The sequence below is a fragment of the Vespa mandarinia genome, chromosome 18, assembly GCF_050613455.1.
Source record: "Vespa mandarinia isolate Hongniang chromosome 18, ASM5061345v1, whole genome shotgun sequence".
Taxonomy (NCBI): Eukaryota; Metazoa; Arthropoda; class Insecta; order Hymenoptera; family Vespidae; genus Vespa; species Vespa mandarinia.
The window spans coordinates 4,352,648-4,415,000 of NC_140827.1; the positions used below are offsets into that span (position 1 = coordinate 4,352,648).

The window sequence follows — 62,353 nt, forward strand, 5'->3', positions numbered from 1 at the left end:
AAACTACCCCTGTCCAACTCTGCGATGATAAATAGCGCCAGTACCATTAGCAAAATGAATAATATTCTACAAACTGTCGTTGCAAAACCTAATGCCTTTAAACAAGAAGTGTCGGTAGATTCTATGAGGCTACAAGGTGGGCTAATTAAGCCAAGTTCAAGTAAAAATAATGACGTGGATGATATACCGTTGAACAGTAGAATTCCATCTCCGTCTAAACATAAATCTACTATTTTAAATCAACCTTTGAATACACCACAACAAAACATAACAAAGAATCAAATGGAAGTTGATGTACAAAATCATACACATGAACAGAAAATAGGGGGAGGTAAGATAGTAACACAATATCAAAATATTATTACATATAATTAAAACTTTAGTTAGTTAGTTGCATTCATTTTTAAATGTATTGAGAGATTTATTTATATTTTTATATAATAATTATTATTCAATGAAAAATTTTCTAGGTAAAACCAAAAGAAGAGATTCCAAGAAGAAATCAGAATCTGGAGATGGTATGCACAGAGAACAGAATTTATTGTCAGGTGGTAGAATTCTAGATAATCAAGCCAAATGGAGAAAATTGGGTTATAAAGGTGATTCCAATCAAGCGATACGAAAGTCAGACACACTTATAACAGGAAACGATTTTACAACTGTTAAAAAAGTTGGCGAAATCAGGAGAACCAGCGACAGTGACATAAATAGATCAGCCATAGAAAAGAACAATGCATTAAATGTGGTCACCTCAAGATTAACAGAAATAAACGGTGTAAAAAGTGATTTAATCAATCAAGAGAAAAGAAGACGTTTGAGTTTAATGGATGAAAAGGATTTGCATTTAGGAGGTAAATTTAAAGTTTATTCTTTTTATCTTCATCTAAGAGTGGGTCATTATATTATATTTTATTTTTCTCAACTTGTTTTATTTGTATAAAGTATAAGTTTAAGTTTACGAGAAAAAATTGGACATCTCTCTAATTTATTACAGAATGTCATAAAACAGAGGCTAGCAGTCAAAGCAGTCAAAAAGTTGTTTCTGAGTCTTCTTCATCAAATGCTGTTTCAAATGCAAAAAATGTTACCAATGTACCTTATGAGAGTGAAACGCAAAATTTAAAAACAAAAAACGCAATAATGCAAAATGATTCTAATGGATCAAACAATTCTGAAGCTAAAGTGTCTGTGCATACGGATATGGCAACTAAATGTTCTCAGCAGTCTGTTAACAGAATTACAACTGTCAAAAGTAAACCGGACATTGACAATTGCAAAGTGAATGCAAATACTTTAACTAAAAATCAAAGTCTTGGACAGAAAATGAAAAATCACATGAATATTAAGAATGACACAAATGCTACTATTAATAGGCACAAGGTAGAGCATTTTAACAATAAAAAAATAACTCAGAATCACATAATAAAACAAGCTGACAGAACTGTGATTGAAAATAAGTTGGATAATTCACAAAGGATAAGTTTATTAAAAACATCACAAAGCTCAATAATCAGCAATACAGTGGACCAAGTTCCCAGATCCCAAAGTAATGATTTAGCAACTGGCAAGCCAACTTTGCCAATTGGGGAAATCAATGTAACAGAAGCTAAAGTAAAGCAGAAGTTACTTGAGAATACAACAGTTCCTATTGGAATTGGTGTTGATGCAAATGTAGAAAGAGTTGGTAGCGGAGGGGGTGGGGAGGATTCGGGGATAGAATCTATGGATGCTCTTTCAGAGAAGTCACCAAACCAGGGGGAATCACCTTTACATAGGCCAGTGACTGAAACAGTGACACAAAGTAGCACTAAAAGTGTTATTCAAGGGGAACCATCCCTGCCAACCACCAATAAGAACGTGCCTTCCTCAACTAATAGTAGTGATATGTGTTCAAATACCCATACGGAACTTCTTAAGTCCAATGCCCCACAAAGATTAAGCCCTGTGTCTGTTGCAAGTTATCTTGAAAATCATCTTAATTGCAATGTATCACATTCTAGTGAACAAGATACGAAGAATATATCTAGTGAAAAGACAGTAACAATAACAACAACTTCAAGAACTAGTGGTAATAATAGTGACTTGGTTGCTAGTTTAGAAATAACTGAAAATGAAAAAAGTGTTTCCAATCCACTAGTGACAGGATCAGTGACTGTCGTGACTGCCTCTATAAGTAGTGGCATGGATAGTGATAATTTATTACAATGTGCGCATCAACAAATAAGCAATTACTCTGAAACAGACAGTTGTAGCATTAAATTAGAAGGTACTATTAACCAAAATGAGCAGGGTACGACAAACTCTAAGCACGAAGTGTTAAGGGATGCAGAGGACAAACTTGTTGAAGACAGTGTAAAAACGGTAACAGAGAGTGACAGTGCAATTAGATTAAGTGAAGAACCTCAAGGACAGAATAATAATGGTGTGCCTCTAATTCAAAATCATGTTACATATAATAAAGTTAAAACAGAAAAGCTTGATAATACACTTACAAACAAAGCTATCGCAGTGATGGATAATACATGTCCAAATAATCAGAGTCACCAGAGTCCAGAAATCAAAGCAGAGCCTGTAATCAATGTTAAAGTGGATGACACAAGGCAGGTTGATCAGTCAGATAATTCTAAAAATAATTTATCGTTGAACACAGGCTCAGTTCAAATAGAATCATGTACTGATCAAAACCAAAAATGTAATGTACAAACTTCTCAACAAATTTCAGTCAGGGAATCTTCAATGAATCTTCAAAAAGTTACAGACGATTTGGTTAAGAAAATTGTTAATGATGCCAGCGAAATAAATATAGGTATCCAGTCACCTCTTGGTGAGGATCCACAGCCAATTAGGATCACACCGCCATTATATACATATTCTAATCCAGTTGTTTTGCAAAGAGATGAGACTCCAAGCCCAGCAGCACAAAATCTTGAAGTAGATTCTAGCGATGTAGAACATGTAAAACGAAAACGCAGAAGGAAACAGGAATTAGAAGGCCGACAGGATGTCATATGTATAGAGGACAATGACGATGCACATTTTGTGGAAAGATTAAATTCTAATAATTCGGATGATTATATTAAAAGACCACCTAAATCTTTGCTAGAACAACTTTTAATAGAAATTCCAAGCGAAAGTAATGAAAAGAGATCATTGAGAACTAGATCACAAAAACTTAACAGTCCAGACATTGCCAAAACTCCAAAAAGTAGCCCACATGGTCCTAATAAGTTGGAGGAAAGACGTAGTATATCGCCATATGCAAAGGCTAGTCCAAAGTTGGGATCATCTAAATTATCACCAAATACAACAACTATGAAAGTAGGGAAAAGAAAACGACAGGAAAGTGAAAGTTCTGTAGCATCGAATACGGCCGATGATCCACAACCACGACCAGGAAAACGAAAATGTTCCGAAAATGCTGCAGAACTCATCAAAGCTTGTATGGGTGTAGAAGAAACTGGACCTGTCAAGAAACAAATACCTGGCAAAGAAGAACAGCCCAAAAAGGGATTCAACATATTGGCTAAAGCTAAAAAAGGTGTGCTTACCACATATATACATATGTATGTATGTATGTATGTATGTATGTATGTATGTATGTATGTATGTATATATGGATGGATGGATGGATGGATGGATGGATGTATGTATGTATGGATGTATGTATGGATGTATGGATGTATGTATGTATGGATGTATGGATGTATGTATGTATGTATGTATGTATGTATCTATGTATGTATGTATGTATGTATGTATGTATGTATGTATGTATATATGTATATATGTATATATGTATGGATGTATGTATGTATGTATGTATGTATGTATGTATGTATGTATGTATGTATATCTATTCTTTTTCTTTCTAATGTCATAAATTATTATGAATTATTATCACATTATAAAGGCTGCCAAAAACAGAAATATTTTTAGTTGTTAGTTGTCCTTGTCTATTGTTATTGACCTTAAATATAAAACTTATAAAAGCTTGTCGATTAGATTTATTTGCATATTGAGTCTAATCGATTTGTTAATTTTATATTTTTAGGTCCCATTGTGGTAGAAGTAGATTCTTCTGACGATGAACCGTTGATTGAATCTGTAGGAAAAGCAAGAATGAGATTGTCAGATGAAACATCCGCTGCTTCTCCAAAGCCTAAAGATCAAAAGTAAGCAATACTGATACGTGATTACGTGCAGCCTAATGTAAACTTGAATTAGCCGCACTTAACGAGAAGTATTCCATGTAAATGAATTGTTATCATTCTAGAACAAATTCAACTACAACTGTTTCTGGCAGTCCAATTAATTCTAGTAATATATCAAATTTCAATGCCAGTAATAGAGTGCAAAGAGAAGGCCGTTTATTAACAACCAAACAAGCAAGTACACCAACAGCTGTAAATGCTGGAAAAGAAAGGCTACGTGGTACTTCAGTATCAAGTAATGAATCAGTGGGAGAAGTAACAACAAGACGATCTGTTCGACAGAATACAGCTTCACCATTAGCAACACCGGCAAGCAATACAAGAGGTGCATCTAGATCTACGGAAGATGTAAATAGAAGAAAAACTCGAAGTGGAGCTGGTATGTATAAAATATTCATTTAAAAGTTCATTATAATTCATTTTTAAATATGATTCATGGATAAGAAATATATATTTTTATTCTGGTTTATTTGTCTACGTTGATAGCATTTAAAAATATCTTTATATTACATTTAAAGAGCATGAAATATTTTTTTCTTTTTATATATATATATATATATATATATATATACATATATACATATATATATACATATATATATACATATATACATATATATATATATATATATATATATATATGTATATATATATAAATTAAGTTACATATTCCCTATACCGTTTTAATTGAAAACACCTCGTACAGCGGGAACATTGTTTTAGTAACGACTGAGGCAGCAGAACAGGCGAAACGGAGGCGAATATCCCGAGAAAACAAATGACCCTCGGGAAGTGACCTTGACAGTGATTAGCTACCGTCGCTTGTCAAGGCCTATACGTCTGATTATCTATTTGTTATAAACAATTACTTGATCGCCGTGTGGCTGGACCCCACCTGGTGAATGTGTATGTGTCGATAGCGCACAAACATTGCTGTATATGTCTGGGAGTTTTATGGCAATCGGAACGCTGGATGGTGTAAAAAAAAAAAAAAAAAAAAAGAAAAAAAAACAAATAAATTTATGTTGTATTATAAGAAACTGAATGATCTATTTTAAAATATACAAAAAATATAAACGATAAATATAAACTCTTTCGAAGCTTCGTTTAAATATTTTTTGTATATTCTGTATAAAATTTTCAAATTTTCTTTGATAATATACTATAAGAAAAGATTTGTATTCCACCTGAACGATCGTCTTTAGATGTTACTTTTTAAAATATCTAAGAATTTTAATTATAAGGGAAGATCAGTACGAAAAAACACGAGAATGATGTATTTTTCACCGTCCAGCATTCTTTCTTGCAATTTACTCCTCTAAACAGCAAAGTTTAGTTACTCAGAATCTGTTCAGCGTTTTATGTTTTGATCTAAGTAACTAAACTGGATTTATAACTGCCGAGTCATTATGTAACTTTCTTTTACCAATTACAAGTTATTATTATTCATTTATAGAACGAGGTCGCATTATTATATATGTGCAATTCGGTCAAGTTCAATTTATGTGTTTGAGATCAATATTTACAGCATTATATATATATATATAATATATATATATATATATATATATATATATGTGTGTGTGTGTGTGTATATGTATATATATATACATAAAATATATATATAATATTATATATATTGACATATGCATATATATATGTATATATGTGTGTATATATGTGTATATATATATATATATATATGTGTATGATGATGTATGTATGTATGTATGTATGTATGTATATATATAAACGTTTTTTCATGAATATACCCAACAGAAAGTTATGCAAAAATTCTTTTTAGATGAAGGCATAACTTTCTGCTCTTTGTTCTTTCTTTCTTTCTTTTTTCTTTCGTATCATTTTTATTTCTTCTTCATGGGAATTAAATAATGGTAAAAGAAAGATAAAATTTTATAGGTCAAACATGAAAATCTCTGATTCTACTGCCGTAATATAACACATTATTTCTGCAGATATAAATTTTATTAAACGATGGGCTGGGGTCGCTACTCTGACAACTACTTCACTGATAGACTTTGTTTAAAAAATGTTAAATATTTGTAGTTGTTTATTTATTCTATTTTAACTATTCTCGTTTTTGTAGAATTTCTCATTTTGTAGATATTCTGGGTTAAAATGCATGCATAAAAAATAGTGTTGGCTATACTCATTTTTGATATTAAATACAATTGTCATGAGTATAATAAATTATATTTGAAGACGCAGTGTACCGAACACATCATCTTCATTTATTCTTATTTGTATAAAAAGCTTACAATTGATTTTGAAGTACTCCTGAGATAAAATAGCACACTTTGTAACTCTTGAAAATTAACACTTTATCGAAATGCTTAAGCATAGATGTATGGTATTTGATTTTAATAAATTTTGTTTAGGACTTAAGTTTAATATCTATATTATATTTCTAAATATACGTTAGTTACTACACAATTTCCATTTTTTAAATCAGTAAGCACAGTCTTTCAGTGGAATGTTCGTCGGTAGATATAATATTGCAGAAAACACACAGGGGTATTATTAAAGGCTATTATTAAAAATGACTTATTTTATTTATGAAAATATGCGGATCGTTGGAATATACATAAATCATGCATAAAAATATGAAAATGATAAGATTAAAATATAAAACAAAAAAACAAAAAAAACTATTAATACAATGTTAATTTGATAGGTAATATATGAATGAATATATTTTGTAAATAATTTCTTGTAAAGATACACAAAGCACCTCTCACTCTGTATATATAGGAACTGTTTAAATTTTTATTAAAAATTAGTAATAATTAAAAAAATCGTGCAACATCTCATTGTCATTTTTATTAATTATTCTTCGCGCGCTATCATTTTATTAAAACTTTGTTAGCATCATCCTTTTGCCAATACTTATGGTACATAGACATAAGCGTATATATACATAATGAAATATATGTATATGTCATTTATGTTACATACATTATTTTCGTGATCAGATAATCTAGTTTTATATTGTATAAATATAAATTAATGGTTGAGAGTTCGAATTTTAAGTAACTGGCAGTAGTCATCACTCCACATCTCCTAAATTTATTTTGATGACTTTTTTTCTCCAAGAAATTAATATCTTCTCGACTTGATATTATTTTTCATTAATATATTTCATTTACAATTTGTTGATTTTTAATAAGTAACATTATTTTATTTTGCTCTGGTGCTGAATTTTTTTAGATTTTTCTAATGGAAAATTAAAAGGTTACTGCTTTAACAATTTTAATTATAATTAAATTTAAAGCCAAAACAGTAAAACATCAATAAACTTTTATCGTTTTTCATTATATTTTTATTAATGTATGACCTAATAAACTTATAATCTCTGGACAAATAATTTCAGGAAATAATAATATTGTGTCAATACGATTATACTATCTACAAGTAATTGTAAGTGCAATCTTTGATAAAATAATTTGGTCTTTTACTTGAGCTGGTTTAAAAGAGTTTGATGACTACTTGGCAATCTATTTCATAAAATAATTATTTCATTACTGAGATATTAAATATTGAATTTGATCTTATCGGAATAAGAAAAGTTAGCAAACTGATCAATCAATCAGCAACACACTGAGTAATGAAATAAAAAACATTTTGCTAATTTCTTCCTATTCTCAACATTAATTTAATTTATTTAGTTAAAATGCTGCATGTTTATTGGAATTTATATTCCAACAGATATATTGAAACTTATATTGTACATAGTAGCATATGCTTATTTTGGATGGGAAATGAAAAAAAAAAAAAAAAAAAGAAAATAATAAACGTGTACATAAAGATATAAAGAAGAAAATTAAGAGAATTACACATTCAATTTTGATCCAGATCCCTAGTATTATGGGATAATATGTAATATATAGTAATTTAATTACGATGAGAGAGAAGTATAAGAATTATTGGGAAAAGAAATACACCTGTAATTTCGATGTATAATATTCTCTTTATAGATAGTTAGGCTAGATATTATTATGTTACAATTTTATTAAATATTACATTTGTATGATTGTATAGATTATAAACGAGCTAAGCTTTCTATGTAAATATATCTTAAAGCTAAAACAGGAATTTTTAGCCTGCTAACATTGTTAAGGAGCTTTTTCAGTACATTTGCCATGTAGCTGCATATGTATGCATATAATATAAGAAAGATAAAATATTAATGCGCCAAAGATCATATTCTGATTGACATGTGTGATAACTGTTCATATTCAATACATCTTAGAGAATGGTATACATGTGAAGCTCGATAAACAATTGGTGCTTTATAATACGATGAACACGTTGCAGTGTTATATCTCAGCATTATTACAATAATTAAATCAATAAAAAGTGATCACTTTTGTGCCCATTTATATCTTTAAATATGGCAATTACTTTATAAGCTCCTTAACTATGCGAGTAATGCTGCAAATATAACAGTATGTATAATGGATATGAGTTTTAAAATCATCAAACTATATTAAAAAGTTGGATGATTTCAAAACCTCTTGTATGCAAAACACATTTGTATTTTTAGTATTTGGTTAAATGATATAAATAATAGTAAAGGATAAATGATAATAATCCAAGTGGATATATAATATAAAGAATTAGATCCCATATATTATATTTGTAGAAATGATTGATCACACATGGAAAGAAAAATCGCGCTATGATTATCAAGAAAATATTACAATTATATTATTACTTATTATTACTACAAAATGACTATACAACATGGTAATTTGCTAATTGTACCTTTTAATAATTACCGTAGACACATTGATGCAAATGGTTTTTTTTCTTGTTAAATATTAATTATCATAGACTTAAAAGATAATGAAAAATGTGTTATAAAAAAAAATTAAATCGCTCACTTTACATTTTTATCAAAAACCCATTTCGTTAACCAATAATAGAAGCTTCTATAAACTTGGCAGCGTATGATGTGTAAGTAAAATTGACAGTTATGTTTTTTCTCTTTCTCTCTCTCTCTCTCTCTCTCTCTATATATATATATATATATATATATATATATATATATTTCTATATATATTTTCAATGCTATAGCATTTGTGTGTGTGTGTGTGTGTGTGTGTGTATGGAAGTATGTATGTATGCACACACACACACACACACACACATAGGTGTGAATTATAATTACTTTATATATTTCCCTTTTTTTCCATATTCCAGAAATTTCGAATTTGTTTTTGTTATTAAAAATCATTAAATAATAGTCTTGGTTAAATAATTTATGAGTTTGTGATTCCACCTATGTAATACACATCTAAAATGAATTGAAAATTTTCTATAAAGCATACATAATGACAAAAGACAATATTCATACTTTGAATAATTATGTAACACATATATAGATTATAAAAGAATCTTTATTTTTGCAACTTTAAATATTCAACTCTTCATTGTCTATCTCATTATTAATTATAAAAGAAACAATATAATAAGATAAACATAAAATCCAAAAAATTTATTCCCAATATTAAATTTAACATTACCTAGATAAAAAATATAATATAGTCAATATTCAATTATATAATACTAATTATTATTAGCTCATTAAAAAAAAATATATATGAAATCTAAGATACATGTACTTTCAAAATATGCTATAGATATTAAACTCCAACCGATTGGAAGAAGTGTGGCAGGCGTGTCAAGTAATGTTTCGTCAAGTGGTCGCTAGGTGGTGCCTAAATACCAATCTTCCCCTTCCATTATTACATATATACAACATGGGATTCTCATTCCCCTTGTCCTCTCGGACAACCCTACTGAGGTTTCATTGCAATGAGCCGGCGCCCCATCCCCCATGGATATTCGCCCCTTTGAAGCTAAACTTTGCGTCTCGTATTACGAGAGCACGCGAGTCAGTATGTACGAGCATTGACAGAACCGCTAAAATTTGTAAGGTAAAAGGATATTTATACTGTTGATCGAAATTATATTGTTACTTGCGTAGTCATTATTATTATAAGTAGAGAATGAAAGAAAGAGAGAGAGAAAGAGAAAGAGTGGGAATGATCGTTTATCTTGACAGCATTTTTTATACTTACTATACCATACAAACACTATACATATATACATTATATTCTTTATTTTATACGCATTAAAAATATTTTTCCTTTCTTATTTGAATTACGGTAGATTTTAATTCTGGATATAATGAAAAATAATTTTTGTACTTTGTAGTATATAGAAATTCTACTGTTTGTCGTCGTTTTGTCTGACAGGAATACAAAATCATACGTCGGTATGCTTAGATAGTACCTATCTCACACACAATGTGCTTTTACAACGTGTCATGTACATGACAAGAATATAAATGACGTTTAAATAACTTAGGATATATATATATTTTTTATATATATACACACATATATATATATATATATATATATATATGTATATGATATGTATATGTATATATATATACATACACAAGGTTATGGTAGATACGTACATCTAAGGTAGATTTTTAATAGTATTCGATTTACGTTAAGATTTTTATCTTTAAAACGTCTAACAATAAATTTATTTATCCTTTTGATTGAGTCGATCTGATTTGATTTTGTTATATATAGGATGTATGCGTTACAAATGCAAACTGCTTGTCAAGGAGAAGGCAATGGAGAACCTGATATCCCGGCTAGCCTTCATCAAGAACCTACACGACCATCTATACAAGACTGTAGCTCCTTTGATATTGTTAGAGCTACTCAGGTAATCTTTTTATACACACATACATATAAACATATAATTAATGGTATGAGAAATAATATTTAAGGAAATAGAAATTTTTTGATATTTTTCTTACAAATAAATAAATATCTGTTTCAGTATGGAGCATTGGATCGTGTTACCGAATTGGTAGAAGCCGGAGCAGATGTAAATCAACCAGATGCAGAAACAGTAACATTACTGCATTGGGCAGCAATAAATAATTATAAAGATATAGTAAAGTATCTAATGGTTAAAGGAGCTGTTGTTGATGCTATTGGTGGTGAATTAATTTCGACTCCATTGCATTGGGCAACTAGGTTAGTATTATTAAATTGTTAATATATGACGTTTTTAATAAAAAACATGTGTTGTACATGATCTATGTTTATAGGCAAGGACATTTAGGTATAGTGGTTATATTGATGAGAGCAGGAGCTGATCCAACTTTAAGAGATTCCGAAGGCTTTTCATGCATTCACTTAGCAACTCTATTTGGTCATACAGCTATTGTAGCTTATTTAGTTGCGAAAGGAGTCAATCCAAATATGTTAGATAGAAGTGCTATGACACCTCTTATGTGGAGCGCTTACAAAGTTAATAGGTATATAAAAGGAAAATTAGGAGCAACATTGGATATTATATTTTATTGGAACCATACTATTTGGGTTACTTTAAAGTTTTTCATTTTACAGTTTAGATCCCACAAGGTTGTTATTAACATTAGGTGCATCGCATACACTAACAGATAATTTACACGGTAATACAGCTTTACATTGGGCTATTATAGCCAAAAATAATACAGCGATATCTACGTTAGTTCATCATGGAGCATCCTTAGATATTCCAAACTTTAAAAATGAGACCCCAATGACATTATTAGGACCTCACATTGGAGCTGCTTGGTTGGGTCATAAAATAAGTCAAGAGATTAAAGAAAAACAAGGACGTACAAGGACATGGTGCAGGGATAAGGTAATTTATCTATGCATAAAATATATTTTCATTTTCTATCAGTAATTTAATTTTTGTCCTTTACAAACATTACTTTATATCTTTTCAGAGAATACGCTGGTATTGTATGGTCAGTACACCATTTATAGTGTTTTATGTAATAGGAATGATATTACAAAGTGGATTGGATTATATAATAAAACTAGGTGCCTTCATAATGCTCTATGTAGGAATATATTCAGCTAATCATTTTATCTTTGATGAAAGACTATTTCATATCTTGCCATTGTCCATTTATTTGGCTACTAAGGTGAGTTTAACTAAGATTGCAAGATTTTACAAGTATTATGTGATATAACACTATCCATCATCAATAAGACTGATAAGTAATCAAGCGTTAAGATATCTTTCTGTAACGTGTATTTTATTATAGCTATGATAATATTCTGAAGTTGGAAAAAAAAAGAATAAAAATATCTTCTTATGTATCGACTTTAAAAAAGATTAATATTATATCATTTTTACAAGTTCTTTAAATATTATATATGCATATACAATGCGTGGGGTTTCTTTTTCCTCTATTTTCTTTTTTGATAATCTAAACAAGATTACTAAGGTTAATCTAATTAATTTTATTATTTTGTTTAATGTACATCTGTACATCTTATTAAAAATAATATCTACGAGTATGATAATGTATATATAAAATATAAATATTATAAAATATGTAATTTTATTGTATACTTTATATTGTATTTCAGATGTGGATATATGTTACATGGGTATTCTGGTTAGGCATTCATGCAGCTTGGTATTTATGGTTATTATTAATTGGGGGTTCCGTTCCTCTTTGGATATGCTTCTTACAATCTTGGCGTGGAGACCCAGGAGTCATTACAGCAAGTCATGAAGATAAATTAAACGTAAGCCATTAATATATTAAATAAATAAATATATAAGATAAATAATATTCAAAATTCAGTTCATGATGCTAGAACTATTTACTTATATTTTCTAGACAATAATAGAATTAGCTGAGTCAGGTGGTTTTGAACCGCAATGGTTTTGCAGCAGTTGTTTAGTTAGGAGACCTGTACGATCAAAGCATTGTTCTACATGTGATAGATGTATCGCAAGATTTGATCATCACTGTCCTTGGGTTAATAACTGTATTGGTGACTATTTATTAATCTTTTAAAATATATCTATATTCTTATATTACAATTATTATTTATATTTCTTATATTTACAGGAGCACACAATCATAAATATTTTCTAGGTTTTTTGGCATCGTTATTAGGTCTGTGCATTGTTATTTTATCTGCTAGTGTGCAATACTGGCAGTTTGAATGTTGGACTAATTTGACAAATGGTCATAGCGCAGATAATTATTTAGTAGCTACTGCTACCTGCGATGCTTGGATTATGTGGATCGCAGCAAATACCTCTCTTCATTCATTTTGGGTTGGCATGTTGTTAGCTTGTCAATGTTATCAGGTTTGTTAGAAGTTCCCTTTATAATTCAAGATATTAATTGATTGAATTTTTCTCATTATTCAATATTATGTAAATATTATCCGGTATTTTGAATAAACTATAATAATTTTCTTAGATCATGGTACTTGGAATGACCACAAATGAAAGAATGAATGCTGGACGTTATACGCATTTCAAACAAGGAAATCCATTCCATCGTGGTGCACTACAGAATGCTGCTGATTTTTGCAATTTTAATTTTTGTGGAGTAAAAGCAAAACCAAGTTCTGATTGGTTACACAGTTTTGACCTTAAACAAAGTATTGAAAAATTACCTTTACTTGCTGCGAAAGAAAATTTTCAATATGTTTAAGTTTGATAGGTCAACGAAAACTTTTTTCATTGACATAATAAAAAAAATCTAGCCATTAGAAGCTAACCTATGCCATATCAAATACCTGAACTTCTGGCCCACCAAAGAATTGTTGTGAAAATGTAAGTGATCTTTCATAAAGCAGTAATTACTCGCATGATTGTTTACGTTATATATATATATATATATATATATATATATATATATATATATATATATATATATAATAGACAGACACATACACACACACACACACATATATATTTTAAATAATCCAATCCAGTGATAGAGCATAAGAATTTAAAAATTTGTCTACTTTAAAAGACTGTTTGGTCACAAACATGCATATCCCATGATATACATTTTGCAACGGAGTACTATGCACAATTAATATCTTCTTTCTTCTCTGAAAGTTATCTACCAACTAATTTTAATTCATCATTGAGATTATACTTTCTATGATTTGATGTGTGTATTTTTGTTGTGGACATTATCATATATATACATATATATATACACACACACTCTCTATTTTATACCTCTCTATAATTATTTTATTATTCTGTAATATTTGTAAATACGAATGTCTTGCCATTCTACATATAAATTAATTTCAAATATGTAGCCATCAATATCATCAGGATATTATACAATTCTATAAAAACAGAATAATAAGATCTGTATTTGAAAATCTATATTACAAATGATAAGGAAACGTATAAAATAAACAGATTATTAAACAATGTAATGGGTCTAGATTAAATTAGGATATTTAGTTAACTATAAGTCAGAGATATGCATGAATATTATGTGCAAATAAAAAATACATTGATTATATATATGACTGCATGGTCACAGTAAGATCTCATGTTTTATTACTTTACTGTGCCTTTGTCCGTCTTAATCTGACAATGGTAAACAAAATCTTTATCTAATCTAGACCCAAGCAATGACATTGTTGAATACTGTTAAAATGTATGTATATATGAATATACAGATACACATAGACATACACACAACACAATTATAGCTTTATTTGTTAATATAATATCCATTTCATATGAATGAAGAGTAAATTCTTATCTAAATATAATTAATTGAAAGTATTCATATTAATCAGTTAATACGATAGAGATAGTTTTGAAAATGTGTTACGTCAACTAACAAGAGATTAATTTTCTACAAATCTTGGAATTATTATTGGAATTTTCTTAATTAAAATTATAATCGCATGAGAAAAATAATTTAAATGAATTTGAACGAAAGTGACAATTTATTTAATATAATAATTAAATGTAAAGGGATGAATATGAAATATGAAAACTCTTTTAATTTTACTGTTAATGCTAATTCATCGATTATATCCCATTTTTAAATAAGATAATGTACTACGAAGTTTAATTATAATTATATTATACTATATATTATTTATTTGTACTTATAGAAGAATTCTAATATACGAATGATATTGTAGTTACAAAATATATTACACGTCTTCAGGAATCATTGTAAGAGAAAAACCTTGGCATAAAGCTTGCCATTAAATTTTTATCTATTGAAAATAATACTTTAAAGAATTATCAATGTTAATGTAAATTAGAAAAATATCTACTATTATTACAAATCTGTAGAGGTTGTACTTAAAAACACTATACTATATTTATACTTATACACATGTAATGAAGATAAAAATGAGGTATTCACTAAAATTATTTGTTATACTGTGAATGAGAAACAAACAAAAAATTATTCTATTATTTATGTGATATCTAAGATTAGTAATTGTAAAGACAAGAAAAACATAAGAAACAATATGTAGTATTTTTAGCTTGTTTATAATTTTATGTTCACTTTTTTCTTAAAAACATTTTATTATTAATATTAATTAAGCATTAATTACACACTTGACTGAAATCAAAATTATTTCTTATACATTCCAAAAGTTAAATGTGTATTATAATCAATTTATAGATGTAACAATATTTTTCAATGCATTATACTGAACATTAATTTTAAAATATTACTTTTACCGATCATTGATTACCACAAATATTTGATGTGGCGCTTGAGCGATCAAAGGTGTAAATTATATAGTAAGAATTTTTTCAATAACTTTTAAAATAAATTATAATTGTGAATGAAATAATGCTACTTTGTAACACTGAATTTCATCTACACTTATAATAATTTTGTACGATAAGTAACTATGTACACGTAGTTAAAGAATCTAGTAATTGGATAATCATATAAATTTTATCCAAGAATAATATAAATGTCAACAAAAGAGTATTCTTATTAATTTCTTAATCTAGAAATACCATTGTTCTATCAAAAGTTTCAATGGAGACAACTTGACGATGATGTTTCTTTGATGCAATATACTAAAATATTGAAAATATAGTATTTTAAACATAGTCATTAATTAAACAAAAAGCAATATAACGCTGTACAAATGTTTCTTAAATATCTTTTTACTTATCAGACAGTGCCTGAGAATAATAACAAAATTAAAAATATAAGAAATAATTGTGCGTCATAATTATCAGAAAGAAACATAAGAGATAATCTTGGCACTGACTAGAGATAATTATTTCAAACTTTTGTGACTAATCAGTAATTCGTTCGTTCTTATGTAAATTCTATATAGTTTAATCGTATGCTCTGCAAAGAGTTACATAATAATAGTAATAAATGTGATTTCGTTGTTTTCATAATAGTCAAACACATTAGCGAAAAGCATCCAGCATGATATTCGATATAGCATAATAAATTTATATGACCTTTTACAGTTTAACGCGCTTGTACAGAATCGCTAAGAAACATATGTACAAAAATTGAAAATATATAAGTATATTTATCTTAAATTACCAAAAATTTAAATATATAATACATACACACATGCAGTTTCAAGTAAATATTCTCTATGTCAAAGTAACTTGATTATATTGTCGTGTATGCATATATGTACATGCATTAATATTATGCATTTTACCTCAAATCAGACATATGTATATATATATATATATATATATATATATATATATATATATATATATATATTTAAAAACCAATTATCAAATTAAATCATATAAATATTAAACTTTTATCTTTACATAATATAAAACTATATTCAGTTTCGTATATTTTCTCCTAGTCTAATTATTATTATTGTCATTATTATTTAAAAATAATAACTTCGATTTTGATCGTATATATCAATAACCTATATATGTATTTAGGTTATATGCATAATTAATTTTATATCCAAATATATATATAAAGTATAAGAAATATATAGTTAAATATTTCACCAAATTTATGGAGCGTAAGTAATTAATTCTGTATAAATAAAAAAAAAAAAACAGAACAAGAAACAAAAGAATATAATGCTACATGCTCTTTCACAAAAAAAAAATTGTAGAAAAAAATATTATTTATATAATACATATAACTATTTTATTATTACACATATACACACACATATATATGATTTTAACGATTTGTTAAAATTACAGTGCGTTAAAAGAAAAAGAATTAAGTTTATAAGGCAATTATTATATAAAAGTATAATAAGAAACAATAATAATTTTTGATGGGATAATTTTTTTTTTATTTCAATAGTACATAAACATTATATTATTTATATATATATATATATATATATATATATAAATTATATATAAATTATATATATATATATATATATATATATTTATATATATATATGTATATATATATATATATATATTAAAGACTTTGATTTTTATATACAAACAAGTATGGATATATGAATTTATTCTAAATTTGAAAAGTTAATTAAAATAAATTATTGTTTTAAGTATTTTACTATAACAAACATAGTAGAAACAATATATTTATAAAATTTGTGGATTATATTTTTTAATTGAAAAATTATGTTTTCTATTGAAATTTTTCTATGAGTTGAGAACCCCTACCGTAAACGTTATTATTGTTACTCTACTGTAAAGAATTTCATTGTCACTTACAAAATTTACATAAGTTTCTCAGTGTACTCTAATTGCAATTACAGTTTGTAATTAAACTAAACGATATGTGTATTATACATATTAATAAATAATTTATCTATCGATTTTTTATAAATCGCTTACATGAATATTGCAAAACATTTTTCAAATGTCGCGGCCATATGATTACTACGTTGTTCAGTTTCGTTAACTATCACTTTTGACAGTTCAATTTTCATGTTAATTACTGTTTAGTTTAGTTGCAAGATTCTTTATATTGACAAAAAATATGTTTCTCGTTGATAATTGAAAAAAGAAGGGAGAGGAAAGGAGAAGAAAACACAAAATGACTTCGGAAGAAGATTGTCCTTGTACGGACATGTCCGAACCTTCGAACGTGACGTCTTTACGTACTGATATAAGTTCGATAGTAAATTCTTATGAATCTTACGTAAAAATTACTGAAGAAGGGAAAAAGACAGACGAAGAACCTTACAAAAGTATGAATAATATGATAAAACTTCAATTAAAATCACTAATATGAATAAATGATACAAATCCATCATTATATGACAAATACGAAATTACTCATTTAATGAATTATTTTATTTATTTATTTTTTACAAAGGGTATGTTAGCTAAAGATATATAAAAAATATATATATTCAAATTAACGTAGCATAAAGTAGATAGTAAAAATCCACTATATATAGCGGATTCGAAGTGTCTCAATTAATGAATTTTTCTTTTTTATTTTATTTATTTATTTTCTTTTTTTTTTTTTTTTTTTACAGGGACTATTAATCAAGAATCACCAAAAGCAACAAATTATCGAGAAATGACGCAATTTGAGCCTGTTATACCTTGCTATTGTCATGTCCCAATAATGTAGTATACATACGTACCTGTGATAGTATTGGAAAATAAATTGTGAAAGTTCCGATTATTATTATTATCCATAAATTTCTGTTTATCTTTTTCAGAAATGCTTGCACATTACCAGTAAAGTATACAAAAGGTAAGTGTGTTATATTAATTCTCATACGTGTTTACTTCCGAAATAATTCTCTAAAAAATGATTTTTCAGATGATCACCGTAGACGTCGTTCATTTTGGTCTAATTTTCGTTACAAATGGTCTGATAAAAAATATCTCGATGATAAAAATCGAAAGTACGACATTAAATTACGACGGAATTCGTGTTATAAGGTTAGACCTAATTATAATTCATTAGATATTATTAACGAGAGAATTAAACGTTGTAAAAAATCATAACTTTCATATTTTTAGTCTTTAAATAAAATCACGAATGGTAGCGTAAAAACAAAGCCTGAAGAGAAAATAAAGTTTCAAGCTGACAAATTAGGTCAAGGTGACAAAAAAAGAAAAAATCTTGCCGAGAGAATCGATATTTATTACTTCGATCATGGAAATTCTGCGTAAGCTTTGAATTACTTTTAAATTAACGATTGTGGCGCCATTTTTCTATGACGTAATCAGTATTACGTATAGTTTCGCTTCTTTTTTGGTTTTTTTTCTTATTTTCAAACGTTTTGTCGATATATATGAATTGCTTTTTGAATTAGAAAAATTAAAGCAATTAATAAATAAATAATTTTTTGTGATAATAGATATTATCGAACAACGGATTCACCACCCATATTAACGACAGAAAAATGTGCTGAAAAGACGGACCAAGCGGCAACACGTTTTTGGGCTGAAATATTTGGCACAATTCACATAGGAACAGCATTTTTAACAGCTTTTATTCTACAATTGATAAGATTCATACTATTCAGTCTTATTCGACCATTGACTGTTGGTATATTGCAATTATTTGCAGACTATTTCGTGAAACCATTACTTTCGATAATATTTAACGCATTGATACAACCAATTTTAATACTTTTATACAATATCGCAACATCTATCAAAGATCTTTGCGAGCCATTGGCAGAAACTATTGGTTTATTTTTAAGAGAGATAGCAAATCTATGTAGATCGATTAGGATAATAGAAATAAAATATGAAAATAAGGGTTCTCCTACTTGAATGTGAGAAACAAATTAATTATTGAGACGTATACGTAATCGGCATACGAATGAGGATAATTTGGAAGTATTTTATTACGGTCAAGGATTTATAACAAGTCGATCAACCGGTACGATGATCGTTTCAACATGAAAATAACAGGATATTGCCTTAACACCAGGTATATATTTGGTATTACTCTCTTCAACTTTACAATATTCTTATTGGTTCATTTATTTTTTTATGAAACAAATGATCTCTCTTATATCTCATCAACTAATTTTCATCAATATAATAATTAATGAATTTATCATCTTCTTCGTCTCTTCTTCCTTCTCATATATATCTTATCGTTATTAATAAATTATGTACAATCTCACAAACAACAAACGGAGGAACCTAATTACATCATTGCAGCTGTAATTCTCACACTTCGCTATTTACAGGTACTACTTGGTTTTTACAGAATCGTTCCATCTTTTCTGTGTATATCTGTGTATGTATATATGCGTTTGTGTAATAAGTGTATTTTTTTTTCTTGTTAACTTTCTTTCACGTATATTCTATCTTTAAGAAACCAAACAAACGCCTATCGTCACCTACTCTCAGGAACTGCAACCTCTGGCATGCTGTGCATTGTGATCTAGCTGGTTGTGGTCGGAGTCTCCTGGATGGCTAAAGTTTGCGAAGGCGTAGATGATGAGTCACCTAAATAATAATAATAATAATAATAATAATAATAATAATAATGATAATAATAATAATAATAATAATAATAATAAATAGACAATAAAAAAATTATTGGACTATGTCATGATTGTCTCCTGTAAGTGTTATTACGTAATCAACATCTAATTAAGCAAATTATGCTGTTTTCTTCTTGTCTTTTACTCTTTCTAGATAATCTTGGTGATATATATATATATATATATATATATATATATATATAAATATATATATATATATAAAAGAGATGTGTGTCGAAGATGAGATAATTTTACCCAAGAGAGCAGCCTCTAAGTCTCCTAGGATTTCCGTTTCCTTGGGATCAATAAGATTGAAGCGTTGATTAAGGAGAGTGAGGTGAGCAAATACACAATTGAGGTGAGCGTGCAACCCCAAGAGTGCCACCTCTCGGAAGTGGCAGTGGTAAATGTGTGCCACCACATGGTACAGTAGCCGCAGGATCTTACGCACTATTGATTCAAATGAACTTGGAAATTCATTTGCTGAAAAAAAAATCATAATTAATACCACTACAGTATTGGATATGTGATTATCCTGAAATATTAAAAAAAAGAAAGCCAGAGTAATTTATGTATATATTTACATTCATTAAATATATTTATTTACATAAATTAATTATGTACAAGCTTACCATATTTAGTAGGAAATATAGTTTCATCGCTAACGGTGCGTTGTGTGAATGTCATAACATAATCTATATACTGTGGCGCTGCCACCCTCGTTTTCTTACCCTTCTCGTCAAACCATAAATATGTCCTGCAAAAAAATACATTTTAGGATTTAAACAACATATTTCGTTATGATATCATGATATATCTTATTAATTTAATATATATTTTAATACATTAATGTTACATTTTTTGAAATAAATTTTTAAACAGGAATAAATTAACAAACAATTCATTTATTATTCTCTATAAATGAACAATTAACGATGAAAATTGTTGTTTTAATTAGGTAAAATATACCTCAAACCAGGACCAGTCATATCCGGGCAACCGGTCATAGTGCAAAACTCAGATATAGTACCATAAACGAGATTAATATGATCGAACAATGCGAGGGTATGTGATGCTAGCCACTCGTTATAATCCAAACCAGGTGGCAGATCAACTAGCATCCTTAAGTCTAACTCGGGCAGCTGTCTTTCTAAAGTTGCCTCCTCCAAATAGAGTTTAGGATCCTCTGTAGTTCCCGCATCTTTCTCCTTTCGTCGGGCTTTTCTGAAATCATTACCATCATAGCCATTTGGATTATTCTTCAAAATCAAATCTTTTTTTTTTTTACATTTATCTTTCTTTTTTGCTAATAAGACGATTCAAATCTACAGGCAAACGAGCGCCATATACAAATTCTGTGTATGTGTATGCGTTACAATTAAAAAATGATAAGAATAAAATGGTAACTGTGTCAATATAAAAAATAATGAAGTTCTCTCTCTCTCTCTCTCTCTCTCTCTCTCTCTCTCTCTCTCTCTCTCTCTCTCTCTCTCTCTCTCTCTCTCACTCTCTCTCTTTCTTTCTCTCTCTCTCTCTGTGTGTGTGTGTGTTAATTTGACTTTAGGTGTGACAAACACAAAACCACAATATAATCTTAATACATTTTATTATTATTTATATTTAAATACAATGAACACATTATAACGATCAATGTGTGTAAAATTCATTTTGTTATTGTTATTATATAATAATAATAATAATAATAATAATAATAATAATAACAATAATAATAATGATAATAATAATAACATATATTAATGATATAATAGTTTAGAAATTCAAAATTAAACATTTTTTAATAGGCTTATATTTTAAATCGAATTTGTGAACTGCATCGTTGCGAATTACGGACGCCATCTTGTTTTCTTTTAACCAATCGAACGATGTAGGTGTAAGTGTTTCAACGATTCTTATTGGTCATCGTAAGAAATGTTGTTTTTACATGCAATTTCATACAGTAGCGAAATTAATATTTGTTTACGTCACTACGGCAGGCTATAAGTATATACATACATACATACATACATACATACCTATTATGTGTACTACGTACCTCATAGTGATTACTAAATTTGATTTACTTTTTGTTCTTTTTCTAAAAAAAGCGCATGCCGTAGTTAAAATAAGCTACATTCCTTAAATTGATATAATGACATCACAAAAGATTGAACAAAATAAAGATGGCGTCTTTCGAACCCTCTCTCTTTCATTTTTGTTTGTAATTTGCTAAAAAGCAAGAGCCATGTCACAAAAGTGATGAAAATCATTTTTCCTGTGTATGCTTTTTTATTCAATTGGCAAAAGGCAAAAAGAAAAGCGTAACAAAATGGCGACGATGAAGACGCAACGTGACGATGACGAAGAAGAAGAAGACGACGACGACGACGACGACGACGACGACGACGACGACGACGACGACGACGACGACGACGACGACGACGACGAAAAGGATTTTTTTCGATCGCTTGGCCGCCATGCAAGTGAAATAACATAATCAACATAGAGAAATTAAATCTTTGCGCACATATTCGCAGGACATAAAAAGAGAGCAAATACATAGACATTTATAGATATGTAGATATTTATATGTATATGGGTAAAAATTTTTAAAGGAAACGCTTCGATTCCTTTCATTTTTTCAGTGAAGTGAGATTATAATAAAATCGTAATTTTCAGTCAGTATGTTAAAATTTTTAAACTTGCTATTTTTATCATCATCGGGTTGACAATCACTGACTTGGAAGTTTTTTATCAATTTCCTTATTTTTAATAGATCATCTTTTATGAGATCACCCTATGGAAACTCTTAATTTTATTATTTTTACTATCAAGTAGATCACTGACTCGAAAAAAATATTCATATAGAATTTTATTTATTTTTTGTTTCAAATCTCGTACATTCGAAGCGTCTCCCACCCTCCTTTTTTTTATTCAGGCCATCTAAAAGAAGAGACACGATCGTTTGGACTGGACTCACGCGACGAGCTCGCCGAAGAGCCTGATTTTCCTGTGACAGGTGTCGAGAAGGGAGAGTCGTGACGATGAGCTTGCTGGAGTAGTAGTAGTAGTAGTAGTAGTAGTACTACTACCTCCACCTCCGCCACCATGATGAACAGGAGTTGCAGGTGCTGACATCGTCGATGAGGACGACGATACACCTGAAGTTACGTTGTTTCCCTCCTGATGGAGTACAACTCGAGCAGGTGAACGTAACATTATCCCTGAGGCCGACGTCACCGTGGTAGCCGTTATTGTAGCTGCCGAGGATGACCTCTTCGGCGGGCCACCGACGATACCACGGAGGACGTCGTGGCCAAGGATTTTTTCACGTACACTCGGTATGCACCAAATCTTGATTGGTTCTCATCGAACCTCTCTGTAGCTATGAGCGACTGACTTTCGTCGGTTGCTCGAGCTCAGTTCGAGGTTCTCTTTTTTATAAAAACGTTCAACACCCTTCTTTTATTTATTTATTTATTTTTGTTTTTATCTTTTTTTTTAGGATCGATAAAAACATGAGAGTTTAAATAGTTTTGTATATCTTCCGTAGTATCTTCTTCTTGATCTTTTGCTACCTCCTTCAGTCATATTTGTTTATTTTCTTTTTAAATTTTAATCTGTGATGATTAACAAAGCTTTAGATTTCTGGATTTTTCTAAAAACGAAGAAAAGTAATCATTTTTCTAAACCATTACTCCATATATCCTTATTCTCCATATATCTATTCCTTTTTATTTTCTTTTTTAGGTTATGATGTATCTCCAATTGCCTGGACTCGTGCCAAAACAGTCTGCAATATTACCACGGCACATTGACGTAGCTATCCTCTTCTTTCTTTATATTTGTGTTTTTATTTCTTATAATTTTACTTAGATACTATCTGGCTTCGATCAATCGAACCTTTATGTTAAACAATTCTTCATTATTCTCATCATAATTATTGTCGTCATCATTTTGCAGATTCGAAAGTACATAATAGAGACGGCTGAGAGAAAAATTTGATCAAGTTTTTGATGTTAACGAATTGAAAAAAATAAGAACGAGAGAGAGAATAGAAGAAGGTTAATGAAAATGTTCGATGATAATTGACAAGTGAACAAAATGATTTACCAAACAACTAATTTATATATACATATATATATATATATATATATATATATATATATAAAAGAAGTAGAATATTTTATTCACTCGTCAAAGTCACAGAAAGTAAATAAACAAACAAACACGTAAAAAAGAAGATCGGTAGCGAGCACCGACAAATATAATGTTCTCGCCGTCTCTGAGACGAGAGACTGACGTCCTCGTGGAGGCTTCGTATGCGACTGCCGAGAAAATGAGAGAGAGAGAGAGAGAGAGAGAGAGAGAGAGAGAGAGAAAGAGATTCGACGCGTACCAGTTCTGGTCCTACACCGCATCGTGACGCCGCGACTCTGCAGCGAATGCTGGAGTATTCCCGGAAGATCCAGAAAAATATCATTTTATTAGTTAATGCATGTGTATGCGTGAGCGCATATATAAATATAAAATAATTTTCATATGAATTTTTATTAAACGATTTGTTATGATGTATTATGTATATAATATGATATTGAAGGATATATAAGAAATAAAGAAAAGGGCGGATGAAAGGGAAGAGGGGATAGAGATGAGGCAAGAGAGCGGCAATGCGACGGTGGTTGCGCCGCCAATGGATCAGCTGTGAACCGGCAACTAAGTCAGCTGACTGTTCGACCCCTCCCCAACTTCCTACCTGTTTCACAGCCTCATACACACTGAGAGATAGTCTCTCTGCGACAATCAATATTCCGCTCTTATTTTGCGGCGCTCCTTTAAACACTCATTTTTTTATATTTATTACAATAATACGTGTTTGTGGATATATACACATGCACGCGCACATATATGAATGATCATTAGGAATGATAGAATGTTTGATTGTATGGCAATGCAAATAATCTTAAATTTCATCTATAATTTAATTAATAATCATATAAGATTGTTAACTAGAAATGCTTAACAATTTTGAAAGAATAATGAGAAGATTTAAATACGGCGCCTTTTTTTAAAGAGGGCGTGGTATGTCACGTGGTTATCCACACTACTTTCTCATCGATTATTCGCTCGATATCCAACAATTTCTTTTTTCTTTCTTCACAAAATACCGAACACAAAATTCTTTTAATTCTATTATTGAGAATAATTTGTTTAGTTGGCGTGGAAGAGATACATAACTTAAACTATTATTAGTCCTTCTATTAAACAATATGTTTTCCTAGTAAAAGGATGAAAGAAGAGGATAAAATGACAGAGAAGAGAAGCAAAACGAAAGACAAAAAACAAATATCAAGTTGAATGGAAAGTGAAGATCCTTTGGCGCCAGGATTCAATCGAACTTGTTTTCCTTTCAAGCAGTTAAGGGATTACGAGAGGGAGAAGAGCAAAGAAAATAAAAGACGATCGATGTTAAGAATGGCGCCTTCCTGGCGCCTCTCTTCATCACGCTCGAGACATTATTTCGTCCTACACGTTTGTTTACCAACGTCATTCTACTACCATAGTTTTATCTTATCGTCGATGCATTCTAACGTTAAAAGACTATTCTTATTGCCGTCATCATATTTCCTCTCAACGATTGTTATTTTCCCATCGATCTCGCCAGAAACATAATCTTTTGTTTAGTCTATATATATATATATATATATATATTATGTAGAATATAGTTACTTTCTTTTCCTCATCCCAACTCTCTATTTTCTCTTTCACAACTCTCTTCCTTTTCCTTTTTTCTTCTTACGATATATTTATTAACAATCGTGTTCGTGTTCCTCAAGGGTTTCATCTTTTTTTCATAGAGGTTGCTTAGAAAGGTATCCTAGCTTGAAGAGACTAATATATAAAGTTACTTGTAGAATAGCGCGTTTGGAAAATAAACAATAAATAAAAAATGGGATATTGTTTCTCATTATAACCTTAATTACGAAATAAAAGTATATGTAATGTATTTGTTATGATGAAAGGAATTTAGATAGATTAGAAAAGTGATTTAAATGTTGATGTTACAAAAATTAAAAAAAAGGAATATATATAGAAAGTAACATTACCGATTTGGCTAAAATTAAAGCAAAACCATTTAATTAAGCCGAGTGTAACAGCTTACGAGAGTAACAACGACTATTCTTTTTTTACGATAACCCTTTCTATTTCCTTTTTTTTTTATTAATTGACTCGAGAATTTTCCATACCGTGAAAGTTCTCGTTACACTCTCACGGTCGTCGAGATATCACGAGAAAGTAATCGAGGAAAACCATGACTCGAACAATAACGAAAGTGGGTCTCTCTCTCTCTCTCTCTCTCTCTCTCTCTCTCTCTCTCTCTCTCTCTCTCTCTCTCTCTCTCTCTCTCTCTCTCTCTCAATATACATGAACGATACCAGTAAGAGGGGATTACTCTCTATATATTTAATTGCCGTCAAGGTAATTATGTAAAATCAGTTAGCCTAACTTCGCGATATCGTATTCTTGACAATGACAAATCGTTTAGAATGTTTTCCCTTGCAAATTATCACGAATTTCTATTCGATTGTGACATTATGAATTTGCCGCTTTTCTATTCGTAACTAGAAACATCACGTAACCTGTCTTACAATTTTAAATGCAATATTTCTATTAAATATTTTTATGACAATAAAGATAAATATTAATGACGAATGTCAATTTTGATTCGAAGATTTTAAAGATCACATAGTTTTACAAGAGTGAAGTTCGCTTAAGCCAATGGTACCTCTTCTTACTCGGGGCCAAATATTGACTTAACCTTAATCGTAGAACATATCATTGGCGCCGCGGAAGATTTCTAGACGACGTAATAATACTGCGTCATCTACATAAATATATATCCGAACCAATGATTCTACGAAATTCATCGATGTCGGTAGGTTATATTATTTTTTTCTTTTCTTTAAATGGAGGAGAAATAATACCAATTACACGATAATACGATTCGAATTGGAACAAAATTCTTAGTGACTCTAAACTGTTGCATAAATTTTATGCTTTTTCAATATTTATAAATAAAAGCAAGCTTTTAAAACCACATATCTCATTTTATCGAAACAAGAAGTTCTTTCGAGCATTCATTAAAAACATGTCATATGTATACCTGTTACGTCACAGAGTTGGAAAAAGTTAAGATGTAGATAATCTAACGGACACACAATAAAGAAGCTGTATGGTTGAGTACAATATTTACAATGTTCAAACTAATATTTACTCTTAAGTTATTAATTTCTTCATAAACAAATTTTCTTCTTCGAACAACCTTGCGATATCACGCACGCGCGCGCGGAACCAATACCATTAAATATATACATACAAATCAGATAAATAAATATCAATCGATCAGACATTCACACATTTTTGTTACATCATCATCTTTTTATCTCTCCAATTTCTGCTATCGAGATTAAAAAAAGATAAAACAATTAATTACATATAGAGATAACTATAACCAAGTACGTTAGTAAGCTAAGTTGGTTGTTGTACTTTGTCACGCGATTGGCCAAGCAAGTTCACACACTTAAAATATTAATAATAATAATAATAAAAAGAAGAAGAAGAAGAAAAAGAAGAGGCGAAAAATGATCGGTAAAGAGGAGATCCTCCGTGATCGACTGAACCGAAACTGTAAAGGTGGGGGTAGGGGGAAGGAGTAAGACAGAGAAAAAGAGAGGGGGACTGACCTGCAGAAGCACGTGACCGTGTCCTCGACATCGATGGAAAGCGAAGGGTCGATGGCGGAGTATTTCAGGACCTTCCTGCTCCCAAGACCGAACATAAGGACGACGAACGAAGAAAAGCAACGACGAGTTGTTGCTTTTATTATTCGAGATTAATTCGAAAATTGAACGTTCGTTAGAAAGAAGAGGGGGAAATGGAGAGGGAGAGAGAGATAGATAGAGAGAGAGAGAGAGAGAGAGAGAGAGAGAGAGAGAGAGAGAGAGAGAGAGAGAGAGAGAGAGAGAGAGAGAGAAAGAGAGTGAGAAAGAAAGAAAGAAAGATGAAAGAATAAAAAAAGGGGGATTTAGGAATGATTCCGGTTGGTCCTCCGACCAACGTTCACCGCGAACGCCACAGCAACGAAACGTAGACTGACGTAGCCGTTCTCCAAGCGTTCGCCAGGTACCACTACCACACCACTACTACTACTACACTACCATCACGATTTTCTCTCATTCGAGGAGAGGAACGCCTATCTAACGCCTTCTGTGTACTCTACCAACACGATCAGTTTTATAAAGAAAGAGAGAGAGAGAGAGAAAGAAGAGTCAGGTGTATATATATATATATATGATTTGTGAGGTTTCGTTTTATAGAGAGAACACAACACTCAAGAATTTTTTTCTTACTCCAGCGTTTAGAAAATGTGTGTATGTGTACACGTCTTTACCTAACTTCAACTATAATGTAATTAAACATAAATGGTCTCTCTCTCTCTCTCTCTCTCTCTCTCTCTCTCTCTCTCTCTCTCTCTCTCTCTCTCTCTCTCTCTTCGTGAAGCCAAACAAGTTCTGGAGCAGGAAAACAAGATCTTATACTCTTTCAATACTACTTTTTTCCTTAGAAATCATTTACGTTACAATACAATGTTGTTTTGTAGGTAGCGTGAAAAACAAGAAAAGGATCATTGTGAATGGAAAAGTTAACTGACATTTGATTACAAAGTATGATGAAAAGTATTGTGAACGTAAGATATGTCAGCGTAGAAAGAAAATGGAAGAAAAAGAAATAAAGAAAAGATTTTTATCGCGGTCGGTAACGACGTATTCTATCTTACCAACAGATCGTCTCAATAAATACTAAATTTAGAATTAACGTTATTATAAATATTTGTGCTTATGTTTGTATGTATATACATACGTATACGTTAATAAACATATATTTTTCTTAGAATCACAAAGAATTCAAGAGTTATTGTAATTTCGTTTAATTAATGAGACTAATCGAAGTATTACTTTGGAAAATATTGGAATTTATGAAGGAAACAATTGATATCGTACAGTTTTAATATGGCGCAATGCGTTTGCAGATCGTTGACCTAAAGTCTTCTACCACTGTCCGAGTCGCCATTCACAATCGGATAAAATGTGAATTCATGTAAATTAACGCCTCTCATAAGCGCGAGTTGATCTTTGTCGAGGTCGATTATTTTTGTCCGAGTCGTATTATCGTGCACGTTTAGCTCGTTCGCAAAATGACGTTTATCCATTCACGAATATCCTTGCCAAGAAAATAGTCGACATTATACATGGTTTGTGAAAAATGAGCGCATAAGAAGATAATGAGGACGGCTATGAATGTCACGGAAATGTGACGACAACTTAAGTCGTTTTGTATTCCCTAGACTGAAAGGCAGATCACATTTAATAAGACATTTTTTTCAATTTACTCTTACAAATCAATATATATATATATATATATATATATATATATATATATATATATATAGATAGATAGATAGATAAGGTTAGACAGCAAAACCGAAACTTCCGATATTACAGCGATCACAATATCGATAATAATACATGTCAAGCCAAGAACGATAACACACACACAAAAATATATTAGTAAAGTCTACGTCATCGAGTAGAAAACCGCGATAAAATTTATCGCAAAAAGGTGCGCGGTTGAGTATACTTTATGCTATTTTGTACTTTAGATATTTACTTGGTATTTTGAATTTTAAAGCAATACATTGACGAATTAAAAATTATAGCAATCACGAATAAAATAAGAATTCTTTCGTTAATAAAATATTTTTATAATTTTATTCTTGGATAAATTCTGTCTATCTGTATGTGTTAAAGAGAGAGAGAGAGAGAGAGAGAGAGAGAGAGAGAGAGAGAGAGAGAGAGAGAGAGAGAGAGAGAGAGAGAGAGAGAGAGAGAGAGAGAGAGAGAGAGAGAGAGAGAGAGAGAGAGAGAGAGAGAGAGAGAGAGAGAGAGAGAGAGAGAGAGAGAGAGAGAGAGAGAGAGAGAGAGAGAGAGAGAGAGAGAGAGAGAGAGAGAGAGAGAGAGAGAGAGAGAGAGAGAGAGAGAGAGAGAGAGAGAGGAGCCACGTGTGATTCATCGAGGAAGCCTCGATCACACACCGCGAAAGACCACTCGAATGTGAGTCATCGTTCTCTTCGGTTTCGTACCAGGGAACCCATCGATTGTTCTCACTTTCTGTCTTTCAATAGCGTAAAAAGAGATAAATTTTTCTAACAAAATAAACTCTTTCTTTCTCCTCAATTTTTTTTATTATATTCGTTAAAAGAACATAAAGAGAAAAAGAAAAGAAAAACAATAAGAGTGTGTGTGCGTGCGTGGGCATGCGTATAGGTTTCTTGCGCACGCGTATATTGCAGAAGAAAATGTCTCGCAATAATGATATGATACATCGTTTTCGTTGTCCTCTTTAAATATAGCCAATACTTTACATATATATTTATTAATGTTATCACTCGATTTTAAATTAACTTGTATAAAACGTAATACGAGCAATTAATAAAATCGATATATAGATCGATTTTGAAGTTAATAGTTCGATTAGTATTCGAGTTTCATTCGAAGTTATCGATTATTCAGTTACATCGAAGAACACTCGAAATAGTCGACCCTGAAACTGGTCCATGCAACTCTCTATCGTATAATGTATATTATTTTTCTTTTAGAATATAGATTATATTGTTAGAAATAAATTTATATATAGAAAGTTTATAATAGTTGTATATAATATTGGAATGATACTTTAATTATAACAAAAGCATGATTGAGAATCTTTGAATCTATTACATATGCATACATATGTATTATACGTATACCTATGTACAAGAAGCTTTCTTTTTTCGTCCAACGAGGCGATGTCTCGAAGGCGTTAAATCAATAAAAGATTCGCCTTGACCAGGACAACGGTGTAACGAAATGAAATAATCGCTTTTCGAAGGTCTATCTCTTTATAAAAAAGAAAACAAAAAATACGAAATTTCAACAACGTTAAATTTTTCGCGCGCTTCTTTTCTTTTGAATTTCGCGCCAAAACAAAACACAACTACAATCACTCTACCCTACTCTATTCGAAATTATTTTAACTGAAATTCGTTTAATGATAAAAAAGTTATTGTATTTATAGGTCGAATAAGTTGGTGTGAATTTGAGTATTGATCGGATAAGTAATATACATACATACATACATACATACATACATACATACATACATACATCCATACATACATACATACAGACAGACAGACAGACAGACAGACAGACAGACAGACAGACAGACAGACAGATAGGCAGACATACATACATACATACATACATACATACATACATACATACAACGTCGTTTTCGAAAGAAAAAAATCAAATGGAAAAATCGAAGGAAAATTTTCAAGGAAGCCAACCTTAAGGATGCGCATGCTGCTAATCCAATGACACAGAGACTTTCGCACAAGCTTTGTTGGTAATTCAATAATAACACTCGACGGAAATGAGATTAAGGTGACTTTCTGTGCTCCGGGAGTGTTACACGCATTAACTTATTCTATTAGAAAATCTTCGAAATTGTTCGTCGTCCTTCCGTAATTTCCATCATTTCAAAAATCAATGTAACAATTACGAATTAAAAAATTTCTTGAATTTATTTTTTCTTCTTATCTTCCATCCTGATAAAATGTGAGATTTATTGACGAAAAAGCGATCGAAAGGTTTACGTAAGTTCGTTAACAGGTAACATACTCACACACACACACACATACACACAGAGCAAAATAGCTTTTCCGTCCGTACATACATCGATAACTCGGCAAGAACGAGAAGAGGAAGGGAGAGACAAGGAAAAGGAAGGCTCGCGCACATATTCAACATTTTGTCCTTTGCACGTTAACTTTGCGTCGTCATCGTTGCTAGTCTGCTATATAAAATATATCCTCTTTATCACAACGCAAAGTTTTCTTTTCTATTTACATACAGTTCTTTTTATATCGAAGAAACTCAAAATCCAAGAACACCGATAAAGAAGAAAAAAAACGTATAAATATTTGATAATAAATACTTTGTGATATATATACGTTGATCACCGAAGTAGTTTCCATTCAAATTTAATCGAAAAAAGAGATGAACGAAAAAAAAAACAATTCATTATATGCCTTGATAATAATAATAAAAGAAAGATAGCTGATTTTTCCGGTTGAAAATATGATTTACATTTCTTTTTGCTTCTCTTTTAACCTCAGAAAAAAATCCAAGATATATCGAGTTCATCCACCGAGCGCTATCACAATACTGAACTCTCTCATAGATTATTCCAGAGATCATATTATTTATGAAAACGTTAAATTCGATTTTGGATATTCAAATTATTTCGACAAAAACTCGTTGCTTGATCTCCTCAATTAATTCCCTTGAGGAATTCTCCAAAAAGAAAATACAAAAATACAACAATGAAAAAAATGGAAGAGAAACACAGAGGTTAGGAAAGCCATTCGTCAAGGATAACCTTCAAATGCATTTATCGATCATCATCACCATCATCACCATCGTCATCATCATCATCATCATCATTATTATCATCATCATCATCATCATCATTATCCTTTAGCAAACTTTCTCCTACATAAACGAAGATAATAATTCCTGTCGAAGGATATATGTATATATACGTTGATAGAGGCAGTTTCATTGTCATTTTTGTTTGAAAACTAACTTACCCCATAAACCAATCCACGGTATCGCGGAGATACTCGGGTAACCTATCCAGCTTGGATGATTTTCAGGCGGATCACAGTGTCGAGAGGGTGAAAGTAGCGCGAAGGAGAGCGGAGAAAAACAAAATAAATTCACTATCTCCCTCTCTCTCTCTCTTTCTCTCTCTCTCTCTCTCTTTTTCTCTCTCTGCTGCTTTAATATTGTGTGTGTATATATATATATATGTCGTGGTTTTTTTTCTCCCTCTATCTCTCTCTTTCCGTATGATGCCACTTCTCCTTCTCCTCCACTAGTGGCAGCAGCAGCAGCAGGCGGCGCACGTTTCGCGATCTCGCGAAATCTAACATGGCGAAGTTCCTCTATTGTCACCTGTTCCCGTCATGCCTCGCTAGCCCTCACGAAAAATATTTGAGCTAAGCGGCGTACGACGAAAAACTAAATACACCGATCACTTTCTTTTTTTTCACATTTGTCTCTTTCTCTCCTTCTATTTTCTATTTTTTTCTTAATTCTCAAATTAGTTTTATAAAAACAAAATCACACAAAGGAGAACGAGAGAGAGAGAGCGAGAGAGAGAGCGAGAGAGAGAGCGAGAGAGAGAGAGAGAGAGAGAGGGAAGGAGAAAAAGGAATAATACACCATACACAAAAATTCACGGTTCGTCGAACCGACCTTAACAGTTTTTTCCCTCAATCCATTCGTTTCTTATATTAATTAATATTTCTAAAGATTGTTTTCTTTATCAATTGGAAAATAACCGAGGCGAACTTTACTCGCCACTCACAGCTGATCATACAAATCTTCTCTATCGCTTTGCTCGTACAAGACTGAACTGTTCGTCCGAGACGTCACCAGAGCGCAGTGTGTACGCAGCGCCTTAATACCGAAGATTGTACTGCCGTCTATGTAATACCGCCTATTTTGAATCTTCTATCGATGATCGATCTTTTTTTGCTCCTTTTTATAATTCATTTGTATTTGCGCACATTCATTTCTTTTTATTTCTTTTTTCTTCCATTTAAATTATTTGTAAATTTAATTAGATCATTGATTTATATTGATATAAATTTTTTTACTAGATGGCGGTAGGAACTACAAATGTTATTATATACTTTACATAGAAATGATCATTGAAATTTATCACAGATGGCGTCTCATTGTAATTGATTACTTCGAATGTTTCTCTACGTTTCATTGATTTTATTACTTTCTTTGTGTTTGAAAAATGTTATAGTTTAGAATAAACAGTCTGTGGGTGTTTGTCTTTAAATGCGTGATATTCGTTAATAAAAACTAGTAATGGTTTTTAAGTTGCATAGTTCTACAAAATTATTTATTTTCAAATAAATTATGAAGAAGAATAATTAGCTGGTTTCCCAAAAATGAAGAATTTCCAATTGAATTAGATTTAATTGATCAACGATAGAGCTAGCTCATAGAAGTGACAAAGATCTAGTCTTATCAACACTTATATAATCAATAAATGCAATAACAGAGCATTGTGCATTTTATTCCAATATTTTATTTTTCCATATTAGAGAGATTGATGAATTTCTTATAAAATTCCTTTCTATTTGCTTCCTATTAACTTCTATTTTTATTTAAAATTACTATATTATTTGTTATAAAAATTTTCTTTTCTTACTTATCATATAAAATTATATATATTATATAATTTTATATATATCATATAAAATTATTTTTCAATAAGTGAATATATGAAAAAGAAATTCATATGATTGTAATAATAATTGTGACATAATAATACAAATAATAATAATAAAAAGGATATTATAGTGACTTTACATAATAAATAAATATTGTAACGTTGTAAAGTCTGTAACGTTATATAAAGTATTCTGTATATACTATATAATAATAATAATAATAATAATAATAATAATAATAATAAAAATAATAATAATAATAATAACAATAATAGTAATAATAATAAGGAATTCAATCTCTTTCTTCATCGATAAGATTGTTCTTTTCATTATTTTATTCTTACTTTAACGTAATAGTTTTGAAGTTTGTGAGTATTGTATATCTTCTACTTCACTTTCCGAATGGTCTGAATATTGAACTTGGATCATTTTCTGTCTCTCCTTTTCCGGATCGTCAAACTGAAATGATAATTAGTTAATAAATCAATTTTCTTTTTTTAAATAAAAATAATATCGAATTTTTACCTTGGCTGATATATTAATTATTGGATTGTATTCGTGTTCACTAGGCGGTAAAGCTGATACCATACAATTGAATGAATTCTGAATTTCATTTTTTTCATCATAGGAAGGATTTTGAAAATGAATACTGCAATATCAATTGTTATTATTAAATAGTGGGGATAAAACGATTATTTCAAGAATTATTTCAATGATATTAAATATTACATGTCTTATTGAAGTATCTTCAATATTTTATTTATGATCGCATGAATGAATCTATTATATCTTTTACTATACGTTACGTTTTTTCATGAAAGTGTGCACAAACCTCATATCGTTTTTCTTCCTACGATTTATTTTCAATTGTTGATAGTAATAATAAGCAGATAAAATGGTGATCGCTGCGATCAATGAAATAGCTATGCCGGCTATCGTTCCTTTGTCTTGATTATTGGTTTTATTTTGTTCATCCAACGACATTGATGAAATCAATCGTTGTCTTGAATCTTTCTTACATGCGAGATCATTATCTATTGGTTTACCATATTGACAAAAACATGTAAAATTTTGTTCGTTCAGTAGACACATATAAGGACATTCTTGATCTTGACATTTGTTCCGTACTATAAATAATAAAATAAGTCAATTATTTCACATTTCAATTATTAACGAATCAAAATGTTTATTAATACAATTTTTACCTAATGGTTGTATTGTGTCATGAAAAATGGCAAAATGTTTAGTAACAATTTGAGAACCAATAGTTATACAAGTAGTCTTGCTATTCAATTTACATTTCCTTATGTTACCTGTATTAGAAAGTAACCAGAAAAGAGAATCTTCATACACGACAACATCCAAAGGTTGAAACTATAATAATCATTATGTTATGGTCAATTGTAATCAGTTATGTAAACATATTATTAAAAAATTGTAAATACCTCTGTTTCTACAAATATTTTACGATCAGAACCATCTAAGTTTGATGATTCAATAACATTTAATTGCGTGTCACCCCAATATAATCGAGACTTTCTATGATCTATCGTTAGTTTTTGAACAACGCCGAGATTTCGAATAACTATTGCCGTAACGTCTGTACCAGACATACTTGATCTATATATTTCACTTTTTGGTCCACTTTGCAACAGCCAATCAGTTTGACTCCAGAATAACAAGCTGATTGATCGTTAAACAAAATTAATAAATTAATTATAAACAATTCTTTTTTGTCGTGATAATTGTTTTATTATTTATCTCATATTATGGAAAGAATTATTTTATATACCCTTTGATTGGATCTACTTTGATAGATTGTACTTTGCCAGTTCCATTGATTGTCAAAACTTTTGCACACTTTCTTTCCTCCAAATTGCACACCTGGACAACGTTAGCAACGTTAAAACGCATTAGTTGTTGTTTTTTTTTTATTTTTTTTTTATTTTTTTCCCCAAATCATATTCCTTACTTTGATAGCATATGGACGATTGTCACTGTAGAAATAGACATTATCTGTTATCCAATCGACTGCTATAGCTCCAGGTCTTCCAACATCGACTATCTTTTTTTCTTTTGTTTTGATGTTTATTTTTGTTATTGTTCCAAGTATAACTGTAGATTAGAGATCATACCATATATATATATATATACATACAGAGAGAGAGAGAGAGAGAGAGAGAGAGAGAGAGAGAGAGAGACACATTGTACTATAATTTAGTGTGAAATAAAAATGATTAAATATTAAATAATGTAGGTGAGTCAGCATATATATTAAAAATCGTTTTATTATATTATACCGTTAGTCCAATAAACAGCATTCTCTTTCATATTAATGTCCAGCCCCAAAATCTCAAAATTTGGATCATGATGAATGACCTCGATCTCGTTCAACGTTAATGTACTTTTTTTCACGTCGTATCCAGCAACTGTTATTATCTTCATTTGTGAGCCTAGAATTTATTTTATTCAGTTTGTATCATTGCTGAAAGAAATATTGTTGGAGAAAGGAATTCTTTCTATTATTTTTTTGTTTCTTAAATTTACCAGTGGCTTTGCAAGAAATTTTGTCCGATTGTAAGATATATCCACTTTCACAAGAACATATGAATGAGCCTTGAGTATTATGACAAATCTGAGAACATATATCGTCCTCGCATTCGTTTACATCGACGCAACTCACTCCATCGGGAGCTAAACGATATCCGGGATTACAAGTACAAACAGGACCTAGTGGTGTTTTGTGACACACATGTTTACAGGGATGGTTTATCATGCATGCCTCCACTGAAGACAAAAATATATGTTAGAATATATGTTAATGATGAGTAGATTTGTATATCACACACACGGATCAATATTTAATTAAAATAATATAAAAATACTATAGTTTTGTTCTTTAATTAAAGATAAATATTTACTGCATTCTTTGAACTCATCGCTGCCGTCCGAACAATCTTTATATTTATCGCAGACTCTGCTAAAAGGAAGACACTGGCCGTCGTTACAGCGAAACTCTTTACAATCATTCTTGACGACTATACCCTTAATATTCAAGCTATCTCCGCTACAATACTTTTCATCAGACCCATCACCACAATCATCATATTTATCGCATACCCATTCTTGCGTTATACATTTATTATTCTCGCAGGTGTATTCATTATATTGACAATTTGAACAATCATGTTCATCATCGTTCTTTGGACAATCCTGTTGACCATTACATCTATAATAACAAAAAAATATATATAAACATTTAATCGAAAATAAATTATTTGTTTACTTGATAAATATATACATTTTGCTGATTTTATTAATCATTTGAAATCATTCTAATGAAATATTATAGCTTGATTTTGATATAATAATAATAATAATAATAATAATAATAATAATAATAATAATAATAATAATAGTAATAATAATCAAAAATATTAATATATAGGACAATTTATTGTCCTTTATTATTTATGAAATAAATTTGATAAAAATTAAAATATATATTTATCGAGTGAAAAATTACATAAGATACCTTTTACTTTTAGGAAGACATATATTAGTATCGTGACATCTAAACTCGTTCATACTACAATTCACTGGTGTTATTTGTTTCCCATGGGAGCAATGATCTTCATCAGAATTATCATCACAATCATCGAGACCATTGCAAAGTAACAATTTGTCTATGCAATGGTTATTCTTACATGTATAAAAATTGTCCTCGCAAGATGTTTGTATACATTTTTGATTTTCGTCTGACCCATCATGGCAATCGACCTTAAATATATATAAATAATATATATGTATAATACATATAAATATTATATATATATATGTATTTGTTATTTCTTGACAAGGAGTATTTGTGGAACGAAAAATAAACTTTTGTTAATAACTTACATCACCATCACAGACCCAACTACTCGGAATACATGTACCAATGTCGCACTTAAAGTCACCGGAAGAACAAGTGTACGAGTTACAATTCATTTCGTCGGAAAAATCAGGACAATCAAATTTCCAGTTACAAACAAAATACTTTGATATGCAGCCACCTTCGTGGCACTCGAATTCATCTGAAAACGTTTCATATAATTAAATAATAATAATAATATTAATATAAAAAAATATTTTATATAATCCTTTACTTTAATGTAGAAAATGTAATAGTGATAATAAAAAGTACTTTAATAAATTTCAATGTAATATTTTAATAAGACAAAATCGAGCAAATTATATTATTTTTATGCAACATATTATTATGACAATTATAATTCATTTTAGATAATCTTTAATTCTTCATTTTTTATTTCGATCAAGAATATAAACAAAAAAAAAAAAAAAGAAAGAAAAAGAAAGAAAAAAAAAAGAAAAGGTAACGAATAAAAAAGAAAATGATTAAAAAACAAGAAAAAGAAAAAAAACGAAATTATACACTAATAACTAGTTTTTATGGATAATTTATTTTATTAAAAAAAAAAATAAATAAAAATAAATTGATGAACAATAAATAAATCTTTTGGTTTCTTTTTGTTTACGATGTCCTATCGTTATAAATAAAGATGTTATAAATGATTTGTAGAAGGTGTGTTTTACCGGATGTACATTTAACTGCAGTACAATTTTCCTCATCCGAACGATCCTTACAATCGTAATGTGAATTGCAATGACTTTCAAGGCTTATGCATTCTCCATTTTTACAGGCAAATTGATCTTTTTTGCATGAACCGATAAATTCACATTCATTTGATTCATCTTCACCGTTAGGACAATCCACTGTTCCGTCACATCTGAAATGATTAGAAATTATGTAATTATAGTGGATGGATTAAAACACACCAGTTACTGTTTTTTTTTCTTTTTGTCGATTTTTTACTTTTGTTTAAATTTTATGCAGACATCGTGTTCTGAACATTTGATTTCATCCTCTGCACAAACCGACTGGAGGATACACGTTCGTGTATCATGATTCAACATCATTCCTGGTGGACAAGCACAGATCTAGAAAAAAAATTAAAATTTATATAAGAAATTATATGAAATATGAATACATATAATTAGAATTATAAAAGTAAATATACTTACATAAGAATTATGATTTGTTGGTAGACAGACATGAGAACAATTTCCATTATTTTTACGACAACCTTGCTCATTATTGTTATAATACATTCCATGCATAGATATTAAATGTATTGTATCGAATTTATTGGGTATTTCTAAAGGGAACAAAATGTTTTGTTATCTATAATATATTGATAAGTTTTCTGTACCTATTATCAATATATATATATATATATATATATATATATATATATATATACACACATATATAAATGTTATGCTCTGTATACTAACCCAAAGGAATTTTCTTCAAAAGTTGTAAATCTTTATTTTTGTGGCCCCAAAATAAATTGTTGGATTCTCGTTGAGTCCAAAAAACATTGTCTCCAAGTATTGCAAGGCTTATTGGTTCTGATAAACCAGTACGGAATAAATACTTGTCCCCTAGAAAATCAAAAAAGAAATAATAAAAATAAATTTTTCTTTCCAGTCAAATATATAATTGTTATTATTAATTTTGCTATGGTTTACCTTGACTGGAGATACTATCAATATTACCAGCACCCTGATCAGCCCAATACAATCTCTTAGTTTCACTGTCGTAACACAAGGAAATTTTTGGTCCAAGTAAGTTCTGATCTACTAGAGTTACTCGTGGACCCAGTCCATTCATTTGTATTTTAAGTATACGGTATATATCATGAGAACGAAATACTACGTACATCATTCTGAAACATACGTGAATTTGCATTGATGGAAATCTAAATTTATACAGTAATTTGTCTTAATTTTTTTCAGATAAAAATAATTTGTTTGCCCATAAAAAAAAGAAGAAAAAAAGATTCATAAAATCCTAATAATTTCTTTAACTACAAATTTGCCCAAGGTCACTTTTCTTATCATTACATTAATAATTTTAATATTACTTGTAATATTGTTAAGTAACACTATAGAATTAAGAATAATAAAAAATCTAATACCGTTCTTCAGATGCCAATGAGATATCATGTGGTTCCTCGTGAAAGTAAAAGACAGTTTTCCCTTTAGTATCAAAACTATGAACTTCAATGGTCTTGTGTTTCATATCGGACCAATATAAATTATTACCAACAAAGTCAAAATCCATGCCACCGAGTACCCCGTTGGTCACAGGCATTATATTTTCAAACAGACCAGTACTCATGTTGTAACGATAAATCATACTTGTGAGTTGATCGTTGACAAGAATGTCACCTAAATTAATAAACAAAATGCAAATGTCAACGTCACAAAATGTTGATTAAGATAATTCATAATTTACCTGTTAAAGAATCATATGCCAAAGCAGTGATATGTTTCATTGTTTTACTTGTGCTCATTTTCGGTTTGCCCAGAAGTTCATGATAATAATCTATAAAAATACTTCCACTTGCTATGACCATATGTTCACTTTTCTTAATCACTGAAAATTAGAAAAAATATAGAGCCTAAATGTTCAAAAAAGAAATCTGTTGATTCCAACGTTATACCTCTACAAGCATGTTTATCAGCAGCAAGTTGTGTATCCAACGTACAGGCACAAGTATAACTATTGTTTGAATTTAACAAGCAAATTTGTGAGCAAGGATTATAACTACATGGATTTTGAATCTAAACAAAAAAAAAGAAAAAAAAAAAAAAAAAACTCTCTTTAGATCTACTAAGGCAAAGTGTTGAAAGAAAATTACGATATAATAGGTAATAAATTGCTATACTTAAAAATACAAAAAACAAAAAAAAAACAAAAAAAAAGAAAAATCAAGAAAAAAGATTGATATACTTTTGGTTTAAGAACAGAGTGATAAATTTGAATCCCATAGGTCATACTAGTCGTATGAAGCAAAATTTTCCAATCCTTTCCAGTGAATTTATCACAGGTTTGTATGGTGTTCGTGGACCAATCATTCCAATATAATTTATTCTCAAAAACTGCTAAAGAGTACGGATGGTTTATCAAATCGGTTAAAATTGTCTGAAATATATAATTTTAATCCAATAAAAATATGACTATGTTCATCTTAATAAATAATAAAATTATTACTGTATTATTACTGTATTATAATGTAGAAATACTAACTCTTCTATCTCTACCATCCAAACGTATAGACTCAATAATTTTTAATTTTGCATCGACCCAATACAATCTATCATTTGGATCATCAATCGTTAAACCATTTGGCCAATCAATATTATCCTTGACAAATTTAACATGATTTTTTCCATCCATCGACGCCATCGCTATGTGCGAATTCGAGCTCCAATCGGACCAATACATTATACTGAAAAATAACAATGTTAACAAATTTTCTTTCCACGTTCATTTTCTATAATATATGAAAAAATATAATTTAAAAAGTTTGATTAATTTTTTTTACAAGCGAGTATATAAATTGAAGATTAAAAAGAAATTAAAGAAAAAAAAAAGACAAAAATGTAACCCAGATTTAGATGAAAGAACTATAGCTCTTGGTCTCTCTATATTTTCTTTGATCACTACTGTACAATATATTCCATTTTCATCGCATACTCCAATACGTTTATACGAACTATCAGTGAAGTATATATTTCCAGTTACCCAATCGACTGCTACATCTTCTGGCGTCCTCACGCCTTAATTCGAATAAAACAGACAACAAAAGTTTATATAATTTATATACGTCCTGATATCACTATTTATTCTATACATATTAAACATTTTATTTATTAATTTATTTATTATATTTTGTCAATGGAAAATATTATTATATTACCTGCAGTAACGATCACCGTTTTATTTGTTCCAAACTGATCACTTTTAAATATAGCTTCTTCATCACGATTAACATCTGTCCAATAAAAATTCACTGCATCAACAGCTATTCCAACAGCGTGTTGCAAATTGTTAAGTATAGGATAATATATTTTTGAGTCTAAATAATATCCACGAATCTCCGTCTTTGAGGCCAAAAACATTAATGCTTCTCCAGTTGCTAAAAGAAGGTTTCTTTTCTTTATAACAAATAAATTTTATATAAAATAAAATAAAATGAAATGAAATGAAATGAAATTATTCAAATTTTAAATATTCCATACTTATTTGTGAATGGTATTATAAATATAGATTTTTAAAGATAATCAATAAAATTAGAAATTAAAATGAATTATAATAAATGGTTAAATTCTTTTTAATATTTAAATATGGAATCATTTTTATGGATAATTTGTTCTCTCGAAATTTAACATACCATCAGCTTTGCAACTTTTTTTATCATCTTGCAAATTGTAGTCCGGATTGCAGGAACAAATGTAAGATCCGTCATTGTTTGTACAATGTTGATAACAAGTTCCAAATATTTCACACTCGTTTATATCTAAAAGAAACAGGCAAATTAATGAATGGATAAACAAGTAAATTAATTCGATTCCTTTGAAATTACATAATGGAATCTGTTAATTAAACTTATTTGTTTTACATATTATATTTCAACTAGATTGGTTCCTTTTAATTTTCTGTTTTTCTTTTTTTTATTAATATCGTTATCAATAAATTTACCTTCGCAGGTACGATTGTTTATTAACTTGTAACCTGACCGGCAGGAACAAACAGGACCTCTCGGTGTTCTTCTGCATATTTGCTCACATTTTTGAACGTGTGAACAGAGATTTTCAGCTGAAAATAATAAACAATTTTCTATTAATTAAATGAATAAATAAATAAAGAAAGAAAAAAAGAGAAATATTGCTCGTTGGAAAAGAGAAAAGAATAACACAAACAAGGATCGTTCAATAGCTTGATTAATTTATTTAAAAAAAAAAAAAAAGGAAAAAAAAACTTTAATTAATTAAAAATTAAAAACAAAAATTTTTTTTTTAAATAAATTCTCTATAAAATTTAAATTGTTAATATACAAGTATTATTTACTTCATCTGATAGATGAATAGATAGATTATATTAATATATTATAAAATAAAATAAAATAAAATATAAATAAGATTGAATTTTTTAAATAAAGTTTGTTTCTCTGTCTTCTTATCTATTCTTATCAAACTCACATTTCGTACACTCATCAAAATCTTCATCTGAATTATCACCACAATCATCTTTCTTATTACATGTTTGATTCATCGAGATACATCGTTGATTTTTGCAAAGATAACGATCATTCTCATTGGTGCATTCGTTCGGCGGCAAAGATATGCCATCTGTACAGATACAAAATTAAATCAATTAAATTTTCTTCTTCTTTTTTGTTTACACGTGAAATGAAAAAAAGAAAAAAAAAAAAAAAAAAGAAAAAAAAAAAAAAAGAAAAAAAAAAAGAAAAGTATATAGATACTGACCGCAATTGATCTCATCGGTACCATCCGGACAGTCCTTCATCCCGTCGCAAACCCATTCTTTTCTCACACAATGGCCATCGTTGCATCGGAAATTCTTACATTGTTTCTGAGATGAATTTGAGTATAAAGAAAAACAAGAGAAAAAAAAGATAGAAGAAGATTGTCGTGAAGATAAAGTAAAAAAAAGAAAAGTATCTGTGTTTGATATTTATAAAATAAGAATAATAGTTTCTCTCGCCCACATCTTTAATGCAACCGTCGTATTCGTCGCTGTTATCGCTGCAATCGTTCAGCATGTCACAAAATTTCTCGATCGGTATACAGGTGTTGTCTGTGCATTTAAATTCCTCTGTGCTGCAATTTACCGGCGGGGGCTTCAGCTGCGGAAACGTAAGAGACACGTTAGAAAAAGAGATATTAACAAGCGAATTAAGGAAAAAAAAAAAAAAAAAAAAAAAAAAAATAGATTACTTTGAAATTGTAACAATCCTTTTCGTCTGATAGATCGTCGCAATCGTTTTCACCGTCGCATTCGAAAAGATACGATATACATCTCCCGTTATCGCATTGGAACCATTTTGGCTTTTGGCATTGAAAATCTAGATTAAAAATTAAAATGATGGAAGTAATTGTAAGCAAAATTGTACGGTATAATAATAAACAAATAATATGTATATTCTTATAATAATTAATATATGAATATTAATTTTATGACAGTTATTATATCAATGTATATATATAATCGCACGTTGAATTCAAAATTAAAATTGTTAATCATAATAATATATTAACAGTTCTTTTCTTTTTTCATTCATTATCTTTTCGTTTTTTTTCCTTTTAGTCTTACCTTCAGATAATACTTGCAGAATGGAAATACAACATAGTAATATGCGAAGAAGACGTAGCATGATCTGTTAGAGGAAAAAAGAAAATAGAACGATATGATCAGAAAATTTGTACAGCAAATATAAAATAATTTGTTTACGATAATAAATGAATAACGAATAAAATCTTCTTTTTACTTTGTTTTATCACAAAAAGAAATAAATAAAAATAAAGAGTCGATGAAACAAAGAGAGAAAACAGTTCAAAATTATAATAAAAAGTTTTAATAGGTAATAAAATAACATATATTATATTTATACGCATGATTTTCAATCTGAAAACTTAATTTAAATGAATATAATAATTAAATTAAATTATCGGAGAAAAATAAATTTAATCAAAGGGAATAGTCAAGGTCTAGAGGTGTGAGAATTCTAAACAATGACCTTTGAATGTTATATTTAGAAAAATAGAAGAAATACTATTGTTATTGGATAAACACAGATATTATTGATATATATATATGTATATATCTGAAGGTTATGCGAAATAATCTAATGAAATATTTCTTCATTTTAAATTATATTATGTAAAATTAGTTATATAGTATTATAATATATGTATATATATATATATATATATACATATTAATGATAAAAAATAATTGTTAATTATAAATAATTACACGTAAAAATCACAAAATCTTTACTCATAAAATATTTCATAATTTGTATGATTATAATATATAAAATTAATTATATATACTATATAAAGTGACCATTATTAACCATCAATATATTATATTAATAATATTAAAATATTATCATTATACATATATACACACATATAAATTAATAAATTAATAAATTTACAGTGAAATTTATAAAATAATAAATAATCTATTTAATAAAAATTAAATGAGTTGAATACTTACATTAATGAATTTGTGTATGTGTGTGTGTGTATATATATATATATGTATAAATATATATATATATATATATATATATATATATATATATATATATACGAAAGAGTATTTGAATCGAGTAATTTGAATCAATGAGTAGAATTCTAAACGATAGAAGCGTACAATCTGTAAGCACGTCCGGCCGATACTGATGGACTGATCAACTTAAATTATACACATCCTGTCTTTGTGTCTCATGACGGTTATCAAAACGTTAAGGGTCGACATTGACAGTGTATCTGAAAATATAGCCTTATGTATGTACATTGTGTGTGTATGTATATATATATATATATGCATACATACACACACATATATATATATGTATTTAAGGATATGTGGATATATATATATACCAAGTTCATCTATGTAAATAGAAATCCTTGCTGATCTATCGTTGAACTTCAACACAAAAAATTAGTAAATACTTGATAATTATTGGAAAAAAATCCAACTTAACGAAATTTTCTATTCAAAAACACTTCTAATAAGAATAATTATTGATATCAATATTAAATAACGACTAATATAAATATTAATCATTTCTTTAGATATATAAAATATCAAATCATGTGAATACTTAATAAATAATTATTAATAAAAAAAGATATATATAATAACTATATATATAATACTATAAATATATGAAAATTTAGAATCTAAAGAAAAGAAAAAAAACAAAAACAAGTAAAATATCTGGCAACACTTTCTTCTTATTACGTTACTGACTTAGAAGAAAGAAAGAAAGAAAAGAAAAAAATAAACAAATGCCTACGGTGGCACAAAGAAGTTTTACTGGCCATATTGTGTATGTACACGTTTGTCATCTATATCGTTCGTACTTTGCTAGCAAGTATACTCGTATCACAATAATATGCCAAGATGCTTGATAAGGTCAATGGCGAGATATCAGAAGACTCAAGATCGTCACGAAGGTATTTCTAATTTTTTTCTCTTTTTGTATTTTTTTGACGTTATGTGTATGTGTATATATATATATATATATATACACACAAAGAGCGTATGCGTACGTATATACAATGCATACACTGTATTTTAGGCTAACGTTCATTGTATATAAATCATTTAGAGAGTAAATATTTTGGTGTATCGTTTTCTACATTTACTATATAATTGCTATTAATAATTAATTAATAATTATTTATTAATTAAGACTTATCTTCAGAAGATACAGATTTAACTTGGATCCCACCATCGGTGGATTCCAAACGACAAAAACGAACGCAAGAAGTTAATGCCATTTCTACCAACAATGTTTGGATGTGTTCCGGACTTCCCATAGTAACGCGATATACATTTAAGAAGAATAATGATTTATTATGGAAATTGAAACCTTTGGATGAGTCCAATTCACGTGGAAATATATTCTTCAAGAATGAAATGTTTCCAATCGAACACGATTCTTCCTATCATATTAATCTTAATGAAGGTAATATTTTTAAAAATGTTTTTATCTTAATATTCAATAAATTTCATATTTTCTCTTTGTTTCTTTAATTTATTTTCTAATTTTGTATTATATACTTCGTTAGATCGAACAGAGATTCAAACTGTACCATTGGATACTCACGAATCAAAATTTACGCCGTACCAACCGACGAACGACGAAGAATTTATTCGTCAGAACGTGAAGATTTCCGGTAACTTGGAAGGCCGGGAAATTCAAACGATACCACAAACTTCGTATCTAACAGCTACTTCGACTACAGCGACGACGACAACGACGACTACGACGATGACGACGACGACGACGACGACGACGACGACGACGACGATGACAACAACGACAATGACGACAATGACGACAACAATGACGATGATGACAACGACGACGACGACGACGACGACGACAAAGAAATCAAATAAGGAAGATAAAATGGTATCAGAGATTGAAAGTAATCAAAATTGGAAGAGAAATAAAACGATGCATTATTGTCCATATTGTCGGAAATGTTTCGACAGACCATGGGTTTTAAAAGGACATTTGAGACTTCATACCGGAGAACGGCCATTCGAGTGTCCTGTTTGTCATAAATCTTTTGCCGATCGGTAATAACTTTATATTAATTAATTTTTCCATTATTTTTTTTCAATTCTTTTTTTTCGGCTTTTTCTTTTTAGATCGAATTTACGAGCTCATCAAAGAACAAGAAATCATCATCAATGGCAATGGCGTTGTGGAGTATGTTTTAAAGCATTTTCGCAAAGGCGGTATTTAGAACGTCATTGTCCCGAAGCTTGTCGAAAATATCGAATATCCCAGAGAAGAGAACAATGTAATTAAAAGATTCGTTGAAAATGTTTAAAAATATTTCTTACAAGACATCTTTGAACATCTTTGAATTCAACATCGTATAAAAGGTTACGTACGAATAAATTATAATCTTTATTATTTTTTTTTTTTTTTTTTTTTTTTTTTCATTTTTCTTTTTCTTTTTCTTTTCTTCTATCATATCAATAAATAATCATCAGTTGATTTTAGATTTTATTCGGGTAAATGTTAAAAAGAATTGTTATTCATTTTATCGAATTTGTTGATGTAAAGTTGGCAAGATACTCTTGATACGTTTTGAACTATAACATATGCGCATGCTCAGTGATCTTGAAAAGAAATCAAATCAGCTACTTATTTAAAGGGGGAAAAAAAAAACGAAAAAAAAAAAAAAAGAAAAGTCATAATTATTATTACTTAATGTATCCCATGAGGGATACATTAGAAATTCTTTAAATTAAAAATTTTAATTCTTAAGAAAAAAATGATTTCGTTGTAAATAATAATTAATTAATTAATTAAAAATAAAATGAAAAAGTGAATTTAAAAGTACATATGTTCCTTACTTTTATCAATCGACCAACCGTAAATGAGTAACAAATAAGCTGATAGAATTAAACAACTTTTTACGAAAATGTATTTCACTGCAAAAAATAATTAATTAATTAATTAATTAAAAACAAAATAAGTAAATTAATAAGTTCTAAATAATTTCTTAATAAATGAAAAACAAAGTAATTGAAATGATTCATATTCTTCCTGTTAATAATCGACCAATCAGAAGAGAGTATCGATCGAGACGCTAAACCTGAAAAGACGGCGTTAAGATCGGCGTTGCAGCAATGGCGCCATCTATAACGAAAGATATAGTATATGTATCGTAGGAAAAGCCTTCAGGATTTCGTTTCTGAGTAAAATTTCTTCTCTCATGGCGTACGTCGTGTAAGATTTAAGCGAAGTAATAATCGTCAGCATTTGACGCAGTGCGTTAGTTGTAAATTAGAAATTGTAAAGAGGATTGGATAGTGTGCGAAGATATAATTAAAACGCGAGAAAAACGTATACCGAATATTAAAATCGCGGACAATTTGAAGATATAAAGAAAATAACGCGGCTATATTTCAACGTACTGCTAAGAGACTCTGTAAAAACTTGACATTGGAACGGCCATTTTGGCGTGTTGTTTCCTAATCGAGTGCTGCGCACAGCATCGATATCCATCCATTTCAAGGTAAGAGACACGTTAACCGTAAGTATTTCGGTAATTCCAATATTTTCTTCACAGAATTGTCGTCATTATCGTTCTTTTTTTTCTACATTTAATATGAGCGATTAACAGTAACGTATGTTTTTAGAATTTACAAGCTCTCTCTCTCTCTCTCTCTCTCTCTCTCTCTCCCCCTCCCTCCCCTCCTCTCTCTCTCCCTTCCCTTCAAACGAAAGGTGTATCGTTCTTCCCCTTTTCTTTCTTTTTTTTCGCTTTCTTTTTTTCCTCTTTCTTTCTTTTGTTCAGAGAATATTTCAAGTACAAATGTCCTTCGTCTTTCTTTCTTTCTTTCTTTCTTTCGTCGATAGTACTTGGATAAAACTTTTTTTTTATCTTTTCCTTTTCTCTTCTCCCTCCTCCCCTCTCTTCTTTTTTTTGTTTTATATATATATATATATATATATATATATATATATATATATATATATAAGAAAATATAAGTACGAATTGAAATTCGTTTGTTACTATGTAAATCTGTCTCTATGCTTCGATGTGTGTACGTACTACTTTCGAAAATTTCATTCGTTAAAGTTCGCGGTTTAATCGAGTTAATATGTGTGAAGTACGGTAAATTGATGTGAGGTATGTTAAAGTTGTGTTGTGTGGTACGTGTGTAATGTGCGTTAATCCGGTCCAGAAGAAAAAGATTTCCGTATATTATCGGATCTATCTATCGGCATTCTTGCTACACGTTTGGGATAAATTTAGATGAATTTTCGCTAGCCATTTTGTTTATATTAATAATAATAATGGTGATCTGTTATATATATCTCATTAATAAAACTATTAAGTTTTATATTATCTATAATACTTATAAATATACTTTTAATTACAGTGTTCCAATATATACATACATATATGGATTTGTATTTGATTCAAATATAACGACTTTGCAGTACGTACATAACAATATATACATCGTTGAGATCTAAACACATAAAAACACTGCTACAGGAATATTGAAGTAAATATAGATTAGAAGCACTCTATGTACATTAGAGTAGTTTCTATTAGTCAGAGGTCTTCTCTGTTTACCTTTTTTTTCCCTCCGTTCCAACCACCCCTTCCCCCTTTACTTTCCGTTTTTCTCTCATAGACTAATTGTGTTATATCGGCAAGACTTGTTATATACTTTTGTTATTGAATAATATGCGCGAGACATGATTAGTTGACTCTCTAATAATCTATTCAAAATTTTTAAGATATATTATTAATGAAATTTGAATTAGATGAATTATATTTCTATTTTTATTTCTGTAGGAAGTAGTTGCATTACGTCGCTTCCAAGATGATAACCGAAACGCATATGAACTCAAACCACATGCTCAATTCTGCTCTCAATACGAAAACAGAATTAGAAAAGATGGATGATGTAGGTTGGAAAGCTAAACTAAAAATTCCACCAAAGGATAAACGCATAAAGACGAGTGTAAGTGATTATTGAAATTTAAACGAGCATGTGCTTTTATATCTTTGCTATTTTTTTATAACACGAATAGCATACAAACAAATTAATATATATATATATATATATATATGTGCGTGTGTATATATCGTAGGATGTCACTGACACACGTGGTAATGAGTTTGAAGAATTTTGCCTGAAACGAGAGTTGCTAATGGGTATTTTTGAAAAGGGTTGGGAAAAACCATCTCCAATTCAAGAAGCCAGTATCCCTATTGCATTGTCTGGTAAAGACATCTTGGCCCGAGCTAAAAATGGAACTGGCAAGACTGGAGCATATTCGATTCCAGTGCTTGAACAGGTATAAAATGTTTCTTTAATTGTTGTTGCTAAATAAAATTGTTTTCGTTGCATAATTTTTTATTTAAATGTAATTAAATATGTTATGTCAGGTTGACCCTCGGAAAGATGTAATTCAAGCGCTAGTAATTGTACCTACCAGAGAGTTAGCTCTTCAAACATCACAAATCTGTATCGAGCTTGCGAAACATATGGATATTAAAGTGATGGTAACTACTGGTGGTACCAATTTACGTGATGATATTATGAGGATTTATCAAAAAGGTTTTTATATTTACACGTGCGCGCGCGTACACACACACACACGCGCGCGCGCGCGTGCGCTGCATCATATAATTATAATCTGACAGATATTTTATAATTAATTTCGTAAACTTACAGTACAAGTAATAATAGCAACGCCAGGAAGAATTCTTGATCTTATGGACAAAAACGTTGCGAACATGGATCACTGCAAAATATTAGTTTTGGATGAAGCAGATAAGCTTTTGTCGCAAGATTTTAAAGGAATGTTGGATCATGTCATTTCTAAGTATGCTTATAGAATAAATTAGTTGGAATAAAATTTTGATGGTTTGTCGTTATTATCAATAAGCTCATTTTGTTTCATTTTATATAGATTGCCACACGAACGTCAGATTTTGCTGTATTCAGCTACCTTTCCATTAACTGTGAAACAGTTTATGGAAAAACATTTGCGAGATCCATATGAAATTAATTTAATGGAAGAATTAACATTAAAAGGTGTAACGCAGTATTATGCCTTTGTACAGGAACGACAGAAAGTTCACTGCCTTAACACGCTATTCTCGAAGGTAATATATTATTTTACTCGATATTAAAACTCAAAAGAGATATCATTGATCTAACCATCGAATTATCTTTTATCTTTTGCTTAGTTGCAAATAACACAAAGCATAATCTTTTGTAATTCGACACAACGTGTAGAATTACTGGCAAAGAAAATAACAGATCTTGGATATTGCTGTTATTATATACATGCGAAAATGGCACAGGCACATAGGAATCGTGTATTCCACGATTTTCGAGCAGGGTTATGTCGAAATCTGGTAAGTCACAACGAACTAATATAAGCATACATATATATAATATATGCACGCACACACACACACACAGTCTATGCACGCACAATAATTTATTATTATTTTGTAAGCTTTGTATTGCGCGCTTTGAATTAAATTGCAAAAGTAAAAGTATGATCGTACTCCTGTAACGAGTAATAGGAAATATATAGAAGCATGTGAAATTTAGAAAAATTCTTTTATACGCTTAAACAAACATGATAAAAGATTTGAACATTTTCTTTAGGTGAGCAGCGATTTGTTCACTCGAGGTATCGACGTACAAGCTGTTAACGTTGTAATCAACTTTGACTTTCCCAAGATGGCAGAAACATATCTGCATCGCATTGGTCGATCAGGAAGGTTTGGCCATTTAGGTATAGCAATTAATCTAATCACGTATGAGGATCGTTTTAACTTACATCGTATCGAACAAGAGCTTGGAACAGAAATAAAACCTATCCCAAAAGTGATAGACCCCAGTTTGTACGTAATAAGACCAGAAGACAATAATAGTATGGAAGAAGGTAATGTGTCCAAGTAGTTTCGATATGGAATCATAACTAAGCTGGAATGAACGCTCAAGAAAAGTTTAAAGTGTGAAAATAGTGATTGTGTCTCGTACATGTATAAGGCATAACATTGCTATGCTTTGAACTAGAAGAGTGAAATATAACACTGGTTTGGAGAGAGAATTTTTCTTGGGTGTGCGTTAACGTTGTTTATACGAAAATTAGAAGAAAACAAAACGAAGTGTAATATGAAGAAGACAAAAAATTGCAAATTTCTATTATCATTGTATTAAGGATCACTCATTTGACCGATAGATAATTGAAATTTAACATTTTTTATTTTCTACATAGAGCATTTCTTTTTTACCTGAACATCATCTCTAACAGTTCCGTTCTAGTTTTATACACCGTTAACGAAACAAGCTCGACAAAAATTCTCTCTCCAAGCTCGAGTTATGTTTTACTCTTCGAGTTCAAAGATATGAGTTACTTGTATATAAGAGTGATGATGAGAGAGCGTGGTGATGAGAAACAATGAACTCGATGATTTAAGTGATGCGAATGTGTTGGGTATGAGTGATATTCTTTGTACATAAATACATTTAAATGTACATAAAGTAAAACACACGTCAGAGTCAAGCCATTATCAAGAGCACAATGAATAAAATCAATATGCGGATTAACGTAATAATAATAATAATAATAATAATAATAATCACAATCGAGATCATTGCATTTTACCATAACTGTAAATACAGCATGAGAGTATCCACAACACACATCATTTTAATAATAATAAATTTTTATACAATGGTTTCATACTTCCGATATATTCCGTTGTTTATCTTTTGTTCGTTCATAAAATAAGAAAAGTGTGTGGCATATGCGATTTATCAAAACAAAACAAAAAAAGAAAAAAAAAACAAGAAAAAAGTTTTACCTCGAGAGGAGTAATAATCGATCTATACTCTTTCTCTTTGGCATAACTATTCGACATGTGAACAACGTTATGAATCCATGTGCTTATTAACTTTGCACTATAGATTAAATACTATAGATCTTAATATAAACGCAGTCATAAATTCTAAATATCATATTGAGAACTTTTATGATCATGGCTTGATTTTGCGCTCTTGTCAATGCTATTATACAACTCTGAAATTCAAATCACTTTTTCTTTCTTTCTTTTTTTTTCTTTTTTCACTTTTATTTTATTTTATTTTCTTTTATTTTTTTTTATTTTTTTTTCTCTTTTTTTTTTTTTTTTTTTTTTTTTTGTATTTTTCTCCTCCCACCCACCTTTTTTTGTTTTTTTTTTTTTTTAAGTGAAACTGATCTTTTTTCGTTAATTCATAGTCGCCTTATATAGTATTCTTTCTTTTAACATAACTGGATTTTTTTCATGATTATTATTCATCGTGATTGAGAATCAGATGTTGTAAAATTGACTAGTTTTATATATAATTATTTTTTATAAATAATTGGCTGGTGGCATTTATATATGAAGATTTGGGATTCTTTCGATGATGTCTATTATTACATTTTTATGTATGATTCTAATGGTATTAAAACGAAACAAATCTCTTCACCACGTATGCTGAATAATAATAATAATAATGATGATGATGATGATGATGATGATGATGATGATGATGATGATGATGATGATGATGAGAACCGAATCGTTGTTTAGAACTTAACGGAAACTTTTACGAGTATAAAAAAAGCTTCGAAGAGTAAGATGTCTCTGAAGAGAAAATGTAAAAGTTGTATAACAATTTTGGTAATAACAGTTCTAAGTATCGGAGTAAAACCATCCAAACACGATGAGTTAACTGCCAAAATATATCATCGGAGAGAATCCCTATTCTCCTTATACTTAATACTTTGTTTTCCATCTTCTTTTCACTCTTTTCTTTTTTGTTTCTTCCAATATCTTTCCTTTATAAATAATAATAATAATAGCGATAATAATGTGTCGGTGTGTTAGCAATCTCTTAAAAGAAGAAACACACAGAAACATCTTTCTCGAGTAGAATTTCTAATTAATTAGTAATGTCCAAAAGTTATAAAACAAAAAAACCCAAGTTTTACCCACCAGCCATAATGACTTAGGTTTACGGAATGGAATTCATACACAAGTTAATAGTGAATAGTAGATGTTTCATATATGAAGCGAAGAGAAGCTTCAATATACGAAATACCAATGGAAGCTATATGGAGAGAGAGAGAGAGAGAGAGAGAGAGAGAGAGAGAGAGAGAGAGAGAGAGAGAGAGAGAGAGAGAGAGAGAGAGAGAGAGAGAGAGAGAGAGAGAGAGAGCGCGCGAGCGAGAGAGAGAGAGAGAGAGAGAGAGAGAAAAAATACATAAAGCGGTTTAACATGCTTTTAATATTATAATATCAGTTTTGATGGATGATTTGTTTCCAAGATGGAAGTAACAAGGGAGTAATAAGTCGAAGAAGAATAAACGCTTAATTATGATATATATATCATATATAATATATATTATATATATATATATATACATATATATATATAATAGTGCACATGGAGATACATTTTAAAATGCATTTGTTGGGCAGAAGATATATTTATATAGACGAATTAGAGAAATTTTGTTTCTTTTTTTTTCTTTTTTATTCTCTTAAAAAAGAGGTATTGGTTGATTAATATGTTAAATCGATGTAATATTTTGAAAATTACAGACACTATATTTGTAAATTTAACGTATGCGTAATAACAGAACGACTGATTGGATCGATAAGGAACTAAGCGTTTAACTTTTCATATTTCATCCAATACCAAAGGTTCGGTCAATAAATTATAATGCATATCACATTGATGGTCTTGCCCAATTGCCTCTCTTTATATACTGTTCACGATTGTGAATGTTAGCGGGGTAAAATATTTAACTACTGTCGGTTGTGCACAAGAAAAAAAAAGGAAAGAAAGTGGTGTCATTACTATATTTCTATACAAACTCCAAAGTGTCTCTCTTTTACTACCATCCCAAAGCATGAAAATACTGTGATTTAGTATTATAAAATTGAATGCATTTTAAACCGTTTTCCCCCTTTTTCTTTCGATCTAATTGAAATTTATCTTTTGAAATATCTCTTTTTTTCTCTAAGGACAAATAACGAGTGGAGAAACATTCAACAAATAGATTTACATATAATTCTCTTGTAAATCTATTACGAATCTTGTTCACTGTTTTCGATTTGAGTTTAAAATATGGAGAGAAAGAAAGAAAGAAACTATGATTCTATTGCTAACATACATTATCATTCAGAAGGAATCACGTATTATGATGTATGTCTCCAGTAGAGAATAAATTGTTAGTTGTAAGGGTATATATTATTACCAAGGTAATGCAATTTTTCCACGGTTGTATTTTCCAAACAAAGAAACAAACAAACAAAAAAAAAAGAAGTCGAAGAGAAGAAGCAGCTATTCTAATACCAATTGGCAAAAAAAAAAAAAAAAATAATGACTACGTAATATTTTCGAAAAGAAAAATTTTCACAATTGCGCTGTGTATTATATCGTCATTAATTTTGATCGTGCAATCTTCTATCACGGTTTTTTACAGGCTCTCATATATTTTACATATTAAATGTAATCATTATATTTGCATGCGATTCTATATAACGTTGATAGTAATAATGGACGAGTATCCTATTGTGCGTTGTATAAACGATTAATAGAATCGCATACAATATCATAATCATATAATACAATACATTTCCTTTTGCATTAGGTTCTATTATTTTTTGCTATAGAAAAACATAACGTCATGTCTCATTTGAAATTGAAAAATAAGAAGTGTTATGGTTTCTAAAACGATCGAAAAAAGAAGTTACTACAAAAAAATTCTCTATCGTTATCTATTGTAATAACTTTGTGATCGTTGCCCTTTGTAAACCGACAAAAAGAGAATATTTGTTGGTATTATTAATTAATATCCTCTTGTACGTTTTAAATTCTGCGTCTCTCACTTTATATATTACTTCTTTGCGAATTGTATTTTTTCTCTTTTTTCTTTTTTTTTTTCTTTTTTTTTTCTTTTTTTTCTTTTTTTTTTATTTTCCTTTTCTACAATCATTTTTTAAAAAGAGTCAAAGTTGTATCTGGGAAAAGTAAATAACAAACGAACAAACCAAATAATAATAATAATAATAATAATAACAATAATAACAATAACAACAATAATAATAATAATAATAATAATAATAATAATAATAATAATAATAATAATAATATTAATAATAACAAAACGTAGACGTCGATTGTGTCATGTGAAAGTTTCACATACATAAAGAGCTTCGTGAAGTCTGAAAAAAAGAAGAAGAAAAAGAAAAAAGAAAAAAAAGAAGGAAGGAGGAAATGATCGATGAAACAATAGTTTTCTATTCGTTAAAAATAGACTGAGATGACTGCTTGAAGCTTAGCGTTCGAATTTTTTTAACTATAATTAATTATTACTATTATTATCATTATTATTATTATCATTATTATTATTATTATTAATATTATTATTATTATTATTATTATTATTATTATTATTATTATTATTATTATTATTATTATTACTATTATTATTATTATTAATATTATTAATATTATTATTAATATTATTATTAATATTATTATTAATATTATTATTATTATTATTATTATTATTATTATTATTATTATTATTATTATTATTATTATTGTTAAATACAAATGCTATTCTCGGTTTAAGTTTAAGTTTGACTCTTTCTAAACTATGATGATATACTATTGATTTATTGTAGAGTCGGGATTATCACGTAGCATTGATTAGCAATGCTGAGTTTATAATGATCCGAAGAAAGTGTGAGTTAATACAAAAATAAAATTTGAACGTTAAAAAATAATCTAATAAAAGCACACAACAAATATTTATATGACAAATCGTGATTCGTCTTCTTATATATACGTAATTATTAAACTATTGGCATAAATATTTTGTTAATGAAAACAAAAAAAAAGAAGGAAAAGAAATTAAACAGTTATATAGCGAACAAAATTTTTTAATCATTTTCATCGAGAGACTACACTTTCTTCGGATTGGAAAACTAGACGAAGGTATCTCCTTGAAATATCTTTTTCAAGGGTATCTTTCAGTTTTGATCGCGAATAAAAATTTACGGTTGCTAACTTTTACAATGTAAAAGTTTTTTTTTTGAGAAAGAGAGAGAGGAGAGAGAGAGAGAGAGAAATTGAACGAATGATCGAATGTAAAAAAAACTAAGAAATGGATTAACATTACGGATTAAGAGAAAAAAGTATGGATAAAAGCGTTAAAAAACAAAAAAGCAAAAAAAAACGAGAAAGAATGAAATGAAATAAGATCTTTTAATAACATCATTCTCCAAAAAGGAGTTTTTGTAGAGAATTGTTTTTTAAAAATTTGTGAAAAAGCGAAAAAATTCATTGAACAACTTTTGGATTTTTGCGTCTTTCATTTGAAAACAATTCTACTACAATATAGCGCTGTTCAAAACAGCGATCTATTAAAAAACATCGAACTACGTGCGTTAGGGTTTTCTTTCGAAGAAGGTTTTATATAGGCGAAGTATTAAATAAACAAATTAAATAATTAAGAAGAATGTAGGACTCTTACGGAATGTCGTGTGTGTGAGAGAGAGAGAGAGAGAGAGAACGAGTCGAGTTTTATTTTGTCGCTAAAAACGCACGTAGTTGTTGTTGACGATGTTGAAATTGTAATTTCGATAATCGTCTTGGAAAAAAAAACAAAAAAACAAAAAAAAAGATATATTTACAAATTTGAAAAAAAAATCGTAAAAAAAGTTAAATTGAAAAGAAGAAGTCGATATTAGAATCGCGGAAACATCTGATTTTATTATTTTTTGTTTTGTTTTTTGTTACTCGGTATGGAGAAATTGGCGTAAAAAAAGCAAAACAAAAAATTGCAGAAATTTTTGTAACAAATATAATTTTGTGATCGTACATTATTGGAAATTTTTTCAAAGTCACACGGGACAGAAGAGAAAATTTGTTCAAATATTAAAACAAAAAATTGTTGTTAACGAACCGTGTATAAAAAGAAAAAAATAGAATTCTGATAACGACGACTTGAAAAAAAATGATAAAACCAATCAACAAACAAACAAACAAACAAACAAATATAAGTACATCGAATTTCGGCCGGTAAAGAAATCGCAGCGCGAAATTATTTGTAATTCTCATATATACATATATAAATAAAAAAAATAAAATAAATAACGTGGCTATGTGTGCCTTAAAAAATTCTGATGGAGCAAAAAATAATTTAAACAAATGATCAATCCTATGGAGAAATTAAAAAATAAAAACAAGCAAAAAAATTAGAATCGACAAATAATTTCGCGTTGCCGTTGCTTGCTCACTCGTACAGGGAAAAAAGAAATGGAAACAAAGAAAAATGGCCGATTTGTATACTATAAACAAATATACAAGGTACATGCATACATGCATACATGCTTACATGCATACATGCATACATGCATACATACATACATACATACATACATACATACATACATACATACATACATGCATACATACATGCATACATACATACATACATATATACATACATATATACATACATATATAAATACATATATACATATATATATACATACATACATACATACATACATACATACATACATACATACATACATACATACATACATACATACATACATACATACATACATACATACATACATACATACATACATACATACATACATACATACATACATACATACATACATACATACATACATACATACATACATACATACATACATACAACATACGTAAACATAAACGTATACACACGTTACACGTGCATATGCCCGCAGGAAATGCTTTGTATTTTTAATTTTTCTTTTTTTTTTGGTTGATTGTTATTATTTCATACGCAAAACTTTTTCATTAAAAGTACCAATTCGGAAATATCACTGATAACTGATATAAAAAGTATATCGATGGTAATAACAATGATAATATGTACTGTTCTTCCTGGTAACACAAAAAAAAAAAGAAAAATAACGTTTATTTCTTAAAATCAAACAAATAAATAAATAAAAATTGTAAAGGTGAGTTTTTTGAGCGTTATTCGCGTCCTTTGTTCATAAACGATATGTATTTGTGTAAGAAGGAATATGATTTGATTTTAATTTATGTTTGAAAAAAACGCCTAAAACTCACCTAATTAATTAACCGTTCATGATGATGATGATGATAATATGGTGAGAACAAACAAACAAAAAAGAAAGAAAAAAAAATAAACACAAGTATTATGTAACAAATTTGTTTTCGAAGAAAGGAACTAGCAACACAGGCAACCCGTTCCTTGATAATAAAAAACAAAAAAGAGATGAAAAGAAGTTCTGATCCAGTATTTTTAACCTTCATTTTATATATACGTGGTGTGTATGAGTTCGCGCGTGATTTAAAAAAAATAATTTGAAAGAGATGAAATTTTAAACCCCATTTATTATTATTTAAAAGATAATTATATGAATTTTTATTTGATATTATAAATGGAATAAATTTTTAACGATATATAGAACAAATAGAAAATCAATAGAATGATTTTATTTGATATTATTATTAGAAGGAACTTGGTAGAATTATTTGGAACGTAATTATAATGTTTCTTGTTAGATATTTCAGATATTATATTAACTTGTTAAGTATTTAATTAGAAAAATTGAGTCAACGATTATATAGGGGCAATTTTTTTTAGAGTTATTTTTTTACATGATTTTTGAAGAAAAAGGCGTGTGCGTGTGCGTCGTATGTATCTGTCCTATCTCACTCTCGGAAACGATTAAATAGTCGTGTTCGTAAGCCTTCGTGGATTGTCGGTCGTTATCGTAAAAATGTCGGTACGAACGATCGGATCTGTGACGTGAATACCGATAGCACTGTGCAAACTGTAATGCCGTTTCCATAATCGTCACGTAAAGACGACGAAGCTTTATTATACATATGTACTCAGATATGTATGTGTATATATATGTATGTATATATATATATATATATATATATATGCTTCTGTTAGCCAAATTTCGACTAGTTTCAAAACGTTCGATCGAATAATAATAATATCCTTATCCCGTCTAGACGATTGAATAATACGTCTTATTTTAGTACTAACGATAAATACAATTATTCCACGAGTATATATATATGTATATATAAATTAAATTCTATCTAAATATTTATATCATTAGCATTAGATTATTTATTTTTGGAGGTTAGATATAAAAATTTTCACTTATTTTGCGATATTAATTAAAAATATCGGTCCAAGGATATTGATAGTTCTTTTTTTGAAATTGGCAATAAAAATTCTTATATTTGTTTTTATCAATACGTCAATGAATAATTTTTGACATATTAGTAGACGTTAAAAAATACGAATAATAAATTCTTATTTATATTGATTATCCTAACCTAACTTTTTATAGAATCGTTTGAGAAGAGGTTGACCTATACTACTTGTTTTTACGGTAAACTAAGAAAAGGGATATACGCGCGTTGTGTGTAGCCATACAGTGTAGCTAACGTACGCTAGAACGAACAATAGAATCGCGATAACATTGTCGAGGAAATTTCAAAGTTAAGAGAGTACGTCGCGGCAGATGCTCCTTTTCGAGTCCCTTTATCGATTTTATACGATCAGCAAGTCTGAGCCTATCGTAAAAGTTAATATCTAAAAAGTGACACTAGTCTCTCTCTCCCTCCCTTCCGCCCTGTAAATATCTAGAAAATATATTCTTTTCGTGGATATCCAGAATTCTAATATTGTATTTCATATGTATATGCAGTGTATGAAAGATTTTCACTGAATGTCGTGATCAAAAAGAACAAGAGGAAAAAGAGGTATTCATTTTGAAAATTTTTCATTATGTTTCATTCAAAGGTTAGAATGAAACTAACCTATCCTTTACCCGTTCATTCATATTAATATGTGAAACGTGTATATATAATACGTGTGTGTGTGTGTATAGTGTACTAACGTTTCCATTAAAATGTAATAATAAAACTAACCTATTCTTCACTCGTTCATTCATATTAATTCATGAAACGTATATATAAAGGGTGTACCCAAACGTTTTCATTAAAATTTAATAATAAAAGTAAACTACTTTTTACGAATTGATTCGAGAAATGTATACACAAGATGGACCAAAATGTTTTCATTAAGATGTAATAATAA

General features: G+C 29.3%; 7 protein-coding genes and 1 long non-coding RNA gene across 20 annotated transcripts in view; 5 read left to right on the plus strand and 3 right to left on the minus strand.

The window, feature by feature from the left end:
* LOC118445209 (uncharacterized) overlaps positions 1 to 5,735 on the plus strand; it is an 11,748-nt gene extending 6,013 nt beyond the window's left edge. For 3 of the 6 annotated variants that reach the window (XM_085662455.1, XM_035874317.2, XM_035874318.2), the window contains exons 6-11: positions 1 to 331; positions 471 to 851; positions 995 to 3,538; positions 4,052 to 4,172; positions 4,274 to 4,590; positions 4,935 to 5,735. The exon at positions 1 to 331 is cut by the window's left edge and continues 2,528 nt beyond it. In XM_085662455.1, the coding sequence (XP_085518581.1) occupies positions 1 to 331; positions 471 to 851; positions 995 to 3,538; positions 4,052 to 4,172; positions 4,274 to 4,590; positions 4,935 to 4,993 (3,753 nt within the window). In that variant the 3' untranslated portion in view covers positions 4,994 to 5,735. Of the gene's footprint in view, positions 332 to 470; positions 852 to 994; positions 3,539 to 4,051; positions 4,250 to 4,273; positions 4,591 to 4,917 lie in introns of those variants that run through there. The other 3 variants (XM_085662456.1, XM_085662457.1, XR_014983208.1) reach the window with 3 other exon arrangements.
* A 4,248-nt stretch (positions 5,736 to 9,983) lies between these two features.
* Hip14 (palmitoyltransferase Hip14) lies at positions 9,984 to 13,961 on the plus strand. Its single transcript, XM_035874481.2, has 10 exons — positions 9,984 to 10,171; positions 10,844 to 10,982; positions 11,100 to 11,299; positions 11,374 to 11,583; positions 11,660 to 11,954; positions 12,043 to 12,243; positions 12,695 to 12,856; positions 12,952 to 13,108; positions 13,186 to 13,430; positions 13,546 to 13,961. Exons 2-10 carry the CDS (start codon positions 10,845 to 10,847, stop codon positions 13,780 to 13,782), a joined length of 1,845 nt encoding a protein of 614 aa, XP_035730374.1. The 5' UTR covers positions 9,984 to 10,171; position 10,844; the 3' UTR covers positions 13,783 to 13,961.
* LOC118445285 (uncharacterized) lies at positions 13,772 to 19,828 on the plus strand. Of its 3 annotated transcripts, none has more exons than XM_035874489.2 (6): positions 17,904 to 18,268; positions 18,563 to 18,656; positions 18,752 to 18,786; positions 18,856 to 18,977; positions 19,059 to 19,207; positions 19,400 to 19,828. In XM_035874489.2, the coding sequence occupies exons 1-6, from the start codon at positions 18,115 to 18,117 to the stop codon at positions 19,818 to 19,820; spliced, it is 975 nt and encodes a 324-aa protein (XP_035730382.2). In that variant the 5' UTR covers positions 17,904 to 18,114; the 3' UTR covers positions 19,821 to 19,828. The 3 variants fall into 3 exon arrangements, with proteins under 3 accessions (XP_035730385.2, XP_035730382.2, XP_035730384.2); XM_035874491.2 differs by having other exon boundaries at positions 18,126 to 18,397; XM_035874492.2 differs by lacking the exons at positions 17,904 to 18,268; positions 18,563 to 18,656 and adding an exon at positions 13,772 to 13,904.
* Positions 19,829 to 19,965: 137 nt separating this feature from the next.
* Positions 19,966 to 28,775, minus strand: Mob2 (MOB kinase activator 2). Of its 2 annotated transcripts, none has more exons than XM_085662554.1 (5): positions 28,288 to 28,775; positions 21,515 to 21,769; positions 21,178 to 21,302; positions 20,801 to 21,028; positions 19,966 to 20,507 (listed from the first exon to the last, which is right to left on the minus strand). In XM_085662554.1, the coding sequence occupies exons 1-5, from the start codon at positions 28,380 to 28,382 to the stop codon at positions 20,443 to 20,445; spliced, it is 768 nt and encodes a 255-aa protein (XP_085518680.1). In that variant the 5' UTR covers positions 28,383 to 28,775; the 3' UTR covers positions 19,966 to 20,442. The 2 variants fall into 2 exon arrangements, with proteins under 2 accessions (XP_085518680.1, XP_035730388.2); XM_035874495.2 differs by lacking the exon at positions 28,288 to 28,775 and adding an exon at positions 23,523 to 24,512.
* A 1,875-nt stretch (positions 28,776 to 30,650) lies between these two features.
* On the minus strand, positions 30,651 to 33,932 carry LOC118445287 (uncharacterized). Its single transcript, XR_014983267.1, has 3 exons — positions 33,297 to 33,932; positions 33,086 to 33,222; positions 30,651 to 32,252 (listed from the first exon to the last, which is right to left on the minus strand). It is a non-coding gene; the product is annotated as an uncharacterized LOC118445287 (long non-coding RNA).
* A 1,295-nt stretch (positions 33,933 to 35,227) lies between these two features.
* yl (Putative vitellogenin receptor yl) lies at positions 35,228 to 46,270 on the minus strand. The gene is made up of 32 exons (XM_035874478.2): positions 46,126 to 46,270; positions 45,214 to 45,277; positions 44,838 to 44,965; positions 44,609 to 44,746; positions 44,367 to 44,472; positions 44,079 to 44,228; positions 43,579 to 43,695; positions 43,271 to 43,396; positions 42,797 to 43,015; positions 42,485 to 42,656; positions 42,124 to 42,325; positions 41,827 to 42,018; positions 41,537 to 41,657; positions 41,329 to 41,469; positions 41,009 to 41,261; positions 40,560 to 40,756; positions 40,323 to 40,472; positions 40,050 to 40,183; positions 39,841 to 39,965; positions 39,561 to 39,754; positions 38,865 to 39,040; positions 38,497 to 38,741; positions 37,883 to 38,190; positions 37,509 to 37,748; positions 37,262 to 37,414; positions 36,934 to 37,076; positions 36,754 to 36,845; positions 36,407 to 36,644; positions 36,167 to 36,335; positions 35,794 to 36,088; positions 35,487 to 35,610; positions 35,228 to 35,420 (listed from the first exon to the last, which is right to left on the minus strand). Exons 2-32 carry the CDS (start codon positions 45,272 to 45,274, stop codon positions 35,307 to 35,309), a joined length of 5,223 nt encoding a protein of 1,740 aa, XP_035730371.2. The 5' UTR covers positions 45,275 to 45,277; positions 46,126 to 46,270; the 3' UTR covers positions 35,228 to 35,306.
* Positions 46,271 to 46,838: 568 nt separating this feature from the next.
* LOC118445283 (uncharacterized) lies at positions 46,839 to 48,817 on the plus strand. 4 transcript variants are annotated; one of them, XM_035874486.2, is made up of 4 exons: positions 46,839 to 47,096; positions 47,336 to 47,611; positions 47,715 to 48,231; positions 48,304 to 48,817. In XM_035874486.2, exons 1-4 carry the CDS (start codon positions 47,036 to 47,038, stop codon positions 48,464 to 48,466), a joined length of 1,017 nt encoding a protein of 338 aa, XP_035730379.2. In that variant the 5' UTR covers positions 46,839 to 47,035; the 3' UTR covers positions 48,467 to 48,817. The 4 variants fall into 4 exon arrangements, with proteins under 4 accessions (XP_035730379.2, XP_085518677.1, XP_085518678.1 ...); XM_085662551.1 differs by having other exon boundaries at positions 46,840 to 47,096; positions 47,348 to 47,611; XM_085662552.1 differs by lacking the exon at positions 46,839 to 47,096 and adding an exon at positions 47,170 to 47,254.
* Positions 48,818 to 49,319: 502 nt separating this feature from the next.
* Positions 49,320 to 60,434, plus strand: me31B (ATP-dependent RNA helicase me31b). 2 transcript variants are annotated; one of them, XM_035874344.2, is made up of 9 exons: positions 49,320 to 49,685; positions 50,557 to 50,685; positions 50,982 to 51,150; positions 51,281 to 51,487; positions 51,579 to 51,750; positions 51,868 to 52,018; positions 52,106 to 52,301; positions 52,386 to 52,556; positions 52,816 to 60,434. In XM_035874344.2, the coding sequence occupies exons 3-9, from the start codon at positions 51,010 to 51,012 to the stop codon at positions 53,110 to 53,112; spliced, it is 1,335 nt and encodes a 444-aa protein (XP_035730237.1). In that variant the 5' UTR covers positions 49,320 to 49,685; positions 50,557 to 50,685; positions 50,982 to 51,009; the 3' UTR covers positions 53,113 to 60,434. The 2 variants fall into 2 exon arrangements, with proteins under 2 accessions (XP_035730237.1, XP_035730236.1); XM_035874343.2 differs by lacking the exon at positions 50,557 to 50,685 and having other exon boundaries at positions 49,322 to 49,685.
* The last annotated feature ends 1,919 nt before the right edge of the window (positions 60,435 to 62,353 follow it).

What these genes read in the sequence shown, in the direction of transcription:
- LOC118445285 (XM_035874489.2), top strand. Translation starts at nt 18,115, where the DNA reads ATGACTTCGGAAGAAGATTGTCCTTGTACGGACATGTCCGAACCTTCG. An exon ending in AGACGAAGAACCTTACAAAA is followed by an intron (nt 18,269 to 18,562) that starts GTATGAATAATA and finishes TTTTTTTTACAG; the next exon opens with GGACTATTAATCAAGAATCA. An exon ending in GACGGAATTCGTGTTATAAG is followed by an intron (nt 18,978 to 19,058) that starts GTTAGACCTAAT and finishes TCATATTTTTAG; the next exon opens with TCTTTAAATAAAATCACGAA.
- me31B (XM_035874344.2), top strand. Translation starts at nt 51,010, where the DNA reads ATGATAACCGAAACGCATATGAACTCAAACCACATGCTCAATTCTGCT. An exon ending in TATGAGGATTTATCAAAAAG is followed by an intron (nt 51,751 to 51,867) that starts GTTTTTATATTT and finishes GTAAACTTACAG; the next exon opens with TACAAGTAATAATAGCAACG. An exon ending in TTGGATCATGTCATTTCTAA is followed by an intron (nt 52,019 to 52,105) that starts GTATGCTTATAG and finishes CATTTTATATAG; the next exon opens with ATTGCCACACGAACGTCAGA.
- Hip14 (XM_035874481.2), top strand. Translation starts at nt 10,845, where the DNA reads ATGTATGCGTTACAAATGCAAACTGCTTGTCAAGGAGAAGGCAATGGA. An exon ending in ATATTGTTAGAGCTACTCAG is followed by an intron (nt 10,983 to 11,099) that starts GTAATCTTTTTA and finishes TATCTGTTTCAG; the next exon opens with TATGGAGCATTGGATCGTGT. An exon ending in GTCATGAAGATAAATTAAAC is followed by an intron (nt 12,857 to 12,951) that starts GTAAGCCATTAA and finishes TATATTTTCTAG; the next exon opens with ACAATAATAGAATTAGCTGA.
- Mob2 (XM_035874495.2), bottom strand. Translation starts at nt 23,761, where the DNA reads ATGTTACGTTCACCTGCTCGAGTTGTACTCCATCAGGAGGGAAACAAC. An exon ending in CTCTTCGGCGAGCTCGTCGC is followed by an intron (nt 21,770 to 23,522) that starts GTGAGTCCAGTC and finishes TAATGATTTCAG; the next exon opens with AAAAGCCCGACGAAAGGAGA. An exon ending in TATATTTCCTACTAAATATG is followed by an intron (nt 21,029 to 21,177) that starts GTAAGCTTGTAC and finishes TTTTTTTTTCAG; the next exon opens with CAAATGAATTTCCAAGTTCA.
- LOC118445283 (XM_035874486.2), top strand. Translation starts at nt 47,036, where the DNA reads ATGCCAAGATGCTTGATAAGGTCAATGGCGAGATATCAGAAGACTCAA. An exon ending in GACTCAAGATCGTCACGAAG is followed by an intron (nt 47,097 to 47,335) that starts GTATTTCTAATT and finishes TTATTAATTAAG; the next exon opens with ACTTATCTTCAGAAGATACA. An exon ending in TCATATTAATCTTAATGAAG is followed by an intron (nt 47,612 to 47,714) that starts GTAATATTTTTA and finishes ATACTTCGTTAG; the next exon opens with ATCGAACAGAGATTCAAACT.
- yl (XM_035874478.2), bottom strand. Translation starts at nt 45,274, where the DNA reads ATGCTACGTCTTCTTCGCATATTACTATGTTGTATTTCCATTCTGCAA. An exon ending in TCTGCAAGTATTATCTGAAG is followed by an intron (nt 44,966 to 45,213) that starts GTAAGACTAAAA and finishes TTTTTAATCTAG; the next exon opens with ATTTTCAATGCCAAAAGCCA. An exon ending in TGCATAAAATTTAAACAAAA is followed by an intron (nt 39,755 to 39,840) that starts GTAAAAAATCGA and finishes TAATCATTTCAG; the next exon opens with ATGTGACGGAACAGTGGATT.